Source organism: Arachis hypogaea, chromosome 13 (assembly GCF_003086295.3).
Source record: "Arachis hypogaea cultivar Tifrunner chromosome 13, arahy.Tifrunner.gnm2.J5K5, whole genome shotgun sequence".
NCBI classification, from domain to species: Eukaryota; Viridiplantae; Streptophyta; class Magnoliopsida; order Fabales; family Fabaceae; genus Arachis; species Arachis hypogaea.
Genome location: NC_092048.1, coordinates 100262084 through 100334172, shown reverse-complemented (window position 1 = coordinate 100334172; position 72089 = coordinate 100262084). Strand labels below are relative to the sequence as shown.

Here is a 72089-nt window from a genome sequence, read left to right as displayed (position 1 = left end):
CTAAGGCTGGACATCCAAGGCTTTAAACAAGGAGATAATGAATCTCTTTATGATGCCTGGGAGAGATACAGAGAGATGCTAAGAAAATGCCCCTCTGAAATGTTTTCAGAGTGGGTTCAGTTAGACATCTTCTACTATGGGCTTGCAGAAGGAGCTCAGATGTCTCTAGATTACTCAGCTGGTGGATCTATCCACATGAGAAAGACAATTGAAGAGGCTCAAGATCTCATTGATACAGTTGCCAGGAATCAGCATCTGTACCTAAGTAGTGACCCTTCCATGAAAGAAGAGGTTAAAACAGCAACTGCTGAACTCAGTCCTGTAAAACAAGCTGCTGAATTCAATCAGCAATTGGACTTTCTAACAAAGCACTTAGCCGAATTCAAAGATAGACTACAAGAGACAAGGATGGCTAATATACATATGGACGAACAGTTTAAGCAAACAAAGCAGCAGCTGTCAAGGCAAATAGCAGAAGAATGCCAAGCAGTTCAACTAAGAAGTGGGAAAATATTAAATACCCCACCTCAAGGCAGCAAAAAGCTAAGAAATGAGCAAACCACCCAAAATTCACCTAAGGACAGTAAGAGCCCAGGGAAAAGTAATTCTGGAACTAAAACACCAGAAAATTGGTGGAAGGCTGGCGCTGAATGCCCAGACCATGCTCAGGACTGGCGTTCAACGCCAGAAACAAGGCAGGACTGGCGTTCAACACCAGAAATAGGCAAGGATCTGGCGTTGAACGCCCAAAATGGGCAAGATCTGGCGCTGAACGCCCAAAATGGGCACAATTCTGGCGTTCAAACGCCAGGAGCAGACAAGGAGCTGGCGTCCAGTTTTACTCCAGTTTCTAACTCTGGCACTCAATTGCCAGTGAGGGATCAGACACACACAAATGCTGATAACAACCCCTCTAAAAAGGCTTCTTCAACCACTTCTGTAGGCAATAAACCTACAGCAACTAAGGTTGAAGAATATAAAACCAAGATACCTTATCCTCAAAAACTCCGGAAAGAGGAGCAGGATAAGCAGTTTGCTCGCTTTGCAGATTACCTCAGGACTCTTGAAATAAAGATTCCATTTGCAGAAGCACTTGAGCAAATACCCTCTTATGCCAAGTTCATGAAAGAGATCTTGAGTCATAAAAAGGATTGGAGAGAAACAGAAAGAGTACTCCTCACTGAAGAATGCAGTGCAGTCATTCTGAAAAGCTTTCTTGAGAAGCTCAAAGACCCTAGGAGTTTTCTGATACCATGCATATTAGAAGGTCAATGCACCAAGACAGCCTTATGCGATCTTGGGGCAAGCATCAACCTAATACCTGCATCCACTATCAGAAAGCTTGGCTTAACTGAAGAAGTTAAACCAACCAGGATATGTCTCCAACTTGCTGATGGCTCCACTAAATACCCATCAGGCGTGATTGAAGACATGATTGTCAGAGTTGGGCCATTCGCCTTTCCCACTGACTTTGTTGTGTTGGAAATAGAGGAGCACAAGAATGCTACTCTCATTCTAGGAAGACCCTTCCTAGCAACTGGACGATCCCTCATTGACGTCCAACAGGGGGAAATAACCCTGAGAGTCAATGATGATGAGTTTAAGTTGAACGCTGTCAAAGCCATGCAGCATCCAGACACATCAAAAGACTGCATGAAAGTTGATCTTATTGACTCTTTGGTAGAAGAGATCAACATGGCTGAGAGTCTTGAATCAGAGTTGGAGAACATCTTTAAAGATGTTCAGCCTGATTTAGAGGATTCAGAGGACATGAAAGAGCCTCTGAAATTTCTTCTGAAAGAGGAAAAACCTCCTAAATCCGAGCTAAAGCCATTACCACCATCCTTGAAATATGCGTTTCTGGGAGAAGGTGACACTTTTCCAGTGATCATAAGCTCTGCTTTAAATTCACAGGAAGAGGAGGCACTTATTCAAGTGCTAAGGACACGCAAGACAGCTCTTGGGTGGTCCATAGGTGACCTTAAGGGCATAAGCCCAGCTAGATGCATGCACAAAATCTTATTGGAGGATAATGCCAAACCAGTGGTTCAACCACAGAGGCGGCTAAATCCAGCCATGAAAGAAGTGGTGCAGAAAGAGGTCACCAAACTACTAGAGGCTGGGATTATTTATCCTATTTCTGATAGCCCCTGGGTGAGCCCTGTCCAAGTCGTCCCAAAAAAGGGAGGCATGACAGTGATTCATAATGAAAAAAATAAACTGGTTCCTACAAGAACAGTTACAGGGTGGCGCATGTGTATTGACTACAGAAGGCTCAATACAGCCACTAGAAAGGATCATTTTCCTTTACCATTCATAGACCAGATGCTAGAAAGACTAGCAGGTCATGATTATTACTGCTTTTTGGACGGCTACTCAGGCTATAACCAGATTGCAGTAGATCCTCCGGATCAAGAGAAAACAGCATTCACATGTCCATCTGGAGTGTTTGCTTATAGAAGGATGCCATTTGGGCTATGTAATGCGCCTGCAACCTTCCAGAGATGCATGCTCTCTATTTTCTCTGATATGGTGGAAAAATTTCTGGAAGTCTTCATGGATGACTTCTCAGTATATGGAGACTCATTCAGCTCCTGTCTTGATCACCTGAAACTTGTTCTGAAAAGATGCCAAGAAACCAACCTAGTTTTAAACTGGAAAAAATGTCACTTCATGGTGACTGAAGGGATTGTTCTTGGGCATAAAATTTCAAACAAGGGAATAGAGATAGATCAAGCAAAAATAGAGTTAATTGAAAAATTACCACCACCTGCCAATGTTAAGGCAATCAGAAGCTTTCTGGGGCATGCAGGATTCTATAGGAGGTTTATAAAGGATTTTTCAAAAATCGCAAAACCTCTAAGTAATCTGCTAGCTACGGACACGCCATTTGTGTTTGACACAGAGTGCCTACAGGCGTTTGAAACGCTGAAAGCTAAGCTGGTCACAGCACCAGTCATTTCTGCACCAGATTGGACATTACCATTTGAGCTAATGTGTGATGCCAGTGATCACGCCATTGGTGCAGTATTGGGACAGAGGCATGACAAGCTTCTGCATGTCATTTATTATGCTAGTCGCGTTTTAAATGATGCCCAAAAAATTACATAACCACAGAAAAAGAATTACTTGCAGTGGTTTACGCCATTGACAATTTCAGATCATACTTAGTAGGATCAAAAGTGATTGTGTATACTGATCATGCTGCTCTTAAATATCTACTCACAAAGCAGGATTCAAAACCCAGGCTCATCAGATGGGTGTTGCCTCTGCAAGAGTTTGATATAGAAATAAGAGACAGAAAAGGGACAGAGAACCAAGTGGCTGATCATCTGTCCCGGATAGAGCCAGTAGAAGGGACGCCCCTCCCCTCTCTTGATATCTCTGAGGCTTTTCCGGATGAGCATTTATTTGCCATTCAGGAAACACCATGGTTTGCCGATATTACAAACTATAAAGCTGCAAGGTTCATACCCAAGGAGTACAACAGGATACAAAAGAAGAAATTAATTACTGATGCAAAGTACTACTTGTGGGATGAACCCTATCTCTTTAAGAGATGTGCAGACGGAATAATTCGTAGGTGTGTGCCTAGAGAAGAAGCACAGAGGATCCTATGGCATTGCCATGGATCACAATATGGAGGCCATTTCGGAGGTGAGCGAACAGCCACCAAGGTCCTCCAATGTGGCTTCTATTGGCCCACACTCTATAAAGATTCCCGAGAGTTTGTACGTAACTGTGACAGTTGCCAAAGAGCTGGTAATCTGCCTCATGGTTACGCCATGCCTCAACAAGGAATCTTGGAAATTGAGTTGTTTGATGTATGGGGAATTGACTTCATGGGACCTTTCCCACCATCATACTCAAATACCTATATTCTGGTGGCAGTTGACTATGTATCAAAATGGGTTGAGGCCATTGCCACACCCACCAATGATACTAAAACAGTGCTGAAGTTCCTCCAGAAACATATCTTTAGCAGGTTTGGTGTCCCGAGAGTACTAATTAGTGATGGGGGCACTCACTTCTGCAATAAACAGCTTTACTCTGCCATGGTTCGGTATGGAATTCGCCATAAGGTGGCTACTCCATATCATCCACAAACTAATAGGCAAGCTGAAGTCTCTAACAGAGAATTAAAGAGAATCCTGGAACGGACAGTAAGTACCCGTAGAAAGGATTGGGCACGGAGCTTGGATGATGCTCTGTGGGCTTATAGAACAGCATTCAAGACCCCTATAGGGACCTCCCCATACCAACTCGTGTATGGTAAGGCATGTCACCTGCCCGTGGAACTGGAACATAAGGCCTACTGGGCAACCAGATTCCTAAACTTTGATGCCAAATTAGCAGGAGAAAAACGATTGCTCCAGCTAAATGAGCTAGAGGAATTCAGATTCACAGCTTTCGAAAATGCCAAGCTTTATAAAGAAAAATAAAAAAAGTGGCATGACAGAAAGCTGTAATCTAGAATCTTTGAACCAGGACAGAAGGTTCTGTTGTTTAACTCTAGACTCAGGCTATTCCCCGGGAAACTGAAATCCCGGTAGAGGGGACCATACGTGATTACAAGTGTATCACCATATGGTTATGTGGAGCTTCAAGATATTGATTCTGATAAGAAGTTCATTGTCAATGGACAGAGAATCAAGCATTATCTTGAAGGCAACATTGAGCAAGAATGCTCAAGGCTAAAGCTAGATTAAAAGCTCAGCAAGGTCCAGCTAAAGACAATAAAAAAGCGCTTGCTGGGAGGCAACCCAGCCATGGGGCAACAATCCTCTAAGCATTTTGCCCTATTTTTATTTTTATTTGTTTATATAAAGTTCACTGACACTAAGGTGAGGAATCATTTGTATAAGTCCACAGAGTCACAGAAGGATTCGGCACACAAAACAGAGAAAAAGAGCTCACTGGCAAGAAAACGCCGGTAAAAGTGTATTTTGGGCGTTCAACGCCCAAAATGGGCATCCACTGGGCGTTGAACGCCAGTAATGGCAGCAATCTGGGCGTTCAACGCCAGAAATGGGCACCCACTGGGCGTTGAACGCCCAAAACAGGCAGTGTTTGGGCGTTCAAACGCCAGGATGGCAGGGAGGAGACAAAACTCATTTTTATTCAAATTTTTTCATTCTAAATCTTGATTTTCATACTTCAATTCATGATTTCTTACATAAACATGTTAAGAACCTTGATTTCTAAATTCCATAATTTCTAAAAACCCTACCCTAAAAATATCAAATGTATTTTAATCCATAAGCACCAGGCCTCTTTGCAAATTCAATCCAACTCTTTTCAAAACTTTTTTTTTACAAATCTATCTTTTCAACTCATCAATATCTTTTTCAAAACCTCCACTTTATCTTTTTCAAAATCTAAATCTATCTTTTTCAAAAATCTTTCATATCCTCTCAATTTTAAACTATATCTTCTCTGATCATATCTTCTATCTTATCTTTTCCAAATAAATCTTTTTATCATATCTTTATCTCTTCTTTTTCGAAAAACCCACCCTCCCTTCCTATAAATTTGAGTTCGGCCTCCCTCCCCTCCCATCAACAATTGCACCTAGCTCTCCTTCTATCCCTCTCCTTTCTTTTCTTTTGCTTGCGGACAAGCAACCCTCTAAGTTTGGTGTGTTTATCCGCAATCACTAAGATCATGCCCCCAAAGGAAAACAACCCACTCCAAGAGGCAAGAAAGAGAGCGTTCCAAAACCACTTTAGAATCAAGGGAAGTTCTTATCTAAAGAACATTCAGACCATTATAACAAAATAATGGGTCTGAGATCAGTGATCCCGGAAGTTAGATTCGATCTGAAAGAAGATGAATATCCGGAGATCCAGGAGCAAATTCGAATCAGGAACTGGGAAGTCCTAGCTAATCCTGAAACGAAGGTGGGAAGGAATATGATCCAGGAGTTCTATGCTAATATGTGGCAGACTGACAAGCAAAAACTATCTGGAACTGCCTTCTATGAATATCGGACCATGGTCAGAGGAAAGATTGTTCATACCACCCCTGACAAGATCAGAGAGATCTTAAAGTTACCTCAGCTGAAAGATGATCCAGATTCCTTCAACAGGAGAATGATGAGAACAGACAAGGGTCTGGATAAGATTCTAGAGGACATATATATCCCTGGAGCCAGGTGGACCACTAACACAAAGGGTGTCCCAAATCAACTCAAGAGAGAAGATCTCAAACCAGTCGCCAGAGGATGGCTGGACTTCATTGGGCATTCTCTGTTGCCTACTAGCAACCGTTCTGATGTCACAGTTAAAAGAGCAGTGATGATCCATTGCATCATGATGGGAAAGGAAGTGGAAGTTCATCAGCTGATCTCAGCTGAACTCTACAAAATTGCTAACAAAAATTCTAAGGAGGCCAGGTTGGCTTATCCAAGCGTGATATCGCTGCTCTGCAAGGATGCTGGAGTAAGGATGGGAATAACTGAGTACATCTCAGTTGAGAAACCAATCACCAAGGCATCAATGGAAAAACAACAAGTGCAGGAGGATCCCACCAAGAAGAAAACGCAGGAATTCCTCCCAGAAATCCCTCAATCTGAATATTGGGAGTATCTTGAGACGTCTATCACCAAGATACGGGAAGCTATGGAGCAAATAATAAAAGAACAGAAGGAACACAGTCAAATTCTTACCTATATGTTTAAAGAACAAGAGGAGCAAGGGCGTGACTTAAGGGACTTGAAGCGCCAGAAGTTATCTCTTGCAGGACCGAGCACCCCAAGGATCAGAGGAACCCCTGTTCCCCCAGAATAAAGGTTGTTAAATTCCAATTTCTGCTTTAAATCTGTGATAGTGTCATTAGAAAAGTTCACCTTAGGAGTCATATAGTAGTAATTAGTATCTATTTTGATCTTATCTCCAATTAAGCTATAGTTTATTTTTCTCATCATCAGCAAACATGAATAAAATAGTAGATCTTTTGAATAAGAGGCAATAAAATTTCGAGTTTTAATAAGAGAAATTCTAATTAGTTACATGTGGTGGCAATACTTTCTGTCTTCTGAATGAATGCTTGAACAGTGCATATGTCTTTTGAATTTGTTGCTTAAGACTATTAAATATGTTGGCTCTTGAAAAAATGATGAACATAAGACATGTTATTGATAATCTGAAAAATCATAAAAATGATTCTTGAAGCAAGAAAAAGCAGCAAAAAAAAAAAGCAAGCAGAAAAAGCCAATAGCCCTTAAAACCAAAAGGCAAGGGTAATAAAAAGGATCCCAAGGCTTTGAGCATCAGTGGATAGGAGGGCCTAAGGGAATAAAATCCTGGCCTAAGCGGCTAAACCAAGCTGTCCCTAACCACGTGCTTGTGGCGTGAAGGTGTCAAGTGAAAACTTGAGACTGAGCGGTTAAAGTCAAGGTCCAAAGCAGAAAGAAGAGTGTGCTTAAGAACTCTGGACACCTCTAATTGGGGACTTTAGCAAAGCTGAGTCACAATCCAAAGGGTTCACCCAATTATGTGTCTGTGGCATTTATGTATCCAGGGGTAATACTGGAAAACAAAGTGCTTAGGGCCACGGCCAAGACTCATGAAATAGCTGTGTTCAAGAATCATCATACTGAAATAGGAGAATCAATGACACTATCTGACTTCTAAGTTCTTATAGATGCCAATCACTCTGAGCTTCAATGGATAAAGTGAGATGCCGAAACTGTTCGGAAGCAAAAAGCTGCTAGTCCCGCTCATCTAATTAGAATCTGAGCTTCACTCAAAAACTCTGAGATATTATTGCTTCTCAACCTATTAGTCTTCTATTTTATTTGTTTAGTTGCTTGAGGACAAGCAACAGTTTAAGTTTGGTGTTGTGATGAGCGGACATTTTATACGCTTTTTAGAGTTAATTTCATGTAGTTTTTAGTATGTTTTAGTTAGTTTTTAGTTTATTTTCATTAGTTTTTAGGAAAAATTCATATTTCTGGACTTTAATATGAGTTGTGTGTTTTTCTGTAATTTCAGGTATTTTTCTGGCTAAAATTGAAGGAGCTGAGCAAAAATCTGATTCAGGCTGAAAAAGGACTGCTGATGTTGTTGGATTCTGACCTCCCTGCACTCAAAGTGGATTTTCTGGAGCTACAGAACTCTAAATGGCGTGCTTCCAATTGCGTTGGAAAGTAGACATCCAGGGCTTTCCAGAAATATATAATAGTCTATACTTTGCTCAAGGATAGATGACATAAACTGGTGTTCAACGCTAGTTCTCTGCCCAATTCTGGCATCCAGCGCCAGAAAAGGATTAAAAGCTGGAGTTCAACGCCAGAAATGGATCCAAACATGGCGTTGAACGCCCAAAATGGCCTTACACACGTGAATTACTTAAATCTCAGCCCCAGCACACACCAAGTGGGCCCCAGAAGTGGATCTCTATACCATCTGCTATAGTTTACTCATTTGCTGTAAACCTAGGCTACTAGTTTAGTATTTAAACAACTTTTAGAGACTTATTTTGTATCTCATGACATTTTAGATCTAAACTTTGTACTCTTTGACGGCATGAGTCTCTAAACTCCATTGTTGGGGGTGAGGAGCTCTGCTGTGTCTCAATGAATTAATGCAAGTATTTCTGTTTTCCATTCAAACACGCTTGTTCCTACCTAAGATGTTCATTCGCGCTTAACTGTGATGAAGGTGATGATCCGTGACACTCATCACCTTCCTCAACCCATGAATGTGTGCATGACAACCACCTCCGTTCTATATTCGATTGAATGAGTATCTCTTAGATCTCTTAATTAGAATCTTCGTGGTATAAGCTAGAACTGAAGGCGGCATTCATGAGAATCCGAAAAGTCTAAACCTTGTCTGTGGTATTCCGAGTAGGATTCAATGATCGAATGACTGTGACGAGCTTCAAACTCGCGAGTGCTGGGCGTTAGTGACAGACGCAAAAGGATAAAGAATCCTATTCCAGTATGATCGAGAACCGACAGATGATTAGCCGTGTTGTGACAGAGCATGTGAGCATATTCTTCACTGAGAGGATGGGATGTAGCCATTGACGACGGTGACCCCCTACATACAGCTTGCCATGGGAGGACGTGCATGCGTGAATCAGAAGACAGAGGAAAGCAGAGATTCAGAAGACAAAGCATCTCCAAAACTCCAACATATTCTCCATTACTGCATAACAAGTAACCTTTAATTTATGCTCTCTTGGTTATTCGCAATTCAACTGATAAACATAACTGACTTCCTGACTAAGATTTACAAGATAACCATAGATTGCTTCAAACCAACAATCTCCGTGGGATTCGACCCTTACTCACGTAAAGTATTACTTGGACGACCCAGTGCACTTGCTGGTAAGTGGTACACGTTGTGAAAAGTGTGATTCACAATTCGTGCACCATCGTCCTGCACTTGTTGTCCTTCTATTGACTTTTGGTGATTGGTTGTTGAATTGAGATATACTTATCTACTCCCATCTTTACCCCCAACGTCTTTACATAGCAGAGAGATTAAGCTTGGATAAGCCAATCTGGCATCTTTGGAGTTCTTGTTTGCAATTGTGTAAAGCTCACAAGAAATCAGCTGATGAACTTCCACTTCTTTTCCCAACATAATGCAATGAATCATCACTGCTCTTTTGATGGTGACTTCAGAGCAGTTGCTGGGGGGCAGTATAGAACGCCCAATGAAGTCCAACCAGCCTCTAGCGACTGGTTTGAGATCTCCTCTCTTGAGTTGGTTTGGGACACCCTTTGTGTTGGTTGTCCATTTGGCTCCAGGGAGGCATATGTCCTCTAGAATTTTGTCCAAGCTCTTATTTGGTCTCATCATTCTCCTATTAAAGGAGTTCGGGTCATCTTGCAGTTGAGGCAGCTTAAAGATCTCTCTTATTTTGTCAGGGTGGAGTGAACAATCTTCCCTCTGACCAGAGTTTGATAGTCATAGAATGCGGTTCCAGCTATTCTCTGCCTGTCTGTCTGCCATAGATTAGAGTAGAATTCATGAACCATGTTTCTTCCCACCTTTGTCTCAGGATTAGCTAGGATTTTCCAGCTCCTATTTTGAATTTGCTCTTGGATCTCCAGATATTCGTCTTCCTTCAGATCGAATTTAACTTCTGGGATCACTGACCTTAGACCCATTATTTTGTAGTAATGGTCTGAATGTTCTTTGGTTAAGAACTTCTCTTGATTCCAAAGTGGTTTTGGAATATTCTCTTTCTTGCCTCTTGAGGTGGTTTGTTTTCCCTTAGGAGCCATGATCTTGGTGGGTGTTGGCTTAGTGATCACGCATAAACACACCAAACTTAGAGGTTTGCTTGTCCTCAAGCAAAAGAAAGGAAAGGAGAGGGATATAGGGATATGCAAGTTTGAATTGTGGAGGAGAGGAGGGAGGCCGAACGAGGATTTAAAGGGAAGGGAGGGTGGGTTTTCGAAAATTTTTGAAGAAGATATGATAGAAAATGTGATTTGTAAAAGATAAGTATGATAGGAAAAAAGATATAATTTAAGATTGAAAAGATATGAAAGATATTTGAAAAAGATAGATTTATTTAAAAAAAAGATATTGTGAAGATTTGAAAAAGATATTGATGAGTTGAAAAGATTTGAAACAGATAGATTTGTTTTGAAAAAGATTTGAAAAGAAGTTGAAGAAGAATTGAGGAAGATTTAATTTTAGGATTAAGATATTTTTAATATTTTTGGAAAAGAGTTTGAAAAATGAAAGTATGGGAACATGTTTATGCAAGAAAGTATGAATGGAAATATGAAAATTTGAAAAAAAATCAAGTTGGGAACAAAAACTTCCTCCCCTCTACAATCCTGGCATTAAACGCCCAACTGCTGCTTGTTTTGGGCGTTTAACGCCCATTTTTAGCCTCTTTTGGGCGTTTAACGCTCAGCTGTTGTTTCTGGCTGGCGTTAAACGCCAAAAATCTTTCGTCACTGGGCATTTTTCTGAACGCCCAAGATGCTGCAAGTTTGGCGTTAAACGCCCAGAATGGTACCCATTCTGGCGTTTAACACCCAGAAAGGTATCATTACTGGCGTTTTCTTGCCAGTGAGCTCCTTTTCCCTGTTTTGTACTCTGAATCCTTTTGTAACTCTGTGAACTTATGCAATTGATACTTTACCTTGAAGATTATTTATATTAAACTCGTATAATTATTATTTGAATAACAAATAAGCTTTACAAATGGCTAGGTTGCCTCCCAGCAAGTGCTTCTTTATTGTCTTTAGCTGGACCTTTGCTGAGCTTTTAATCTAGCCTCAACTTTGAGCATTCTTGCTCAACATTGCCTTCAAGATAAGGCTTGATTCTTGGTCCATTAACAATGAATTTCTTATTAGAATCAATGTCTTGAAGCTCCACATATCTATATGGTGACACACTTGTAATCATATATGGTCCCTTCCACCGGAATTTCAGTTTTCCGGGGAATAATCTGAGTCTAGAGTTGAATAGCAGAACCTTTTGTCCTGGTTCAAAGACTCTGGGTGACAGTTTCTTATCATGCCACCTTTTTGCTTTCCCTTTGTAAATCTTAGCATTTTCGAAAGTATTGAATCTAAATTCCTCTAGCTCATTCAGCTGGAGCAATCTTTTCTCTCCAGCTAACTTGGCATCAAGGTTTAGGAATCTGGTTGCCTAGTAGGCCTTATGTTCCAGTTCCACGGGCAAATGACAGGCCTTACCATACACAAGCTGGTATGGCGAAGTCCCTACAGGAGTCTTGAATGCTGTGCTGTATGCCCACAGGACCTCATCCAAGCTTCTTGCCCAATCCTTTCTACGGGTAATTACAGTCCGTTCCAGGATTCTTTTTAGTTCTCTATTAGAGACTTCAGCCTGCTCATTTGTCTGTGGGTGATATGGAGTTGCTACTTTGTGGCTAATTCCATATCGGACCATAGCAGAGTAGAGCTGTTTATTGCAGAAGTGAGTGCTCTCATCACTGATTAGTGCTCTAGGGACACCAAACCTGCTGAAGATATGTTTCTGGAGGAACTTCAGCACTGTCTTAGTATCATTAGTGGGTGTTGCAATTGCCTTTATCCATTTAGATACATAGTCTACTGCCACCAGAATATATGTGTTTGAGTATGATGGTGGGAAAGGCCCCATGAAGTCAATACCCCATACATCAAATAACTCAATCTCCAAGATTCCTTGATGAGGCATGGCGTAACCATGATACAGATTACCAGCCCTCTGGCAACTGTCACAGTTACGTACAAACTCTCGGGAATCTCTACTGAGGGTAGGCCAGTAGAAGCCACATTGGAGGACCTTGGTGGCTGTTCGCTCACCTCCGAAATGGCCTCCATATTGTGACCCATGGAAATGCCATAAGATCTTCTGTGCTTCTTCTCTAGGCACACACCTACGGATTATTCCGTCTGCACATCTCTTAAAGAGATAGGGTTCATCCCACAAGTAGTACTTTGCATCAGTAATTAATTTTTTCTTTTGTTGCCTGCTGTACTCCTTGGGTATGAATCTTGCAGCTTTATAGTTTGCAATGTCTGTAAACCATGGTATTTCTTGAATGACAAACAGTTGCTCATCCAGAAAGGTTTCAGAGATCTCAATAGAGGGAAAGGACATCCCTTCTACTGGCTCTATTCGGGACAGATGATCAGCCACTTGGTTCTCTGTCCCTTTTCTGTCTCTTATTTCTATATCAAACTCTTGCAGAAGTAACACCCATCTTATGAGCCTGGATTTTGAATCTTGCTTTGTCAGTAGATATTTAAGAGCAGCATGGTCAGTGTACACAATCACTTTTGATCCTACTAAGTATGATCTAAACTTGTCAATGGCATAAACCACTGCAAGCAATTCTTTTTCTGTGATTGTGTAATTTTTCTGGGCATCATTTAAAACACGGCTAGCATAATAAATGACATGCAGAAGCTTGTTATGCCTTTGTCCCAGTACTGCACCAATGGCATGGTCACTGGCATCACACATTAGTTCAAATGGTAATGTCCATTCTGGTGTAGAAATAACTGGTGCTGTGACTAGCTTAGCTTTCAGAGTTTCAAATGCCTGCAGACACTCTGTGTCAAACACAAATGGCATGTCAGCAGCTAGCAGATTGCTCAGAGGTTTTGCAATTTTTGAAAAATCCTTTATAAACCTCCTATAGAATCCTGCATGCCCCAGAAAGCTTCTGATTGCCTTAACATTGGTAGGTGGTGGTAATTTTTCAATTACTTCCACTTTAGCTTGATCCACTTCTATTCCCTTGTTTGAAATTTTATGCCCAAGGACAATTCCTTCAGTTACCATAAAGTGACATTTTTTCCAGTTTAAAACTAGGTTAGTCTCTTGGCATCTTTTCAGAACAAGTGCTAAATGGTCAAGGCAGGAGCTGAATGAATCTCCAAATACTGAAAAGTCATCCATGAAGACTTTCAGAAATTTCTCTACCATATCAGAGAAGATAGAGAGCATGCATCTCTAAAAGGTTGCAGGTGCATTGCACAGTCCAAAAGGCATCCTTCTGTAGGTAAACACTCCAGAAGGACATGTGAATGTTGTTTTCTCTTGGTCCTGAGGATCTACTGCAATTTGGTTATAACCTGAATAGCCATCCAAAAAGCAGTAGTATTCATGACTTGCTAGTCTTTCTAGCATCTGGTCTATGAATGGTAAAGAAAAGTGATCCTTCCTGGTGGTTGTATTGAGCCTTCTGTAATCAATAGACATACGCCACCCTGTAACTGTTCTTGTAGGAACCAGTTTATTTTTTTCATTATGAACCACTGTCATGCCTCCCTTCTTGGGGACAACTTGGACAGGGCTCACACAAGGGCTATCAGAAATGGGATAAATAATCCCAGCCTCCAGTAACTTGGTGACCTCTTTCTGCACCACCTCCTTCATGGCTGGATTTTTAGCCGCCTCTGTGGTTGAACCACTGGCTTAGCATCGTCTTCCAATAGGATCTTGTGCATGCATCTTGCTGGGCTGATGCCCTTAAGATCACTTATGGACCACCCAAGAGCTGCCTTGTGTGTCCTTAGCACTTGAAGTAGTGCTTTCTCTTCCTGTGGATTTAAAGCAGAGCTTATGATCATCGGAAAAGTGTCACCTTCTCCCAGAAATGCATATTTCAGGGATGGTGGTAATGGTTTGAGCTCAGGTTTAGGAGATTTTTCCTCTTCCTGAGGAATTTTCAGAGGCTCTTTTATTTCCTCTGAATCCTCTAGATCAGGCTGGACATCTTTAAAGATGTTTTCTAGCTCTGATTCGAGACTTTCAGCCATGTTGATCTCCTCCACCAAAGAGTTAATAAGATCAACTTTCATGCAGTCTTTTGGTATGTCTGGATGCTGCATGGCTTTGACAGCATTTAACTTAAACTCATCCTCATTGACTCTCAGGGTTACTTCCCCCTTTTGGACATCAATGAGAGTTCGTCCAGTTGCTAGGGAAGGTCTTCCTAGAATGAGAGTAGCACTCTTGTGCTCCTCCATTTCCAGCACTACAAAGTCAGTGGGAAAGGTGAATGGCCCAACCCTGACAATCATGTCTTCAATCACGCCTGATGGATATTTAATGGAGCCATCAGCAAGTTGGAGACATATCCAGGTTGGTTTGACTTCTTCAGTTAAACCAAGCTTTCTGATAGTGGATACAGGTATTAGGTTGATGCTTGCCCCAAGATCACATAAAGCTGTCTTGGTGCAATTACCCTCTAAGATGCATGGTATCATAAAGCTCCCGGGATCTTTAAGCTTTTCTGGGAAGCTTTTCAGAATGACTGCACTGCATTCTTCAGTGAGGAGAACTCTTTCAGTTTCTCTCCAATCCTTCTTATGACTCAAGATCTCTTTCATGAACTTGGCATAAGAGGGTATTTGCTCAAGTGCCTCTGCAAACAAAATCTTTATTTCAAGAGTCCTGAGATAGTCTGCAAAGCGGGCAAATTGCTTATCCTGCTCCTCTTGGTGGAGTTTTTGAGGATAAGGCATCTTGGCTTTGTATTCCTCAACCTTAGTTGCTGCAGGTTTATTTCCTACAGAGGTGGCTGGAGGAGCCTTTTTAGAGGGGTTGCTATCAGCACTTATGTGTGTCTGATCCCTCACTGGCGTTTGAATGCCAAGGTTAGAAGCTGGATTGGCGTTGGACGCCAACTTCTTACCTGTTTCTGGCGTTTAAATGCCAGAACTGAGCTTCCATTGGGTGTTTGACGCCAGCTCCTTGCCTGTTTCTGGCGTTTGAATGCCAGAACTGCGCGTGGGTTGGGCGTTTGACGCCAGCTTTGCATCCTTTTTTGGCATTTGAATGCCAGAGTTATTCCTCTCTGGGCTCTTACTGTCCTCAGAGGGATTTTGGATAATATTTTGCTCATCCTCTGTCAGTTGTTCTTTTCTTGGCTTTCTGCTGCTCTGAAGTGAGGTATTTAATGTTTTCCCACTTCTTAATTGAACTGCCTGGCAGTCTTCTATTATCTGCTTTGATAATTGTTGTTTTGTCTGATTCAATTGTGCTTCCATATTTTTATTAGCATTTTTAGTGTCTTATAGCATCTCCTTGAATTCTGCTAGCTGTTTTGTTAGAAAACAGAATTGTTGATTGAGTTCAGCAACTTGTTCTGGAGGACCAAGTTTAGTAGATACTGCTTCGGCTTCTTCTTTTATGGAGGACCCACTACTTATGTACAGATGCAGATTTCTAGCAACTATATCAATAAGCTCTTGAGCCTCTTCAATAGTTTTTCTCATGTGTATAGATACACCAGCTGAGTGGTCTAGAGATACTTGAGCTTTCTCTGCAAGCCCATAGTAGAAGATGTCTAATTGCACCCACTTTGAAAACATTTCAGAGGGGCATTTCCTTAGCATCCCTCTGTACCTCTCCCAGGCGTTATAAAGGGATTCATCATCCTCTTGTTTAAAGCCTTGGATGTCCAGCCTTAGCTGTGCCATCCTTTTTGGAGAGAAATATTGATTCAGGAATTTGTCTGATAACTGTGTCCATGTTCTTATGCTTGCTATGGGTTGGTTATTTAACCACCTCTTAGCTTGATCTTTTACAGCAAATGGAAACAGTAACAGCCTGTATACATCCTGATCTACCTCCTTGTCACACACTGTGTCAGTAATTTGCAAGAATTGTGCCAGAAACTCATTAGGTTCTTCTTGTAGAAGACTCGAATACTGGCAATTTTGCTGCACCATGACAATGAGCTGAGGATTTAGCTCAAAATTGCTTGCTTTGATGGGAGGTATACAGATGCTACTCCCATATGCAGCAGTAATGGGGTTAGCATATGACCCCAGAGTCCTTCTGGACTGTTCATTTCCACTTAGATCCATGATGGAGAAAGGGAGATGATGTGAATTGCAAGTAAAATATATTTTTATTTTTATTTTATTTAATTAAAAATAACCGAAAAAAATGAAATAAAATAAAGTAAAATAATTAGAAGATAAAATATAGATTTCGAAAATTTAAAGAAAAGGGAAATAAAAAGAAATTTGAATGTTGAATTGACTAATTAATTGAAAAAGTTCGAAAATTTTTTAATATGATTTTCGAAAAAGATTTGAATTTTGAATTTTTAAAACTAAGATAAGATAAAATAGAAAGTTTTAAAATAGAAATCTGAACTTTTAAAGGAAAATTTCGAAAATCAATTAGAATAAAAAGGGAAAGTATTTTTAAATTTAATGAAGAAAGAGAAAAACAGTAAAAACGATACCAAACTTAAAATTTTTAGATCAAAACAAGGAAAACAAACAAGGAAGCATTGAATATCGAAATGAACACTAAGAGCAACTAAAAAATTTTAAAAAATAGAAACACAAAGGACACCAAACTTAAAATATGAAACTAAACTCAAACAGAAGACTAAATTATGAAGTTATTGGTTTTGAAAATTTTCGAAAATAATTTAGAAAAATCAAATAAGGATTTTAAAATTTTAACCAAAAACTATAATAGAAGACTCTAAACCAAAAAGAAAAAGAAAATTTTCCTAATCTAAGCAACAAAATAAATTGTCAGTTGTCCAAACTCGAACAATCCCGGGCAACGGCGCCAAAAACTTGGTGCATGAAATTGTAAATCACACTTTTTACAACTCGTACCACTAACCAGCAAGTGTACTGGGTTGTCCAAGTAATACCTTATGTGAGTAAGGGTCGAATCCCACGGAGATTGTCGGCTTGAAGCAAGATATGGTTATCTTGTAACTTTTAGTCAGGATATCAATTATGATTATCAGTTTGAATTGCGAAAAATAAAAGAGCATGAAATAAATACTTGTGATGCAGTAATGGAGAATATGTTGGAGTTTTGGAGATGCTTTGTCTTCTGAATCTCTGCTTTCCTACTGTCATCTTCTTCACGCACGCAAGGCTCCTTCCATGGCAAGCTGTATGTTGGTGGATCACCGTTGTCAATGGCTACCATTCTATCAAACACCTGGTATGCAAGAAAAGTAAACATCATAAAATGCAAGAATCAATAAAATCTATCAACTACCAATTACAAGGAAAGTAAGATCACAACTCAAATCAACCATAAAAGAACATCAAACCTTAAATTGCATTAAAGAAAAGATCCAAATCCAACAAGAATTCATGAATATAAAAGAGGTATAAAAGAAAAATTAACACTACAAATCATGAGAATAAAAGAGTAGAAGCAAGAACTCATAAAGGAAAGAAGATGAAAACATGAAATTGGACCTAGATCTAAAAGAAATTAACATGAGAACCCTAATTCTAGAGAGAAGAGGGAGCTTCTCTCTCTAGAAACTAACCTACATGATGCTAAGTTACAAACAATTGCTCCCCCCTTGCCCAAGCTTGAATTCTACATGAAATAGCATCAGAAATGAGTTGGATTGGGCCCAAAATGAGCTGCAAAATTGCTGACCACGATTTCACTTTAGTGAACCACGTGCTCCATCGGCGCACACGCGTACATGGCGTGTGCGCGCCCCTATACGGCAGACAACTATGGCAAATTTTATATCATTTTGAAGCTCCAGATGTTAGCTTTCCAACGCAACTAGAACCGCCTTATGTGGACCTCTGTAGCTCAAGTTATGATCGATTGAGTGCGAAGAGGTCAGGCTTGACAGCTTTACGGTTCCTTCATTTCTTTATGAGTTTTCCCACTTTGCATGCTTTTCTCCTCACTTCTTCCATCTAATACTTGCCTTATGAACCTGAAATCACTCAACAAACACATCAAGGCATCGAATGGAATTAAAGTGAATTGAATTTGGCTATTTTAAGGCCTAAAAAGCATGTTTTCACATTTAAGCACAAATCAAGGGAGAATTGCAAAACCATGCTATTTCATTGAATAAATGTAAAAAAAGGTGATAAAATCCCCCAAATTAAGCACAAGATAAACCACAAAATTGGGGTTTATCATCTTACTATACATCCAAGTCTTTTTGACAACTCAATTCAACTAAGTTGGTCCAAACTCAACAAAAACCAGTTTCATTAGTGAGCGTGAATGTATGCTCCAACTCCCCAGCCACTAACGTGAACGTGAACGTTCATATCTACGTTTATATCCTTCTTCTTCTTTGCGTTCTTCCTTCTTCTTCTTCTTCTTCTTCTTCTTCTTCTTCTTTGCGTTCCTCCTTCTTCTTCTTCGCGTTTATGCTTCTTCGTGTATTTTCTCCCCATTGTCGTTCTTTTATTGATGCTGTTGTTGCTGTGGTTTTTTTTACCTCCTTTTCTTCCTAGTAATTTTGTAGCATTGAGCATTGATTTGTTCTTTCTTTTTTTGCTTTATTCCTCTCAAGAGAGTGAAATAAGAAGAATTGTGAAAAAATAAAATAAGAAGAAGATGATGAAGAAGAAAAAGACGAAAAAGAAGAAGAAGTAATAGCAGAAGATAAGGAGGAGGAAGAGGAAGAGTTGTGAATTATATAGAATTTATCAGAATAAATAATGCTAAAATTTCTTAACAACAACACAGATTTTTTAGTTTTTATACTGAAATTTTGCTACAAAAGCACAAAAATATCTTCTTTAATGCTGCATTTTTCCTTCTTTTTTTTATTATTCTTTCTTTCTTTCTTTTTTCTGTTACTCTTATTTCTTCATTTAGGAGCATTGCTTCTCATATTAGACTTGAATGAATGTTTGTAATGTATTGTAATATTATTTAGTTGAATGAATGTAGGTTTATTCTTCCCATTGATTTTTTAGCATTATATATTTCTTCTTCTTCTTTGTTTGATTTTTTTGTTTTTATTCTTGTTAAGAGAGTAAAACAAGTAGAATCATGAGAAAATAAAACAAGAAGGAAAATATGAATATGAAAAGAAGAAGAAGAAGATGATGATAATAATGAAGAAGAAGAATGAAAAAGAGGAGTTTTGAGTTATCATTAAGTAATTTTGGTGCATTTTGGATTTAAATAAGGTACAATTGGTCTGTGCTTGTTTTGAACCGAGTTTGTTCGTGTATCGTCATTGTTAAATAATTTTGGTGCATTCTGAATTTAATTTTGGTACATTCTGGATTTAAATAAGGTGCATTTTTGTCTGAACTTGTTTTGAATTGAGTTTATTTGTGTGTCTCCATCATTAAGGAATTTTCGTGCATTCTAGATTTGAACTGTTATACATATAAGAAAAAGACGACGATGATTGATGGGTCGGGATTTGCACCGATTTGGATTTTTTCACTTAAAATAACTTTCGTTGGAAGTATAGACCAAACCGGCAATCAACTCCCACCATCAATGTTTAATTTTCCAATACAAATATAACCGAGAGTAATTCAACCTCGGGTCGTTCTCCCTATGAATGCAATTAAGATGTCACAATCTTGGTTGTGAGGATACGGAATTTTGAAATCAAAGAACGAAAGATTAAAAGAACTAAGAAATAAAAGAACTAAGAAATGATCAAAAAAGATATTAATGCAAGTAAAAAAAAGAGATAAGATCAAAACTTAGTGAAAATGCTATAAATGCATAAAAGAGCCTTGACTTGGGAAAGAGAATTAAGGAATCCTATCATGGTCATAACCACAACTATGACAACTATGATGAGTCAATCTCGCTTCGTCGACCCCTAACATCGAGGAGTAAGTCAAGTAAGCATAATTGACCTTAATCCATAAGTCCTAGCTAACTTACTAATTGCTTAGTAAAAAGCTAGCGTCAATGGAAACAAGAATCAACTAACTACCCAAGAATTACCATAAATGTCGGATATTATGACTCTAGTATCCTAGGAACTCATTTTCCAAGTCAAGGTGTGAAAATCTACTCAAAACTCATAATTGGCATTTTCACAAATACCTTGTGGGCATAAAAACAAAACATGTAAAATTGCAAAGGAAAATGAAAACTATATCCAAAATATTCACAAAATCAACAGTAAACATTCAATCAAGCATATATAAATCATAAAGCATCAAAGTCATAAGCAAAAGATTCAATAAATTAAAATTGCATATATTAACAAAATACTTGAATCATAAGACAAAGTAGCAAGAGTAGTGAAATTAAAGAGGGAATTAAAGATTACTTACAATAAGGATGAGTAAAATCCAAGATCGAAAGCAAAACTATAAAATGCTACAATGAGATTTTAGTAAATCCTAAGAGAGAATTTTCTATCTATACTACTCCTACTCCTAATGCATTTTCTACCTAAAAGGAAAGTGTCCTAAGCTAATTCTTTGATATGGAATGAAGTCCCCTTCATATAGCACTTTGATTCAGTTTTAGCACACTCAAAATTGGGCCAAGAAAGCCCCAAAATCGCGAGTCATGTGCTTCATTAATGAAGTCACGCGCAGGGACTTGTGCGTACGCACACTTGACTGTGTGCTTCTCCTTATTTTTCTTCATGTGTTCTTCCTTCTTACATGCCTCCTTCCACTTTTGCCTAGCCATTCTTGTCTATTGGACCTGAAATCACTTACAAAACATATCACGGCATCGAATGGAATAAAAGTGGGATTATATTACTCAATTTAAGCATAAAAATGCAGGTTTTCACATTTAGGTTCAATTTAGGGATAAAAACACAAAAGATGCTATTTTGGTGATTAAGTGTGAGTTTATGTGATGAAATCCATCTAATTTATGCCAAAATTTATCGTCAAATATGGACTCATCAATGATGATAATAATGATAATGGAGGAGGAGAAAAAAAGGAAGGAGAAAATTGAAGAAATTCAAATGAGAAAAGAAACAGGAGGAGGAGGAGGAGGAGGAGGAGATAGAGGTGGTGGCGTGGTGGTGGTGATGATGACGATAATGAAAGAGAAAGACGAGAAAAAGGAGGAGAAGAAAAAGACATCAATGATGAAGATAACGATAACGATAATGACCATGATAATGACGATGATGATGAAGATAGAGGAAAAGGAGGTAGAAAAGAAAGGAGAAGAAGAAATTTTAATGAAAAAGGAGGAGGAGGAGGAGGAGGAGAGAGGTGGTGGTGGTAGTTGTGGTGACAATGATGATGATAACGAAAGATAAAGATGAGAAAAAAAAGAGGAGAAAAAGAAGAAAAAGCATCAACATATGAGGAAGAGGAGGAGGAGGAGAAAAAGAAGAAGATATACACGTGAATTTAAAACTCTTAATAATAGTTTGATTAGACTTGATTAAATATTTTTACTTAATTGTAAAGTTTTTTTCTTAATTTAATAGCTATATATATAGATAAAAAAAATAATCAGAAACAACACGGCTATTATAACATTAGCATATAATAATATATAAAAAAAAGTAATCATAGCTGCTTAATTAGAATAATGCAAGAACATATGTGAATTAAATATATTCTAATATATAAGAAAATAATTATTGGGACTAAAATGTACTAATTTAATAATATGGTTTCCTATTTCAAAGCAAATCAATCATACACTACATAAAGTTATTTGACGAATAATAATGTGAAAAGAAAACTATCATTTAAAAGAAAACTGTCGTAAATTTTTTAATTTTATAAACAATCACGCATAATTATCAAAGTTTTAAAAATTAGATCAGTGATCGAACCACTATAATTATTAATTTATTGGTCTAATCGATTCAACCGTAGTTCAATCAGAATAGTCGTTTTATAATAGAATAATAAATAAAATATAAATAAATATATTAAAATATAATTATAATCTAATATAAATTTTAAAATATTATCTAAATTTAAGTGATCACTCAAATCAATACTAAAAATCCAATCATGAGAACAAACAAACAAACATAAAAATTACCTCCAAAACCAAAATGAAGTTAAACAAATCACAAACAGAAGATCAACCTTGTAGATGTAGAGCCCATATTGAAACATGTAGTAAAACTCTAGGATTCCTGGAAAAGTAAATAAGACAGGAAGCAATACAACATTTAATATACATTCTTTTATTAAAAGAACTCAATTTATGTTAGCACGAGAATTAAAAGCTTTAACAAAAATTAACAAGATTTAACTAAAATTAACAAAGTTTTCAATACAATTTTAACAATGTTTGCACAAAACTTAACTTGCTTTAATAAAGATTAACAAAGTGTTCAATCCAATTTTAATAAGATCAGCACAATATTTTTACTTTTCAGCACAAAATTTAACAATAGAAAAAGAAGCAAGAAGGAGTCAATAACAGTTATCAATTTATCATCAAGCAATAACAGAGTTATCATTTATCATCAAGCAATGAGCAAAGCTAACCAACCAAGAACAAGCAATGACCACTGAGCATTCAATAAAAATGAAAAACATTTAATAATCATCTAATGATTTGATTTTAGAATAGAGCATTAAAAAAATCGAACAAGTGAGCAATGACCTTCGATCTAAGATGGCGAGCAGACGAAGATGACGGCTAGCACCACAGCGAGCACATGAAGATGAGGACGCTCGAGGAAGAAGTTGCGCGCCTGCGATTGGTGAGTCTGAGAGAATAGGGGTTGCGGCAGACAGGATGAAGACAAAAGCCCATGAGTGCGACGGACGACAGCAGTGGCTCACTCCTTACGGTGGTCACTACTAGAAAACTAGTTATTACAGACGGATATTTCGGACAGATTTTATCGCACGGAAATACAGACGGAATTTTAGAGGGATTTTTGTCGGAAAATAAAAAAAATTGAATTAGCATAAATTACAGACAGAAAAGAGAATCCGTCGATAATTCTGTCGGAAAAATTAATTTTTTTCGTGAGAAATGGTTACAGACGAAAAATATATCTGTAATTAAATGGACAAAAATGCTGCATTTTATTAAATTATTATAGACAGAAAATCCGTCTGTAATTTAAAATTTTCCGTTGAAAATATTAACTTAAACCTAAACTCTACTTCTATCCCCTCGAGCTCCACAGTCCACACTCCACACTCCATAGTCATCTTCCTCTCCATTCACACTCCAAATCTTTCTCCTCAACGCCGCATTCTTTTATCACCGTTGTTTCATCACCACAGTCATCCACCGCATTCTTCCATCATCAACACCTTTGGGACTTCCATCACTCTCGTCATCGTCAATCATCACTCTCGTTAAGCCTAACTCTACTTTTATGAGTATAAACTTTAATCCTCCTTTAGTGACTTTTTCTTCTCTTCAAACCCAACATTGATGGTGAGTATTTGAATTTTCTACTATATTTTCTTCCAGCTAGTTTAATTGCTGCTTGATTTCATTTCCGATTTAGGATTAAGCTAGCATTTGCTTTTGATTTTGTGATTTATTTGGTTGTTGTGATGAATTTTTCATTTAATCAAAGCGTTTCGAATGATGCATGTGAGTTGTTTGATGAAAAGCCTCAGAAATGGGATTCTTCTCCTTCATTTCCTTCTGAGCTTTTTGATTCCAAAGAGTCTCAACCATCACCTTCTTCTGGGATTTTTGGCTCTATATTTTCTCCTCAGTTACCTAAGGTCAATGAATTTTCCTTCATTTTTCCTTTTTCATTCTTATTTATTTAATTCATTTTGTTTCTATCTTTCTGCATTTCATGCTTAGGTTGATGATGATTTCTCCTATGTAACAGATTTTCTTTTACTTTTGCATTTGCTCTTTGATTTTGTTTTTGTTGTTCCTACAACATAGTTCCAAAAAACAAAGATAAGCATTTAATTTGTACATGAAGATGAATTGAATTCAATTAGCTTTTCCAAGTTCTTTGAATCATAACAAAGTTTTCATTGCATATATTTAGACTCATATTAATAAGCATCTCTTAGTGTTTTTTTTTAAATTTTATTTATTTATTTATTTGTGTTGAGTCAGGTATTAGGTAGAGAATCTCTGAGTCATATTAATAAGTTTTATTTATTTATTTTATTTAGTTACTATGATACATTTTTGAAGAAATATAAAGACCTTGCAAATACACGGAATTGGATTCAATCATTACTTGGTAAGTATTTATTCCTCTTATGATGACATATTTTTCTTTGAACCAAATCAAGTCTGCCTTAATATCTCTCTTTATCAAACAATTTGGATTTTGGATCTGCAGTTGCTCTGTCATATTCGGAACAAATACTAGATGGGAGTTTATGGGGTTCGGAACAAATTTTTTTACTAATTTAATGTTATGTAATTGAATATACTTATAAAACTATTTTACATTACATATTGAATTCATCTTATTTTGCCTAATAGATTAATTAGCATTATATATATTATGAAGAATGATTTTATTAATATAGTGTTTCTTTTCCTTATTTATTTATTAGAACGGAGAGAGAGCAAGAGATTAGGAGGGTGTAAATTAATCTTTATTTAAGAGCTTCAGCAGTGAATGGTACAACAGTTTTTTGACATAGTTTCTCACATACTTTTACCTCTTCTCTATCTGTCTATTTACGGCGGCCATCAACAGGTATCCATCAACCAACCCCACTTATTTATCTTAAACTCCTTCTAGCCGTTGCGAAGGCCTTAAGGCAAGTAGCTGAAGGAAAAGCTTCTGCTCAAGCTGAGGCCGCTGAATGGAAATGAAAATTTGAGTTGGAGAGGGTGTGGAATCTGCAGTTTGATTCTACAGGTCCTTATAATTTTATAATGCAAGTTTCACTTTCTGTGTACACATTTCCTGTTTTATAACAGTTGATATTGCGGAAGAAACAATAAACTTTTTTCATCTGCCTGAACAGCAAAATCAATTTTATTTGTTTACTTGAGATTATTTGTTTACTTGAGTTATTTTAATGTAAAACAGAATATTATATTGATATAAGGTTTTGGGTTTAATTTAATGTGTTGTTTTTCAGGCCTGGTGTGTGGGGAAATGAAGGTGGTCAAGTGTAGCAAAATTATTTCCTCATCAAACTATTCATTTCATATGGTTAATGGAATTATTCAAGATTGGATAAAGAGAAAGCTTATATAAATATCATATGAAACAACTAGCTCAAGTTCTTGGAAGGTCCTTCTTTCTCAATCTCAATGCCTAATTTGCTTCTTTTTTTTCCTCCTGTTTTGATTTTTGAGTTTTCTGCTAACTATGTAGTGAGGAAGAGGTTAAGAAGAAGATATACTCTGTTTCCACTACTTGGCACCCTGATTTCCGAAGAGCTTTCTTACAAAGTTAAAGGTAGGTTTAACCGCTACATTTTTTCTGATTCATCTTCCCATCAGTTCTTGCTTTTCATTAATGTCGATGCTTATTAGATTTGTTTTCATTGCTTGCATGTGTTAAATTCTGATTTGCAAAGCATTTTTGATATCACAATTGCTTTGTATTTAAAAGATTCCTCAACACTCTTATTTCTTGATGAACCAACAAGTGAACTTGACACTGCTGCCTCTTACTATGTCATGAAAAGAATTAAATCCCTTGATCATAAAGATACCATTTAAAGGACAGTTATTGCATCAATCCATCAGCTTAGTGCTGAAGTTTTTCAATTCTTTGATAATCTCTATTTGCTCTCTGCTGGCAAAACAGTTTACTTTGGACCTTCTTCTGCTGCAATTCAGGTTAATATACAACTAAGAACCAACTAACTAACTAGTTCATATTTTCAATGCCTATCATTTCTATAATACTATCATAAGAACATCATCTTGTATGTAGTTTTTCACTTCCAATGGTTTTTCTTGTCCTGCTCTTCAAAACCCCTCAGATCATATGCTAAAAACTATAAACAAGGACTTCGATCAGGTAATAAGATTTCCAATGCCACTTTTCTTTTCATTAACAATTCAATTGTTCTAAATGAGAAACTTGTTGTGCAAGGAAAATGAGATGCCTCCTGATGATGGTGGGAATGGAATCATACCAACGGAAGAAGTAATCCAGATTCTTGTAAACTCATATAACTCATCTGAGATGAACCAACAAGTTCAAGCTGAAGTAGCAATGCTTTCTGAAACGGTATATGGCACTTAAGGAGGTTTTTGAAAGTTTGGATTTAACTGGGTATGAATTATTTTTCTACTGAATTTTCATCTAATGACTTGTATAAAGATGCTTGCATAAGTCGTTTCGGAGGAACAATTGAGTGCTGCTGAAATGGGACAAAGAATTAAGCTATTACAAGAAGATAGGTATTTATTTTACAAAAATGCACTTTTCTATTTATACTTATCTGAATAGGTTCCTCTTGAGCTTCCATTTTCAAAGGGAGAAGCCATGGATGATCCAACTTGCCTCTGTTACTTGCATCTCTTTGGCTGCTAAAGTTGAAGAAACTCAAGTGCCTCTTCTCTTGGACCTTCAAGTACATATTTTTTTTCTCCTTTATATCAGAAAACTCATCATGATGTATCTAATAATGTGATTATTTGATCATGAATCATCATTAAATTGAACACTTTTGAGGATTTAATTTAGCTTGTGTCGTACACTTGTTTAATAGACTTAAGTTTTGGAAGAGCAGGAAATTGTTTCTGTTAGGAAATTAACCAACTGGATAAACCCTTGGGGGGAAAAAATTAAATTGTTGCTGCTGGTGCTGGATTATCCTTAGTTGACTCAGTGGTGATCTCTCAACCTGGCTTATCTCTGTAAGTTGATTGCATTTGTTGTTTAGAATCGCGGTGATCAAAGAGCAAAAAGAGAGAATATGCAGAAAGCGAAGAATATGAAAATTTACTAGAATAAGAAAAATGGTTATTACAATTTGGTCTACAATTTGATCATGTAGTAATAACTAATCTTGATTTACAACTCATATCAAAGTGATAAACTTCTATATATGCTAATAGCATTTTCTAAATTCATGGCTTACTTATTTTTTTTAGTTATTTATTATTATTTTTTTAATGAAAATGTGCATCTTTGTCTGTTATTAACTTAGTTGTAGGCCGATTTTTTGCCTTTGAGAAAGCTCACAAGTTGGACCCTAGTTCAAGTGGTTGAGGTGTTCGCCAATTCAAAACTGCACTTCTCCAACGCCTGAAAAGAGTAAGTGCTAGTGTGTTTGTCTTCACCATAATCTGTTTGTTCTAGATATGCATGTTCTGCATTAGTTTGCTTTTTGGGGAAATGGACTTTGTATATTGTCATGGGTGCTGATTGAGATAATTCTTGGTATACTGTGTTGTACCTTTTTCTCTTCTCATAGATAAAGTATGGAACTATTATTAACCCACTAAAAGATATGCTGTTGAAAGCTGAACTTGGGTCAGTTCTTGCTAATTTATGAATTCTGCATTGTTTACAAACAGCAGTTTCTTTCTGTGTTGAAGTCTTGAAGAGGTCTAATATCTAATTTATAATTATTTTTGTCATGGTTTAAGGATGACATATCATTATGAATATTTCTAGTATAGTGGTATGTCAATATAGAATGCATTGTTGTATCTACATTTATTTAGCAGGTGGAGTGGAACTGTTTCTGCTGTTGTTTCTATGGAGGTTAGCTTCAGATACATCATATGGTCACATACAACTTCCTTTCTTTTTTTTCTATGCACATAGTCACATACACTTACCAGTTACGACCCTGTTTATTAATGGGCCTTGTTGCCTTAGTGCCTTGCATATTCGTTTTCATTAGTTTATGAAGAAAAAGTAAAATTGGTGAAAATAATAAAAATTTATATTTTGTTATTAATTTATCTTTCACAAAATCCTAGAATTAGAAAACATTGAAATATGAAAACAAACTCTTGACTTTATTTTCATTAACCTGAACGAGGAATTGCATGAATATAAACATGACCGGCACTCATTTAATTGATTTTTTTTTTGTAATATAGTTTCTACATTATTGAAGCTATGTTAACTTCTTTTACATTTATTTTTTTTCTATATTAGTTTTGCTATCAGACATTTATTTTTTTTTTAAAATAAGTCCCCAATGCCCATTGCATCTTAAATTAATGTTGAACGTGAACAAGTTGCATCGGACAGTGTTGGCAGCAACATTTAGCAGAATTGGAATCAAATCACTATCCTCTTCTCTGATTTATTATCATTACTTGAGACTAGAGACATCAAAGACATGTGATACTATTACTAATTCACTAAGTCAAAGATAAACTTATCTATGACTTGATCAACTTAGTATTTGTAATAAATTTACAGTTTGTTTTATGGGTCCCTAAACCTTAGCAAAGATTTATGTAAGCATGTATTTCATTTCATTAGTTACTATAACACTGTATTCTAACTTCTATGAGCATTAGTTGCCACTTCTATGTGGATCAATAAGCCATTTCATTAGTTACTATAACACTGTATAATTGATAAAAGAAATGGAGAAATGTAATATGTTGCACTCCTCTCTTGTATATTTTTTGTTTTTTGTGTTAAGAGATATTGACAAGAAATGAGAATATAAAAAAGATTTATTTTACGCTATAAAAGAAGAGTGTAAAAAATTATCATTTATCAAAAGTTACCTGAATTCTCTTTTGACTAAAACAAAGAACAAGTTGACTGGAACATTTCGGGCGCTGAAGAGCTTGGAGAGTATGACTTATTTGTAAGTGATAGCTAGAACCTATTTACAATTCTATTATGTAAGATTCAACTAAAGTTTATTAACAACTTGTCAAGTATTACATTTGAACTTTGCTTAATTAGTCTTTGTTTCATGAAATTGTGATCACTATCCATTAGAAACCTTTCTTCCAACAATCTTCAAGGAATAAATAAATTCCAATCAATAACTTAGCACTTTATTGCAACTTCCCGGCAACGGCGCCAAAAAGTGGCAGAAATTGGCGAGTTAAGAAATTATTATAAGAGATACGTTGAGAGTATAGTTCTTACCAACCAAAAATCTGCTTACCAATTTAGAAGGGTTGTCACAAAATTAGAATCAAAATACTGGGAGTATGAATCCCAGGTCATCTCCCAACGAGTTGTAGAAAGATGTGCTATTTTATTAATCAGATATTTTTCAAAAGGGGTTGAGTTTGATAGACAGAAAATTAAATCAGAGAATTTGTATAATTTAAATAAAAACCTTGACCGGGAGCAGATTAGTCGGAAGTCCTATCCTTGTTGGAGTTTTTCCAAGATCAAATTGATAATTGAAGGTTGTCTACTCAGTTATCATTTACCAGATAAAGGAAAGTTAAGCAAGTTGGAAGTCAGTTTCTATTCACAAGTTCTAATCCTCTCCCTTGGGAAGGACTAGTGTCAGTGACTAGAGGGCGACCCAACGCTAAACCCAATTATAATTTTACTCTTGAGCATTCCAACTCAAAGTTCTCCTTTCAACCAACTCCCAATCAAGTTATGAAACTACTCGCTCATTATAAATGTAAAATTCACGAAATAAGAAAGGGGAATAAAGCAAGACATGATAAATAATAATCAAAAGGATCAATTAAAAATAAAAATAGTTCTTGTATTAATAAATTCTAAAAATAATCCAATAGTAACTCTGAATAAATTAAGGATATGAAAGAGTAAGTGACAAGTAAGGAAACAAACTAGAATGATGAAGTCTTGACGGAGGTAATAACTCTTCTCAATATCCCAATCCAAAAAGCAATAAAATCAAAATCATAAGAACTATGAATGTGTAGAGAGAGAACCTAGAGGAGGAGTAAACTCAGATCTAAAAACTAAAATTACGCGGAATGAATGTTGTTGTTGGTCTTTGCATGTTTCCTGGCTCTAATATGCTTTTCTGGGCCAAAAACTGGGTCAAAACAGGGCCCAAAATCGCCCCCAGCAAATTCTGCAGATTCTGCAGATCGCGCACGTCACGCGAGCGCGTCATCCACGCATTCGCGTCATCCAGCGTTTTGCCTTGCCACGCGTGCGCGTCGTCCACGCATTCGCGTCACTTATGCAGTTTCCAATCCATGCGTTTGCGTCAGGCACGCGAGCGCGTCACTGCAATTTCCTCTATTTCGCACGATCGCGTGAGCCATGCGTCTGCGTCACTTCTCGCTAGTTATCTCCTCAATTTCTTGTGTTCCTTTCATTTTTGCAAGCCTCCTTTCCAATCTCCAAGTCATTCATGCCTTATAAAGCCTGAAACACTTAACACATAGATCACGGCATCGAATGGAATAAAGGAGAATTAAAATACATAATTAAAAGTCTTTAGGACACAGTTTCCAACCATGGAGTAATTTTGGGAAGGAATTGTAAATACATGCTAAATTAATGAATAAGTGGGTAAAGATTCGATAAAACCACACAATTAAACACAATATAAACCATAAAATAATGGTTTATCAACCTCCCCACACTTAGACATTAGCATGTCCTCATGCTTAGTTGAAGAAGATAAAATCAATGAGCAGGAACATGTAAAACTCATGCAATGCAATGCAACCTATACATATGAATGCAACTATATGATTCTTGTCCACTTGGTCAAAAGTAAATAAGCCCTTCAAGACAATCACGAATCAAAGATTGGGTAGCTAGGTATGAAATTTAAGTTATATAGAATATATATATGTGTATTAGGTGAAAGCTTGGGTTAATTAAAGATTCAATTTATAAGCTTACTTAGCCATATATGTACCCTTACCCCTACCTTGGCCCCATTACAATCTTGAAAAGACCTCATGATGTTTGCATTGGTACATTAAATGTTGTTGATTGGTTGGGAGAAGAACAAAAATTAGAAAGCATGATTAGAGAAGGATAAAGTGATTACTCTATACACTAGAGAGATTAGAGCGTACATACATCATCAGTGAGGGTTCAATGCCTAAATTCTATGTTCCCTGCTTTCATGAGCTACCTTCTTGCATTTTTATCTGTCCTTACTGTATAAGAATTGAATTAGTGGAATTTGATTCGTGATTGTCTTGAAGGGCTTATTTACTTTTGACCAAGTGGACAAGAATCATATAGTTGCATTCATATGTATAGGTTGCATTGCACTGCATGAGTTTTACATGTTCCTGCTCATTGATTTTATCTCCTTCAACTAAGCATGAGGACATGCTAATGTCTAAGTGTGGGGAGGTTGATAAACCATTATTTTATGGTTTATATTGTGTTTAATTGTGTGGTTTTATCGAATCTTTACCCACTTATTCATTAATTTAGCATGTATTTACAATTCCTTCCTAAAATTACTCCATGGTTGGAAACTGCGTCCTAGAGACTTTTAATTATGTATTTTAATTTCCTTTATTCCATTCGATGCCGTGATCTATGTGTTAAGTGTTTCAGGCTTTATAGGGCATGAATGACTTGGAGATTGGAAATGAGGCTTGCAAAAATGGAAGAAACACAAGAAATTGAGGAGATGACCAGCGAGAAGCGACGCAGACGCATGGCTCATGCGATCGCGCGAAATAGAGGAAATTGCAGTGACGCGCTCGCGTGCCTGACGCGAATGCATGGATTGGAAATTGCACAAGTGACGCGAATGCGTGGACGACGCGCATGCATGGCAAGGCAAAATGTTGGATGACGCGAATGCGTGAATGACGCGCTCGCGTGACGTGCGCGATCTGCAGAATCTGCAGAATTCGCTGGGGGCGATTTTGGGCCCTGTTTTGACCCAGTTTTTGGCCCAAAAAAGCATATTAGAGCCAGGAAACATGCAGAGACCAAGAACAACATTCATTCCGTGTAATTTTAGTTTTTAGATCTGAGTTTACTCCTCCTCTAGGTTCTATCTCTATACATTCATAGTTCTTAGGATTTTGATTTTATTGCTTTTTGGATTGGGATATTGAGAAGAGTTATTACCTCCGTCAAGACTTCATCATTCTAGTTTGTTTCCTTACTTGTCACTTACTCTTTCATATCCTTAATTTATTCAGAGTTACTATTGGATTATTTTTAGAATTTATTAATACAAGAACTATTTTTATTTTTGTTGATCCTTTTGATTATTATTTATCATGTCTTGCTTTATTCCCCTGTCTTATTTCGTGAATTTTATATTTATAATGAGCGAGTAGTTCCATAACTTGATTGGGAGTTGGTTGAAAGGAGAACCTTGAGTCAGAATGCTCAAGAGTAAAATTATAATTGGGTTTAGCGTTGGGTCATCCTCTAGTCACTAACACTAGTCCTTCCCAAGGAAGAGGATTAGAACTTGTGAATAGAAACTGACTTCCAACTTGCTTAACTTTCCTTTATCTGGTAAAGGATAACTGAGCAGACAACCTTCAATTATCAATTTGATCTTGGGAAAACTCTAACAAGGATAGGACTTCCGACTAATCTGCTCCCGGTCAAGGTTTTTATTTAAATTACACAAATTCTCTGATTTAATTTTCTGTCTATCAAACTCAACCCCTTTTGGAAAACATCTGATTAATAAAATAGCACATCTTTCTGCAACTCGTTGGGAGACGACCTGGGATTCATACTCCCAGTATTTTGATTATAATTTTGTGACAACCCTTCTAAATTGATAAGCGAATTTTTAGTTGGTAAGAACTATACTCGCAACGTATCTCTTATAATAATTTTTTAACTCGCCAATTTCCGCCACGTCAGGCCTATTCCAATCAGCTATCACGGATTGGTAATTTGGATACATTGTAAGTATGAATCATTTAATGTATCTACTTATGTAAAATGTAAATCTCTCTGGTTCACACTGATGATTTATTCTAATAGAATTTGCTAATCTTAGAAGTGTTATGGACATGCAAGTCATTTATCTTTTTTTCTCATATGAATCTGTTTTCTCCTTTGATTACTTCCTTTTTTCTCAATAATGATTCTGTTTACAATGAACTAGATTCTAATCCAACAGGAAGTGGATGTGATTCAGAAGAAGCTACTGTTGAGGAATCTAATGAGAATAAAGATGCTATGGACCTTGAGATTCGTTCAACAGAGAATGTGGTGGGAAAACTAGTAAGAACAAAGCACCATAAGGAAATTACTTTTCCTTTGGTAATCAACTCTTCTGAATCAAAACCTATCAGGTTCAAGAAGAATTCATGCACATATGGCTGATGGATGCTGATTCATGTCCATTTTTTGAGAAATAATTCAGTTAATCTTTCTGTAATATATGTAAAATTGTGTAAAATTTAGTATGGTTGAACAATATACTGAGGATTATATTGATAATACACTTTGTTTATGTTTTGAATTATATTGACTTGCTTATTTATAATAATTTTCTTTTAGTTTTATAATACGATGAATTTGTTTATTTTTTGTAATATTATAAATATTCGAATACAAATTAGATAAAATTTGTATTAAATTTATATTTATTTTGTATGAAAACAAGTTTATTTTGTAATTAGAAAAATAAAAAATTCTATTTTATTGTATTTTATTTTGTTTTGGTTACTTTTATTTAGATTAGGGTTATAATTATTGTATTTTATTTTGTTTTGGTTACTTTTATTTAGAAACATAATCTTTTGGGCTTTAGTAGTTATTATTTTATTTTATTTTCAAATCAAATTATGTTAGATATAAAAAGGAAAAAGATTTAGCCCTTTGGGCAGCTCTTCTCTTCTATAGCATTCTAGTTTCACATACTTTTGAACTCTAGTTTTTTCTTTGAGTCATGAGCAACTAAACCTCCCTTGTTAAGGTTAGGAGCTCTGTTTATTCTATGGATTAATGCTATTGTCACTCTATTTTAATTAATGTATTGATTTAAATTCAACGATTACTTTCGCTATTCATCTTATGAATTTGAGTGTATTGGAAAATAACTCTTGTTCTACATGAATTCTTATTGATTCTTAGAAAAGTTATCTCACCTGAATACTAGCTTGAAAGTAAATTCTTCCTAAATCACTAAGTGCCTGGACTTAACGGGATACGTGACATATAATCCTCTTATATTTGGGTAATTACGATTTTTGTGGCTAATAAACTAGAATTAAACCTAACCCTTTAATCTATATTAAGTGACCAAGGAATTGGCAGTTGATTAGGTTAGAGGAGACTAAATCGCTAAGGAATTAGGGTTTAGTCAATTACAATTTCCCATTAATTGAATTTTGTATGATTAAAGTAGTTGGTAAGAAATATTATCCGAAAAATAAATATCTCTAAAACCTTAACTGTTCTCTCATATAATTCTCACAACTCGTCCATTGCTTGATTTATTAATTACTGCTTGATGCTTTTGAATCCTAAAATACTATTTTCTACTTGTCTGACTAAGTGAATCATTCGATTATTGTTGCTCGGTCTATCAATCCTCGTGGGATCGACCCTCACTCACCTAAGGTATTACTTGGTACGACTCGATGCACTTGCTGGTTCAGTTGTGGTATTCTAATTCCATACTAGCGATTGGAGAGAAGGGGGCTGAAGTGCTGAACGCGTGCAATTCCTTACAAAATGACGTCGTTTCCTATGAACTGGCCCGATCTAGGTCCAGTTTGACCGACCGGTTCACAGACGATTCAACGATTCGTTTTTGGTTTGTGGTTGGACTGGTCATACTAGCTGGTCCAGTCTAATTTTTAGAACCATGATAATTATATTAATTTGTTCCGAAAATAGAAGACATAAGAAGTTGTATTGCTTTGAAGACATAAGGACAATGAATGATGTAACTTATGATACTTTTAAAGATGTCTACTTTGCTATTGGGTTGTTTGTAAGATGATAAGAATTTCATAGATGTCTTAAATGAGGCTGGTACTTGGACATCTACATCATATGTGAGGAGGCTATTTGTAATTTTACTGGTATCAAACAGTCTTTCAAGACCTAACTTTGTCTGGAAAAATTGTTGGCCGCAACTTTTAGATGATATTCTACATAGAAATTGAAGGCATTTGAACATGAATGCTATAACTTTAATATCCTATTTCTATCTTTTATAACTTCAAAGAATGTTTTATGGCTAGAGATAGTTTGTTGAACTAACTTTTTTTAAACTATCATAGATTTAATTTTGTCTTATGAGGATATCAAGAATTTTGTATTATCAGACATAAAAGATATCATGCATTCTTATGGAAGGAGCTTGTAAGAATATCCTCTAATGTCAATCCTTTCTGGTAGTAACTGATTGCAGAATAAAAGACTAATAATAGAGGAACTCAGATATGACAAACATTAATTAGAGACCTTATCATCATCGATGTTGTGCAGGTGACTATGGAGCAGAAAAAATGACAGAGTTATGAGGACTATAAACATATTCGAAAGAGGATTTTTTTTTTCCTTTATGGTCACGGTGGTTGTGGTAAAATGTTCCTTTACAACTTGAAGTCATCAAAAGTTAGATCAAAAAGTAAAATAGTGCTTAATATGGCTTCTAATAGAATAGTCTTGCTTCTCTTACCAAATAGTAAGGTTGTACACTCTAGATTCAAGATCCGACAACTCTCATCCCTCCCAAATTGTTAATAAGGACATATTTAATAATCTGAGATAAGACATCTATGCTTAGCCGGTATTGTTATGAGGCACCGGATAGATGTTTAAGAAATATTATAAGGCACATATTAATTGCTAATGGCAAGCGTCCATTCGGGAAAAGGCGGTTGTACTTAGTAGAGACTTTAAACAAATATCGCTTGTAATTTCTAGAGGATCTTGACAAGATATAGTGATGCAACCATAAATTCTTCGTACCTTTGGAAGTTTGTTAAAGTTCTACAACTGTCAAGGAACATGAGGCTAACTATGGTATGTGAAAATTAAAACCAACAGAAAATCAAGGAATTTAGATATTGGTTATTAAAAGTTGGTGATGACCTACTAGAAGATAGACTAGATGGAGAGTCAGAAATTAAAATTCCTATGGATATGATAGTTTTAGATTCCAAACAAGCATTTGATGAGTTAATTGACCTTGTCTTTCCAAGCTTAGTGCATAGTTATTTAATGTCAAGCAATTACTTTAATAATTGATTAATACTAGGACTGACTTTAGATGTTGTTGACAAGATAAATAGTCACCTACTATCAATTGTTCCTAGTGATGAAAAGGTGTATCTTAGTTCAGACAATCTTTGTATTAAAGAAGGTGATATGAAAAGCCACTTGAAATTCTTTGGTCTAGAAGTATTAAATGCTCTTAATTATTCTGATCATAAGCTTACACTCATGATTGGTGTTCTGATAATGCTAATTAGGAACATAGACCAGTCATTTGACTTATGCAATGGTACGCGATTAAATGTTAAGAGACTTGAAAATTACTTGGTTGAATGTGAAATACTAATAGGGACCAAAATAGGAGGAATTATATTAATTCCCAGAATAAATATGGTTCCAAATGATGACAGCATTCCAATCAAGTTCCAAAGAAGACAATTTTCATTGATGGTGTCTTTTGTTTGACAATCAACAATGCTCAAGGACAAACGTTAAAAATCGTGGGTTTATACTACCGATACCTGTTTTTACGTATGGACAGTTATATGTGGCACTTTTAAGAGTTAAGAGCAAGCAAGGGATAAAAAGTTTTAATTCAAAATCATGAAGGAGTCTCTGAGAATTGCACGATTAATGTTGTGTATAGAGAAATCTTTGATAAATTGAAATAATTAGATATTGGTTTAATCAATTGATATCTCTTTGTTGTTAATTATGTTTTTTTCATATTTTTTTTGGTAGTTGGATGAAAATTTTAATATAAATAATGTTTAAATTTTATATGATATATGATTAAAGATATAGTCTATGAATGTACAATGATCAATGTTGGAGATATAAACTAAAGTTTTGGTTATTTACAAAAAAAAATATGTACGCACATTTTTTTCATAGAAATTAAGACATTGATTTATTGTATACTATGCTTTTTTTTAATTAATCCAATTATTTTGTAAATTTCTTTGTTATGTACTTTTATTTAGTATGGGCGCAAGTCAGTCTCTTCAAGTGGAAGCAATCATAGGGGGTTCTAGTCCGAGGTAAGTCTTCCTCTATCATTGCCACCAATGAATTCATTATCATACTATAATAATAACTAATAGATCGTTGTATCGAGTAGTTGGATCATAGTCTCTTACCATAAAGATGGATGGTTTTACCGAGAAAAAAATGAGATGAATCTGGAAAAAGCCTTGACTTTAGGATTAGAGGGTGGGCAACTTCTTGGGTTGCGGACGGAGAAGAGCGGCCTACAGCAGGATCCGTCATCTTGACAGAAATTCCTTGAAAATTGAATTTGCTGCAGTTTGAGCGGAGAAGCCGTTTCCAGTCTAAAATCGTCAAAAAGCTTCTAGTCCCATTTCCTCCGGCACGAAAATTCGCATAAACGATAAAAAATATATGAGCTTTATTTAAAGTTTAATATGCCGAACAATAATTTTTTTATTAAATATACTTCAGATATAAATTAAAAAATAATATTTTCTATACATCGCGCCAATACATACACTTGTTCTATCTACAATACATTCTCTACATTTTTCAAAGGATCCCAACTCAATTTTTGCTTCATGTGATAGTAACTTGATATATAATTTAGGAATTACGATGCTTCCAGTAATAGTTAAACCTTTTTCTTTTATGTTTCACCATTTCATGCTTTATTCTTTGTTGTAGATGGATGATTATCTAGTTGATAACCCGTAGCTATTGCTAAGGCTTCATTGTACTTTTTTTTTTTTTTAATTTCCTGTGAGATTGCAAACTAAAGTTGAAATCTTGTCCAACTTCAAAAGTGATAGCATAATATCCTGGTTAATGAAACTATTGTTAACCCTTTTTCTGCTTGTCTTTCAATTCAAATGATATAAGCTCTTTTAGTCGCTATATATTAAGGGGAAAAAAATGAAAAGTAATATTACACAGATACAAAAACACTACTCTTAATCTTTATAGCCTGCCTATATTATAGGCCCTATATACACTACATAAACACGAGGATTAGAATAAGCATGGACTATTTATGGCGTAGAGGACATTGATGAAGTGTGATGAGACAAAGAAGAGAAAGAAGGGTTAACTCTAGATAATGCCCCCGGTGTGTTCCTGCACAAGGGGCAGGTTCCATTCATTCTGAGCCACTCGTCTATGCACTCAGCATGGAAATAATGGTTGCACTCAGGTATGGTCCTCAAAGTATCTTTAGGCTCATATTCACAGAGGCATATTGAGCAGGTATTATCAGTGGGCTTCAACAAGCGCCCGCTCTCACCGATAAGAGTCTTTGGGTACTTTTCAATTGTGGTCCTATCAAGGCCCATTGCAAGAGTAATAGGCTGTAGGGAAATTGTTGGGAACTCTCTGATGGGCTGTCGGCGATGAATATGAACCTTGACCTTACCGCAAATGAAGCATGAAAGCCCAATTAAACATAAGAGCCCGGGAACTCCCACTCCTAAGGTTAAGCCATATTTGGCACTGCTGCTAAGACCTGCACGCAATCATGAATATCCAACGCTGAAATTATTACCAAGAAAAGGATAATTAGTTAATTACCAAAAACAAAAGGCCATGAAACATTTTCTTGTCAAATAAAAATATATACCAAAAGAATCTGCTACATAAACAGGAAAAAGTAAAATCCTCACCCAAACTAGGACTTTCCTAAACATGTTCAAACTTTGAGAATTGGGATTCCATGTCCCACTTCTATGTTTCCTAGTAGTTTGTCTAATTGCGCAAAAATTAAAATCATGGTTCTATTATTGAATAACACCACACGAGTAGGAACCAAGTGTCCTAAAATTGACGTATTATTATAAATATTCTTCCTTCTTCTTTCTTTCTTTTATTTTTTAATCCTTTTACCACGTATCAGTCCTTTTGTTTTGGGGGGATAAAGATAAGAAATAGCATAAAGCAAGTTGGTGCAATTTTAAAGGGCTTATTAGGCACATGCCTTGGAAGTTTTAAAAATAATTTTTTTTTAGTTTTTGACTTATGAAAAGTAATAGTATTAATATTTGATATAACTTTTAAAATCAAATTACGATTTTTTAAGAAGTTATTTAGGAGTTTATACAGAAATTAAAAAAAAATAACTTCTCTCGTAATATTTCTATTTTTTATCATATTTCTATAAAATAAGTACTTTTAAAGCTAAAAACCCAAACACAAAATAACTTATTTATAAGCTACTTTTAGGGTTCGTTTGGGTGAGCTTCTAAGAAAAGATTTTTTTTGAGTTATCTTTTTTAAAAGATCTTATGAAAAAGTAAAAGTAATTTTATATTTGGGTATCTCATGTAAAAAGATCTTTTTATCTATTAATTATGTTTGGATATAACAATATAAAAGTACTTTTTTGTTTATTTATTACATGAAAAACATCTTTTTTTTTAAAGAAAAAAGATCTTTTAAAAAAAATGTAAATTACAGCTTCTCAAAAAAGATATTTTTTTTTATTTTTTTAGTATTTTTACTTTTACTATTCGAAATTTGCCACACACTAAAAAATAAAAAAAAAATCTTTTTTCACTAAAAATAATATTCTTTTATCAAAATAATAACGTCCAAACAAACATTTAATATAATAATTTATTATTTAAGTTATTTTTTTAAAAAGAACTTAATTAAGGTCTTTCTCCAAAATGGGCCTTGGTCTTGGTGGCACCAATCTTTTCCCCTTTCCTTTAATCATGATCCTAGTCTTTTGTTAACAATTGGATGATCACTTATAAAAGTGCAAACCACTTGTGAAACTCCCCACCCGAAAAAACACTTCAATAATATTAATAATTAATAATAAAAATAATAAAACTGACATTGATGAATCATGATGCCGCACTTTTTGATGAAAGTATGAAACTGACATGTTTGAACGACATTTCATTTTTCTAATGACACGTTACTCAGAAAAGATGAACGCATTCATAATACATCTTTCTAGTATTCGTAATCGGTGGCAAGTTTCATATCCTTAAGGAGCACGGAATTAGACTATTTGAGTCCAAAGAGAGTTGCTACACAGTCTAATATTCAATTGCCAATTACGACCCGATACCTAAGTACCTAACCGCTATATGCAAAACATGTAGCACGAACCATAACTGGTTTTCATGATAATTCAACGTGTCCTGTTAATCTCAGATGAGTGAGAGATTCTAAGAGAATGAATCGATAAAGACAAGGCGAATTGCGTATAATCAAGAATAAAGATCGAAAAAGCAATTCAAGTGGGGGTGGAGGCATCCCCCAGCACAGAAATCAAATTAAGAATAACACAATTTTGCCCATATAAATAAACCTGATTTACTTTGATTTTTTCTAAAATGATAAAGACTTAATTGAATCAGTTTACCTTGGTTTTTGGTGGGAGTAGAAAAGCATCCAACTCGAGAAGTTTTATCGTTGACGAAGCCACAACGTTGGCCACTAACCGCACATTGGGAGCACCTAGGTTGGGTCCAAGCCAAGCCAATATCGTGGTTGAGATCAGGCCAGAATGGCCACTGAGGCATATCCACCATCGGAAGCGGCACAAGAGCCGTGGATATCACGTCACACGTTGATGACGTGTCAATAGGACGCAGCCCTAAGACTATGACCGAGTTTCCAGTGTTGTCACTGAGGCATGCGATTCTAGGTGACCCCGTGGATTTGGTCCAGTTTGAGGGGCAACTGAGGAAGGTCAGATTGAAATATTTGTAGCGTGCGATGTCGAGCGTGAATGGTGAATCCGAAAGGTCCCAGTTATTGTGCAAGAACCGTTTTGGGAGACAACCTTTGGGATCGTTGACTTGGATGGTTTGTTCCTCGTAATCGATGCTCTTGATTACCAAGTCCTCTGTTTTGGGGAGAGTGAGGATTGTTTGAGTGAGGTTGTTGCGCTTGCACGAGAGATGGAAACTGGGGTCAGGGTAATAGCTGCACTGAGGCTCTTGATTGGCTTCTTTCAACCCGAAAGGGAACTGAATATCTTCGATTTCGCCGCATGACTTCACATCGCAAACCTGTTTGCTTCTTGTGATTTGAAGATTATGGAATACAAAGGCAACCAGTAAACATAATTGGGCCACTAATACTGATGAAGCCATCAGCCAAGTGCAGAAGAAGCTGAGTTTAATAGTGATGAAAAATCAGGATGGGATGGGACGGGAAGGGTGATTGTTTGTTTGTTCCAATAATCTAATCTATGGGATAAGTTGAAGTCGAACGAACCCCTAAGTCAACCTTTTTAATTAAGTGTCAACAGTGGTCAGTCAACTGCGAGAATAAGCATCAGTCTAACGAATGCAAGGGACAAACAGAGGTGTTGACAAAATATCATATACTGCAAGGCTAAACCTAGTGCTACAGTCACTTTGACTTTAACGCTTCTCTGGCTCTTACATTTCCAATTCATCCCTAGCTTTAGCAAACCCCTGTCTTCTACCTTCTTTACCCACAACTAAACTCTCAGAGTTGTAGTTTGTTTTCAGTTAATAGACTGTCTTGGGAGATATCGCATGGAAAACCAAACAAAATAAATAGAAAGTTGGTCATAAAATTTACTACACACACATCTAACTAGTTTAGATAGGTTCTCTTCATACCCTGACTTAACACCATGGTCCAAGTCCAAGTAAGCTAAAAAGGTTCAATTTGAAGATTGGCCTTCACCACCCACCCGACCTGTTTTAAAGAGGTCGGGCTCGACATAGGCTCCTCACCAAAGAGGTCGTGCTCGAGGTGAGCTGGCAGGCAACACTTATTCAAATAAGTAATTGCCCCTAAAATCTCTCAACCTACTTCTAGAAGTCATATCTCAACAACACTAAGATAAAGGGGGCGGTTATCCACCTTCAGAAGTGGAACTACTCCAACGGTGGTTGTTGGATCACCACTATAAATACATTGACACTCCACATGTATCTCTAAGTTCCAATACTCTCTAAAACCTGCTAAACCCCTTGCTAACTTAGGCATCGGAGTGTCTTTGCAGGTACCACCTCCCATTCTCCAAAACACACAATTTGGACGGCGGCTCCCTAACGTGAGCAAGTCGGAGCCCACCTTCTTTTGACGTTTGGACCAATCCTTCAAGCCCAATCCACCTATCTTAGGTTACCTACGTAACATTGGCGCCGTTGCCGGGGACCTGGGAGATCAACCCATGATGGTGGACGATCTAAACGAAGACGGAAACACTGCGTCCGAATCTGAGCAAGAAAACCAAGACACTGGTAACAAAGCAGATTCTTTTGGCCCACCCTTTTCAAGGATGCAAAAGAACTGGTAAGGAGCTGCAATGAATGCCAAAGATCTGGAAACTTGCCCAAGAGAAATAAGATGCCACAGAATTTCATCTTGGAACTAGAACTGTTTGATGTGTGGGGAATTGATTTCATGGGACCATTCCCAACCTCATATGCAAACAATTACATCTTGGTAGCAGTAGATTACGTCTCCAAGTGGGTAGAGGCTATTGCAACCCCAACAAACGATAACAAGGTGGTCATGAACTTCCTCAGGAAGAATATCTTTAGCCAGTTTGGAGTCCCACGAGCACTCATCAGTGATGGAGGAAGCCATTTTTGTAACAAACCACTAGAAGCTCTTCTCCTATGATATGGGGTAAAACATAAGGTAGCCACTGATGACAAGTCATCCTAGCCTATTTTAGCTAGTCTTTTTCTTTAGTTTTCATTAGAATTATGCACTTTCTTGAGCTACAAGCAAGCTAATTGAGTAGATTTTCATGTTTCCCTTGATTGAACCAACCATATGTGAATTCATGCCATTTCATGAGGTTTTGTGCTATATTTGTTGCATATTATGAAAGAATGAATACCTCATGATTTTGAGCAAAGCTTTGATAAGTTTGGTTGATCAATGATAGGTGAAGAAAGCTTGGAGAAAGGTTGAAGCAAAGAGGAATGGCTACGAGTGAAGAGAGGACAATGGAATAAGTGAAATTGAACCGGGAGGCATGAAGTTAGCCCCAACGTTAGCCCCCTAACTTGGAGGCTAACGTTGGGCATGAAAATCACTCCCTGGGCTCCCCACGTTTGAGCCAACGTTAGCCCCCTAACTTGGAGGCTAACGTTGGCACATGACATTGCAAGGAAGTGGCCAACGTTAGCTCCAACGTTAGCCCCCTAACTTGGAGGCTAATGTTGGAACTTGAGAGTTTCTCCCCTGGGCACCAACGTTTGCGCCAACGTTAGCCCCCTAACTTGGAGGCTAACGTTGGCACTTAAATTACAAAGGGGGAAGGCCAACGTTTGCGCCAACGTTAGCCCCCTAACTTGGAGGCTAACGTTGGCACTTGAATTACAAAGGAGGAAGGCCAACGTTTGCGCCAACGTTAGCCCCCTAACTTGGAGGCTAACGTTGGCGCCACTAGCACTAAGCATTGCCAACGTTAGGGTCAAAGTTAGACCCCTAACGTTGGCACCAACGTCCAAACCAGAAGGATGTGGGTTGCTGCTATGAAAAGTTGGGGTCAAAGTTAGACCCCTAACTTTGGCCCTAACGTTGAAACCAACTTTGGCTAACTTCAAAACCGGTTCAATTGGTTCACTTCGGTTCTTCTTCAATCTTCAAGAGCAATCAACCAAGGCCTCTTTCAACCCAATTCCACCAAGAACAAAGGCCCAACTCAAGGCTTGAAGATCATTTTAGAAAGTGTATAAATAGGATAGAATTCAAGTTATTAAGGGAGCTTTCCTTTTAGAATTTTCAGAATAGTTTTCGGAGAGCTTTTGAACTTGAGTGAACTTTAATTTCTTGCTTTCATTGCTTTCAATTTCATTTTACATTTGTCTTGGATCTTGGATTGGAGAATTGAAGAAATTCTGTTTCAATCTCAATCTTGGATCTCTTTGTTTATTTACTGCTTAATTGAATTTCATTTCCGGTTCATTGTTCTTCATCTCTTTTCTTTGCAATTTACAATTTCCTTGCTATTGTTCTTGTTGGATCTAGGAAGGCATTGAGATCTAGACTTGGTTTTCTAGTCTCTAGGTCCTGAGATCTGAATTTCTCATTTCAATTCCCTGTTTATTGCTTTTTCTGTTCATTTACTTTACTACTTCAAGATCCGGTTCAATCCCAATTCCCTTTCCCTCTTCTGTCTGATGCAATTTAGTTTTTCCTTGTTTAATTTCTGCAAATCCACATCCCAATCCCCTTTACATTTCAAGCAATTTATATTCCTTGCACTTTAAGATCCCGCAATTTACATTTCTTGCACTTTAAGTTTCTGCCATTTAGTTTCTTGTTCTTTAAGTTTCAGCCATTTATTTCTTGTTCTCTTTACTTCAATGCAATTTACATTCTGCAAGTCACAAATCACTCAACCAACACTTGATTCGCTTGACTAAATCAACCACTAAACTAAAATTTCTCAATCCTTCAATCCCTGTGGGATCGACCTCACTCCCGTGAGTTTTTATTACTTGATATGACCCGGTACACTTGCCGGTTAGATTTGTGGTGTTTTGGAAGAGATTCGTTTCTCACCAAAATATCTCATCAAGTTTTTGGCGCCGTTGCCGGGGATTGATTAGATTGACAATGATTAAGTGAGGTGGTAATCTAGATCAAGCACTTTTTCTTTAATTTTGACTAACCCACTAACTGTTTGAAGTTTTGCCTGAGCTAATAGAAACCTCATTCTAGCAATAGAGTGAAATTTCCTTGGCTCATCCTGCTGAATATGATTTTCATAATTTGAAAAACAAACGAGAGGAGTGGTTTTCATTCATTTCTCTCTCAAGTTTGCCAACTGTTTGATACTTTGTGTCAGCTGATCCTTCAATCATATCCTGGCCTGAATATGCTCTATCTTCACTTGAATTGGTTGTGACTGTGCAGATCATGGAAGGGAACTCAACAAATTCGAGCAATCATGAGAATAATATCCCCACCATGGACGATAATGTAACCCATGGTTCGAAGCAACTATCCACAGCCATGAATGATGTTGCCCAATGGTTTGAAGCCTTTCCACAAGGAAGCATTATCGGATGGGAAGAACTGATGAATGGACTCCTAGTCAAATTTAACCCATCACAAAGAATTGTTAAGCAAGAGGCAGAAGTGCATCCATTAGAGAAAGAAATTGAAGGTGCTCGTGCAGTAATAAACCAAAACAAGCAGATGCATCAGCAGACTCTACAACAATTAGATATGATGGCTAAAAAAATCATTGAGTTGAGACATGCTGTAGTACATACATACAACCTGACTCAAAGCTCATATGGGTGTAATCAAGCTGAACAAAGCTTTGGGGCCATTAACCATGAGCAACAAAGCTATGAGCAACAGCAAGCTCCAAGCAATCACTCTAGCATGCTCCAGAACAGACCTCAGAATGATGTGTACAATCCACCTTGGAGGACTCATTCTAATGGGAGGGGGGTTGAGAACCAAAATCAAAGACCAAGGGACTTCAACTGCAATAACCCCAACTTCAAAAATCAACTTAAAACACACCCCCACAACAACAATCATACACACCTCCAATCCCGTCCTACCTCACCATTCGCTCAAAATGACATTCATCAACCACCACAACTGCCACAACCACTTCCAACCTTTCAAAGGATCTATATTCTAGAAATGCTGATGGAGAGGTCCATAAGAATTCAAGAAATGATGGCAATAGAGCGGGAAGAAATAAAGAAGTATCAAGAGATGATAAGCAAGAACCAGGAGGCTTCACTCAGAAGACTTGAAAGGCAGGTGGAACAATTAGTGCAAAACCTTGCTGAATTGGGTGAAAAAAAGGGGACTCTGAACCCAAAGAGCCATGAAAAGGATGCTGTGTTAAAAGAGAAGGGAGTCATGGAGGAAAATAAGAAGGCTATGGAAAGAGAAACAGAGGGAAGGAAGCCCATAGCAAGAGGAGGAAACCTGAGGCAACAGAAGCCTCAACTTCCATAAGCACAGAGTGAAGGATGTCAAGCTAGTGACAATAAAAGAGCGCTTGTTGGGAGGCAACCCAACCGGAGGTAACTATCTTTTCATATCCATTTCAATAAAAGGGTTAATTAGTTTTATCTATATTGCAAGAAGCTAAGTTTGGTGTACACACCAAAACAATATAAAGGAGAATGAAGGATTCTAAGTTTGGTGTTTCACCAAAATCCCATTATAAAACACATTCTCACTCTCTGCATAATGATGGCTTCAAGCATGATGGATGAACTAGTTAACTATTCTGCTGTTTCCTAGTTTTCAGTTTTGTCATTTTTGAAAAAGAAAAAGAGTTTTACACATGGTTAATCTGATGCACAAGAACCATTGGCAAGGTACTAAGTTTGGTGTTCTCACACCAAAGTAAGTACAAAGGCCCACAAATAAATCCTGCATGCTAACCATTGTTTCTAAGTGCTTGGGGAACAAGCAACTTTCAATATCATTGCAGAATATCATACAAGCCTTTGGAGAGATTGAGCATCATCAACCAAAGAAGCAAAAGATGAACATAAAGGGCAGCAATTATGATGATGAGAAGGAGGAAAGCAAGTGAACTCCAACAGGTTGTATTGTCAAGTGATTGTTTTACATCAAATATTGCTGTGATTGAAAGTTGGATTGTATCCTGATCTACCCTGCATGTATGCATAGCATAGTTTTTTTTAATTACCCCTGCTTGCCTGCATAGCATAGTCTTTCTTTATAATTCAATAAGCAAGGTGTCTGATCATTCACAACATTCTTATCTTCAAAACTTGTTTGCACTCAATTTTCAAGAAATGCATCACATGAAAGTTCTTTGAAAAGAAGGATTGAGGAATCAATCAGTTTTGAGGCAAGCAAAAGATTGGGAGAAGTGGTGGTTCTGGTTGTGTGATAATGTATTGAGGTTGCATGCTTGTGAAAACTTGCATGGGAGCTCATAGGCGGGACAAGAAGTTCAAAAAGGTTTTGTGGAGATTCTCAAAAATCTATTGATCCAAGAAGCAGCAAACAAAACAAAAGAAAGAAAAGAAAGTACAAAAACAAAAAGAACATGGTCCAAGGCTCTGAGCATCAATTACTAGGCAGAAAAGAAAGAAGAAACAATTACTCAAAGAGTTGTTAGCCTAGTAAAATGCTTGTGGTTGAAGTGTGTCAAGGAAAGAGGCTTGAGCAAGTAAATCCTCAGGGGTGCTTCAACACCTAATACCTTAAAACCAACTGGTTTAGGAGTATTGATTGAAAGCTTATCTAAAGAGCCGCCTTAAGACATGATACTTAGAGTCGAGGCCAAAGCACAGAAACTATAAGCTGCTTCAAGGTGATTACATATAAAGAGATCTCCATGGTACCATTTGGATGAAAATCCTAAGACCTACGACTCCCAATATGTAAGGACTAGTGAGCACTGAAGCCCTTGCATGAGCATATGATTTAGAGTTCACCCCACTGATACTTGATCACTTCACTCACTGCACTTTACAAGTGTTCCTCAATCCATCTTAATTGAAAGAACCTTGGAGCATAAATCTATTTCTTGCTCGGGGACAAGCAAGCTTTAAGTTTGGTGTTGTGATGACAAGTCATCCTAGCCTATTTTAGCTAGTCTTTTTCTTTAGTTTTCATTAGAATTATGCACTTTCTTGAGCTACAAGCAAGCTAATTGAGTAGATTTTCATGTTTCCCTTGATTGAACCAACCATATGTGAATTCATGCCATTTCATGAGGTTTTGTGCTATATTTGTTGCATATTATGAAAGAATGAATACCTCATGATTTTGAGCAAAGCTTTGATAAGTTTGGTTGATCAATGAAAGGTGAAGAAAGCTTGGAGAAAGGTTGAAGCAAAGAGGAATGGCTACGAGTGAAGAGAGGACAATGGAATAAGTGAAATTGAACCGGGAGGCATGAAGTTAGCCCCAACGTTAGCCCCCTAACTTGGAGGCTAACGTTGGGCATGAAAATCACTCCCTGGGCTCCCCACGTTTGAGCCAACGTTAGCCCCCTAACTTGGAGGCTAACGTTGGCACATGACATTGCAAGGAAGTGGCCAACGTTAGCTCCAACGTTAGCCCCCTAACTTGGAGGCTAATGTTGGAACTTGAGAGTTTCTCCCCTGGGCACCAACGTTTGCGCCAACGTTAGCCCCCTAACTTGGAGGCTAACGTTGGCACTTAAATTACAAAGGGGGAAGGCCAACGTTTGCGCCAACGTTAGCCCCCTAACTTGGAGGCTAACGTTGGCACTTGAATTACAAAGGAGGAAGGCCAACGTTTGCGCCAACGTTAGCCCCCTAACTTGGAGGCTAACGTTGGCGCCACTAGCACTAAGCATTGCCAACGTTAGGGTCAAAGTTAGACCCCTAACGTTGGCACCAACGTCCAAACCAGAAGGATGTGGGTTGCTGCTATGAAAAGTTGGGGTCAAAGTTAGACCCCTAACTTTGGCCCTAACGTTGAAACCAACTTTGGCTAACTTCAAAACCGGTTCAATTGGTTCACTTCGGTTCTTCTTCAATCTTCAAGAGCAATCAACCAAGGCCTCTTTCAACCCAATTCCACCAAGAACAAAGGCCCAACTCAAGGCTTGAAGATCATTTTGGAAAGTGTATAAATAGGATAGAATTCAAGTTATTAAGGGAGCTTTCCTTTTAGAATTTTCAGAATAGTTTTCGGAGAGCTTTTGAACTTGAGTGAACTTTAATTTCTTGCTTTCATTGCTTTCAATTTCATTTTACATTTGTCTTGGATCTTGGATTGGAGAATTGAAGAAATTCTGTTTCAATCTCAATCTTGGATCTCTCTGTTTATTTACTGCTTAATTGAATTTCATTTCCGGTTCATTGTTCTTCATCTCTTTTCTTTGCAATTTACAATTTCCTTGCTATTGTTCTTGTTGGATCTAGGAAGGCATTGAGATCTAGACTTGGTTTTCTAGTCTCTAGGTCCTGAGATCTGAATTTCTCATTTCAATTCCCTGTTTATTGCTTTTTCTGTTCATTTACTTTACTACTTCAAGATCCGGTTCAATCCCAATTCCCTTTCCCTCTTCTGTTTGATGCAATTTAGTTTTTCCTTGTTTAATTTCTGCAAATCCACATCCCAATCCCCTTTACATTTCAAGCAATTTATATTCCTTGCACTTTAAGATCCCGCAATTTACATTTCTTGCACTTTAAGTTTCTGCCATTTAGTTTCTTGTTCTTTAAGTTTCAGCCATTTATTTCTTGTTCTCTTTACTTCAATGCAATTTACATTCTGCAAGTCACAAATCACTCAACCAACACTTGATTCGCTTGACTAAATCAACCACTAAACTAAAATTGCTCAATCCTTCAATCCCTGTGGGATCGACCTCACTCCCGTGAGTTTTTATTACTTGATACGACCCGGTACACTTGCCGGTTAGATTTGTGGTGTTTTGGAAGAGATTCGTTTCTCACCAAAATATCTCATCAGCCACACCATACCATCCCCAAACAAGTGGACAAACTGAGATATCCAACAGAGAGCTAAAAAGGATTCTGGAAAAGACTGTGGGTGCATCAAGAAAGGATTGGTCGAAGAAGCTAGATGATGCTCTTTGGGCATACAGAATAGCATTCAAAACACCACTTGGAATGTCCCCATATCAACTGGTGTATGGTAAGGCTTGTCATTTACCACAAGAGCTGGAACACAAAGCTCTCTGGGCTATCAAGATACTAAACTTCGACAGCATTGCCGCTGGTGTAAAGAGGATCTTACAACTGCAAGAGATGGAGGAATTCAGGTCACAAGCCTATGAAAATACCAGGATGTACAAAGAGAAGGCAAAGAGAAGACATGACCTGCTTCTTGCACCCAGAAGTTTCGAAAAGGGGCAGCGAGTACTTCTCTACAATTCCAAATTGAGACTGTTCCCAGGAAAACTCAAATCAAGGTGGTCCGGACCTTTTCTTGTCACAAAAGTATCGCCATATGGACACATCGAAGTCATGGATGAAGGTTCAGAGAGGACTTTTACAGTTAATGGATAAAGACTCAAGCATTACCTGGGCAACATGGGAGAAAACCCCAGAGTAAACTATCATCTCAAGTGAAGGAGGAGTCGTCAAGCTAGTGACGATAAAGAAGCGCTTTGTTGGGAGGCAACCCAACCTCAGGTATTTTCCTTTTCACCTTTATTTCAATAAAGATCACAAGTTATTTCCTCTGTATTGTAAGGAGCTAAGTTTGGTGTTCCACACCAGAACAATCCAAGAGTGATAGTGTAATTCTAAGTTTGGTGTTCCACCAAAGGACAGTAGTTAGAATTACACTCCACTCCCAAAACACATTGCTAGCTCCAACCAATCAAGGGAAACCACTTAGATGTAGTTAGACTTCAGTTAATAAGTGTTTTGTTAACAATAAGATATGAGGTTCTCAGCATATATGCAAGGTTTGGTACTAGGCACGGAACTAAGTTTGGTGTTCACACACCAAATTAAGTTCGGAAATCACAAGCATACATGCAAGCTAACTATTTCTCAAGTGCTTTGGGAACAAGCAACTTCAAATAACTTTGCAGGAATCTTATGAGGAAATGGTGCACTTTCACCCAAGGAAGTGAGGTAGCAAGGATTAGGATGGTGACAAAGAAAGAAGGCAACTAGAAATCGTCACCAGAAGGTTGTATTGTTACTTAATACCATTGTACCCAGAATTGTTGAAAATTGGAATTCCGGATGCACTTTTGATTAATAGTTGCTCGTAGTTTGAACTTTATTTTAATTCTGTCTTTTAAAGTTTTGATGCATAGGTCTTTTGTCGCTGGTCTTTATGCTACTGCATCATTTCTTTACTTACTTGTATGCTTGTCCCTTTTGAATCAAATGAAAAGAGAATGATTGTTTTCAAAAGACCAGAGTGGAGTTCATACTAGGGAGTAAGTCCATGAGTTTGTGGTTTGGTCATAAGTTAGCTAAGTTGGTTCAACCATAAGGTGGGAAGACAACTATCTGTCATGAATACTATGCTTGAGACACACCCCATGAGACTAGATAAATAAGAAGATCCTAATAAGAAAAAGGGAAAGAACAATCAAAGTTGAGGAATAAAAGAAAAATAGTAAGCAATAAGGCTAGGCACTAATGGTTTTAATCTTGAAGCATGTGTCTGTGGTGCTCCTGTGTGAGGGATCTACTTGGATGAATAAGCTCTTAGGGGTGCCTTATCACTTGGTAACTTGGGTTAACTAACCCGGGATTATCAGCTGAAAGTCCACTATCAAGAGTAACCCTCACCACAGAGCATTTAGTAACCCAAAGAGGTGCTGGACACCAAGGTCTCAAGAAAAGAAAATAAATAAACTATGTGCCTGTGGTGTGTATGTATGGGGGAGAGACTTGAGCAAGTAAGTCCTTAGGGGTGCTTCAACACCTAGCACCTTGAACCAACTGGTTTGGGAGTGTTGGCTGAAAGCTTATTTTAAAGAGTTGCCCCCTTACAGAGCACTTAGCTTAAGAACAAAAATAAGCCCTCAAATAACAATAAAAGGATCAATGAATAAAAGTCTCATGGGATGCAATAACAGGTGAGTATTCTAGGACATGATAAAGGTCTAAAAGCCAGGAATGAGCCTAAGTTGCTATGCATGAAACCACCATAAAACCAGGACATGACTTCCACAAGAATGACTCATGTCTCTTGGCATTTCTTTCATCATTCTCTTGTTCCAGTACTTGCTTGGGACAAGCAAGCTTTAAGTTTGGTGTTGTGATGCCAGGGCATTTTAGCCAGTTTCACTGACCTTTTCTTTACTGTTTTTAGGGTAGTTTCATGCATTTCCTTAGGAAATAAGCTAGTTTTGGGTAGATATTCACTTGCATCTTGATTCAAGCATACATTGTGCATTTTACATGATTTCATGAGGATTTTGCATGAATTTAAGGACAAATTGGATGTTGCATTTCCCATGACTTGGACTAGAACTTTGATGCACTTTATTGCTTAATTTCAGGACAAAGGAAGCAAAGAAGAACCACATTAGTGGCTACGTTAGTTGCACTAACGTTAACACTAACGTGGAATGGGAGTAACTTGCAAAGTTAATGAGAAAAGTGATTGCCAATAACGCTCTCGAAGCCATCATTGCCCACATTAAGAAATAGAGCCAACGTTAGTGACACTTAACATTATCACTAACGTTGAACCAAGATCATGAGTGGCCACGTTAGAGTCCACGTTAACCTAGTTAACGTGGCCTCTAACGTCAAGAAGGAAGGGGGGGAGCCAACGTTAGTGACACTCAACATTGTCACTAACGTTGGCCAAAGCACATTAAGCCACGTTAACTCCCACGTTAACCTAGTTAACGTGGAAGCTAACGTGAAGGAACAAAGTGGTCGACAACGTTAGTGACACCCAACATTATCACTAACGTTGGAAGAACACAAGCCCCCAATGAACCACGTTGACTCCCACGTTAACCTAGTTAACGTGGAAGCTAACGTGAAGAAAGAAGGTGATCGCCAACGTTAGTGACACCCAACATTGTCACTAACGTTGGAAGGAGCCACACATGCCACCATGAGCCACGTTAACTCCCACGTTAACTTAGTTAACGTGGAAGCTAACGTGGATAAGGGAAGGATGAGCTAACGTTAGTGACACTCAACTTTGTCACTAACGTTGGAGATGGCTAGCAATGCCACGTTAGAAGCCACGTTAACCTAGTTAACGTGGACTCTAACGTGGAAAATAGGGGCAATTTGGAACGTTAGTGACAATGGTAAGTGTCACTAACGTTCTCGAAGGATGGCAAGCCTACGTTAAAAGAGCCACGTTAACTAAGTTAACGTGGGCTCTTAACGTAGGGAAGGGGGAGGCTTCTCAACGTTATTGGGAAAGTTGAGTCCCAATAACGTGTGCGAAGGACATAGTGGAAACGTTAGTGGCAACGTTTGTGCCACTAACGTTGAGGTTAACGTGGCCTTTAACTTTGGTGAGGAATGTTAGTAAAAAAGGTGATTGTCACTAACGTTCTCGAACCCATATTTTCACTGAACGTTAACACCACTAACTTCCTGAGCCAAAGCCCCTGCCCACTTCATACTTTCTCTCTGCAAGTAAAAGCTAAGCCCAATGAAGAAGAGAACTGCTTCCAACTCAAGATCCAAAGGCCCAAGACTTGAAGAATCAACTAGAAGAACAGAAGAGTAGTATATATAGGAGTATCTTTGAAATATTTTGGAGAGTTGGAAATTATAGGGAGACTCTTAGCATAGAACTACTCTCTGTATTTACTTTCTCTACACTTCTAAGTTTTCATCATGTATTCTCCATCTTTGTTTTCATTTTCCAGAGCTATGAACAACTAAACCCTTGTCATTGGGTTAGGGAGCTCTGTTGTAATTTGATGGATCAATACTAGTTTTCATTATTCTTCTTCTATCTTTTCTCTTGATTTTACTTGAAAGCTTTCGATCTTCATCCAATTGAGTAGTTATCTTGAAAAAGAAGCTATTCATACTTGGATCTCTTCTGAACCTTGAAAGAGGAATGAAAAGGTCAAGCTAGAAATGCTTTCTCATGTTGGACCAAATTGGGTTTGGATGGATATGTGACTATAATCCTCTCAACACTTGGTTTGGGAAATGCATGTGGTATAATCAGTGACCATACTTCATCTCTTCTCATGAGCAATTGACCAAGGAATTGGCTATTGATCAAGATTTGAGAGATTGAATTACAAGAAATTGTAATTCAATCACTTAAGATTGCCAAGGAGATCAATGAGTGCATTGATTGAGGAAGAGATGAAAATGAAATTGATCTGGAGAATGCAACATCTCCTAAGCCCAATGAACTCCCCATTTCTGATTTTACCCATTCTCTTTAATTTCTGTTATTTACTTTAATGAGCAATTCCCCCATTCCCATTTACAATTTTGCAATTTACCTTCCATCATTTACTTTCAGATCTATAATTCTAGCATTTACTTTCCTGTCAATTACCTTCCCGCCATTTTATTTTCTGGAATTCTCAACTCAAATTCTGGATTCGCTCAACTAGAACAGTCCTCTAATTAAAGTTGCTTGATCAATCAATCCTTATGGGATTCGACCTCACTCTATTGTGAGTTTTTACTTGACGACATATTCGGTACACTTGCCGAAGGGAATTTGTTGTGAGACAAGTTTTCCGTGCATCAGAGACACCTGAAGGAAGTCTACCAGGTCAGAGGAGAGTTACCCGACCTTCCAACAATCTATTTCACCAAAGAAGATGGACAAGGCATTGCTCCTGGGCATGACGATCCGGTGGTAATTACCATGATTCTCGCCAATGCCCATCTACACAGAACCCTGGTCGATCAGGGGAGCTCGGCTGACATCTTGTTCAAACCAGCATTTGACAAGCTGGGATTGGATGAAAAGGAGTTAAGAGCATACCCTGATATATATGGGCTGGGGGATACACCCATAAAACCATTGGGATTCATACCCCTACATACAACTTGTGAAAAGGGGATAAAATCCAAGACTCTAAGCATCGACTTCATAGTCGTTGATGTGGGCTCAGCCTATATTGCTTTAATAGGCAGAACAACCCTAAATCGGCTTGGAGAAGTGGTATCTACCCCCCATATTTGCATGAAGTTTCCAACACCAGAGGGAATTGCAACCATCAGGGGAGATAAAAAGCTGGCGAGAAAGTGCTACAATGAAAGCGTAAACCTGAAAGGAAAAAGCAAGGAGTTTCACACTATTGAGCTCGGAGGAATTCGAGCTAAAGAAGAGTTACGACCACAACCCGGAAGAAAGACTGAAGACGTACAGGTCGGGAAGGAGGAAGGAAAGAATACCAACAGGAGCCAACTTGAAAGAAGACTTGAAGCAGAAGCTTATAAGGCTCCTACAAGAGAATTCCGACCTTTTCGCTTGGAAAGCCTCCGACATGCCCGGGATAGATCCCGAGCTCATGTCACACAAACTGTCGGTATACCCTGGATCATGACTTGTTCAGCAGAGAAGACGGAAGCTCGGACCTGAACGGGCTCAAGTAGTGGAAGAGCAAATACAAGCCCTCCTAGAAGTCGACTTCATCAGAGAGGTCAAATATCTGGCTTGGCTAGCAAATGTGGTGCTAGTCAAGAATCAAACGGAATGTGAAGGATGTGCATCGACTACACCAACCTGAACAAGGCATGTCCAAAAGACCCATATCCACTCCCAAATATTGATACCCTAGTTGATTCCAGCTCGGGATATATCAATACTTGTCGTTCATGGATGCATACTCGGGATATAACCAAATCCTGATGTACAAGCCGGGTTAAGAAAAAACATCTTTCATCACGCTTAGAACGAATTATTGCTATGTGGTTATGCCTTTTGGGTTAAAAAATGCAGGCGCCACATACCAAAGGCTGATGAATAAAGTGTTTACACCTCACCTTGGAAATTTAATGAAAGTATATGTAGACGACATGTTAGTAAAAACCAAGGATGAGGTCGACCTCTTGACCAAGCTCTCGCAAGTCTCCAAGACATATTTTGAGCAATGAAGACGGATTGGAAGAAGTTATTGAACAAAAATTGGAAATTGAAGAAGATTGTCAAAAGGTGGAGGTTATCCAAGAGGAGCAAAAGGGAGTGGATATCACATCGCTAAAGCATTGGAAGCCTCTCTTCCTAAGTCACCACCATCCATCACATCATTTGCGTGGGTAAAACTCTTGTCCTTTAGCTTTATTGGCCTACTTGAATACGGGTTTCTAGAAACGAATGGTCAACTTAGAGCTCTTTGTGGATTGAAGAGCAAGAAAGAGATGGTTAGTGGTTGGCAACATAAATCAAGGCTCATTAGGGTTGAAATCTCAAGGTTTGGATTTCGAAGATGCTGCAATGCTCAATTCAATGGATCTAGGAGGAAGCTTTGGCATTCAAGTGAGAATTTGGAAGTCTTATTGTAATACCCTCACTATCAGAATGTCCCACTTCCGACTGTGCCACTCTGATAGTGAGAATTACGATGACTCACATATATTTAATAATAATATATGAGCCTTTAACTCAAAACAGTATCGTTGTTTTCTTTGAAAATCGAAAATACTTTTTATTTCAGTCAAACATGCATATATAATCCATTTCAGATGACAATTTCATAAGATATATACATATACATACAAAACTTCTTATACAAGAAAGTTACAAATATATATCATTACAACTCTTATCCCTCTTACAAATATAATAAACAAAGGCGAGGGAAAGCTATAACAGTACATACAAAAACATAGAATACAATCAGATGCTCGAAAGAAACTCCTTAAACTCTCCATCCGTCCTGAAAAGGAAAATCTATAGGGGGTGAGAATATCATCCTCGTTGGTTCTCAGTAGAGGGTTTTTAAGAATTGTCATAAGATGATATTTAAAAAAAAAAAAAAACTGTTTTTCGATTGCAGTAATCATCGCTCGTCGTATGAGTCTTTTTGAAAACGAACTATTAATCATCCAAAAACTAAACCTTTTCGAAAAACCATAAGTTAATTACCCTAAAATCCAGATTCATATTTTGAACTTTTAAAAACTCCAATTAATCACAATATCACTTGACGGCCTGATGAATCCACATTTTATGGTGTTTATTTGCTCTATTTGGGTGGATTTCATCAACTTTTCTTGCATTTATCCATTGAAATAGCATAGTTTCATGATGTCTTCCTAATTTGTGCTTGAAAGTGAAAACATGCTCTTTAGGCTTTTTTATTGCTAAATTTTATTCACTTTGATCCCATTTGGGGCCTTGATGTATTTGTCAAGTGATTTCAGGTTTTCAAGGCAAGTTTGGGTTGAAGAAGTGAAGAAAGAGCATCCAAAAGGGGAAAAATCATGAAGAAAATGGAATTTGGAAGCTGCTGCAAAGATGCGTACGCACAGTGATGCGTGCATATGCACAATGGTGACTTTGTGCAAGGATGCGTATGCACCAAATGTCGTGCGTACGCACGATGGAAATTTTGCGCAACTGTGTGTACGCAACGTAGGTCGTGCGTACGCACGACTGCATGCACGTGAGGTCATTAATTACAAATCGCTGGGGACAATTTTTGGGCGTCCAAAGCCCAATCTAACTCATTTCTGAAGCTATTTCAAGCCAAATTGAAGAAGGATGAAGGGGGAGCACTTAGGTTTAGGTTTTTACATGTTTTAGTTAGTTTTTTAGAGAGAGAAGCTCCCACTTCTCTCTAGAATTAGGGTTTTTATCTTGATTCTCTCTTTAATTTCTCTCTTTAATTCTTGTTTTATTGTAGTTTCATTTACATTTTCATGTTCTATTGCCTTTAATCTCTTAGTTTCCTTTGTTAATTTTACTTTCATGCTACTTTTGTTTTATGAATACTCTTGTTACTTTTAATATCATTTAATGAAATTTTGATGTTTTATATTTCTTTAATGCTTGTTTGAGTTGTTATTTTTATTTTATTGCAATTGATAGTTATAGAATTTATTTTTATTGTAATTTATGATATTTTTCCTTTTATGCATGTTAGATGTTTGATAAAATGTCTCTTATAGTTTTTTACACTCTTGGTTAGGAATTGGGTAATTAGGTGAACTTGAGTCATAGATGTCCATTCGATATTGTGATTAGTATTGTTAGTTGGTTTGGTTTCCACTAACGCTAGTCTTTCACTAAGTTAATTAGTGAGTTGATTAGGACTTGTGGATTGAGATCAATTATGCCCTTTTGACTTATTCTCAATGTTAGAATAGACTAATTGGGATTAATTCTTAGCAATTATCATGTTTGTAGTCTCTGATTATGATAGGAATCCTTAACTCCCAATCCTTGCTAAGAGTTCCTACTTTTTGCCACTTGAATTCCCATTTTTGATTTACTTGCTTTGAGCTTTAATTCCCTTGCATTTCTATTTACTTTCTTGCCTTTTAATTTTCTTGTCACTTGCAATCTCCAATCCCCATTCTCTCATAGCCAATAATATGACACTTAATTGCAATTCCTAGGGAGAATGACCTGGGAGTTTAATGTTCTTAGTTATTTTGTGTTGAATTGTGACATCTTTGATTTAAACTTTGATTGAGTGTTAATTGTTGGTCTAGACTATGCTTGCAATGCCAATTCTATTTTTGTGAAATTCTAGATCAACATAAATTTCTCTCATCACGGCCTCCGGCCTAAAAAACCCTTCACGGCCTTCGACCCAATCAATAAGATCACATCACACTCCAACCACCATAAAATGAACCAACAATTACAATCACAAGTAATACAGTTCAAACACAATCAAGAGCAATTAAATCACGTATAGCAATTAGCAGTTAAATAGAATTATTCATATAGGCAAACCAAGTACAATTTGCACCCCCAAACCATGTCCCAAATATGCATATGATGCATGCCTGTCCTACTGGCAGTGATATCACATTGTCGGTTATAAGTTGCCAACCCGACACATCTTTTCGGATGTAGCCTTTCTGCCACGCTAGGGATATAGTGCCCTGCACACTATTGTGCACCCAGGGATATAGTGCCCTACACACTCTTGCGGCATAGAAGGTTATGCGAGTGGGACACTACCTCAGCCTTCACATCTTAATTCATCCTAAGGATATAATGCTCTGCACACTATCATTCCAAGGATATAGTGCATGGCACACTTTCGATATCAAACAAGTTCATCATTCCTTTCCAAGTTCCAAACCCATTTTTTAGTTTAAATCTCTTTCGAAAGACTCAAGAAAATCATTTACTTTAAATTAATTAAATACTTTTCAAAACAAAACCTTTTCATGTTGAATCGGACTCAAAACATAATTTCTTTCTTAGATAATTCGAACTCGAAATATAAATCTTTCCTTGGTAAATAAAATTCAAAATAGTAATAATTCTTTTCTAAACTAAATAAAACTCAAATAATATAAATTCTTGAATCCAAACTTTTCTAAATAACATTTCAAACCAAATCTCAAATTTTTATAGAAATTTCGGCAGCATCTCCTCTAAAATTATTTCCCAACCAAACCATTTCCAATCCTCAAAATTATTTCCAATAAATCAAACAAAACCAATATTAATATCTCAAATCAATTCCAATATCTCAAATTATTTTCGATAAATCAAACAAAACCAATTCCAATATCTCAAATCAATTACAACTCAACTCAAGGAAATCGGCAAAAATCCAGAATTCGAACCAATCAATCCAGAAAGTCATAATAATTCAATCATTCATCCAAATAAACTCAATACAATCTATAAGACTCACATAATCACCAAAATATATTATTTGAATCAATATCGATTTATAATAATTCTTAAGAATAAAATAAGTTTAAGGAAAGCACCCCTACCTTGATCGTGACTCGACTACGCGACAAAACTCCATTTACTCTCAGACCACAACGGCAGCCGCAACCTCAGCAACAAACCACTTTCGTAGCAACCGCAGCAACTCTAATCGTAACATATAATAACCAAAACTCAATCTTATAGCAATTAACGCCGCAAAACCTAAGTGTAAGATAACAGAACAATGACTAAAGGGCTTTTCGAAACGAAAACACTTACCAAAACTAAGAAGGAACGAATGAGCTAAGTAATGGCACCCCCCGCGGTGGTTCCGGCAACACCCATGCTATACCCAGTGACCAGAACGGTAGCAATGCTTCCTCTTCTCTCTCTCTCTCTCTCTCTCTCTCTCTCTCTCTCTCTCTGTTCAAACTTCTCTTCCCGACAACCCCAATGGCGGCAGCGGTGGTGCAGTAGCTCAGAACGGGCCAGCAGCGGTGGCGGAGGAAGCTCCGGCAGTGACGGTGCCATGGGTGGTGGAGGTTCTCACTCTCTTCCCACGTGTCTCCTCTCTCTTCGCATATCTCTCTCCCAGCGAACCTCCATTGACGGCGACGATGCTGGTAACCCCAGGCAACGGCGACGCGGCAACAAGCTCGACGGCGGCACTAGATGACGGCGCTGAGACGATTGCGGCAAGCTGAACGCAGGCTGGGCGGCAGCGTATCTTCGAGCTCCCTTCTTTCGCTCTTCAACGTCGTGCACCTCCCTCTCTCTGCGGACTCCCTCTCCCTGGCAGCACAGCAACAGCGAACGGTGGCAGTGACGCCCACGGCGCCATCTTCCCTTCTCCCTCCTTCTTCCTTCTCACGGTCCGCCCCCTCTTCTCTCTTTTCCTTTTTCTTCTTTCTTCCCTTTCCATCTCAGATCGAAGAGTGTGTGTGCGTGAGGAAAGAGTGGCAGCGGGAACAAGGGGTGAGGTGAGGGTGTATTAGGGATTGGGGTAATTTAAGTATTTTTTAATAATAATAGGGCTAATAAAGTAATTAAAAACTAATTTTAATCCAACAATAATTATATATAAAAATACTATTTCTTCTTCAATTTACTAATTATTTTCAAATAAATACTCTAATCCAAGAATTAGAGATAATCAAATTAATTTTTTTATCACAAAAATTAAAGTATTAAATCCCCAAAATCTCAATTATTTAAATCAAATGATATAAAATTCTTATTATTTTACAATTACTAAACTTTATAATTTAAATATGAAAATTATCTAATAATTATAAATTAGATAAAGATACTCATTTAATCATCAAACTTGATTTAATTATTTTTAATAAAATAATTTTTGAAATTAAGGTCTTTAATAAATAAATAAATTGAAATTGATTCATAATAAGATTTTAAAAAAATTCTGGGTCTTACACTTGTCACCCGGATAGAATCATGAGAATCAACTAGAAGGCGGGTGCAAAAACAAGATTTGGGTTCTTAGAATACAAGGTGATCATTAATTTTGGGAGCTCTTAGCTTGTTTCAAACTTCATCAAAGTTTGGTGTACATCAATTGGAATCATACAGAGCATTGGAAGTCCAAGCATTCGTGGAAGTACAAGGATGAATTCAAGCATAAACCTCCATGACAAGAGCTCACCAAAAGGTCCAACTTAAGAACAATAAATAAATGTACTAGTTGGGTGATTTACGGTTTATTTTATATTAAATTGAGTGGATTTTATCCATTATTCTCACACTTATTCATATAATTCGCATGTTTTACATTTTCCTTCCTAATTTTGTGCTATGATTGAAAATATGCTTTTTAGGCCTTAAAATGGTTCATTTTTAATTATCCTTTATTACCATTCGATCCCGTGATGCGTTTGTTAAGTGCTTTCAGGTTTACAGGGCATGAATGACTTAAAGGATGAAGATGAAGCATGTTAAAGTGGAAGGAACACAATAAATAACAGACTTTAGGAGCGAGGAGCGACACGCACGCATGGCTGACGCGTGCGCATGACCAGGAGCGTCGTTCAGCGACGTACGCATGACTGACGCGTACGCGTGGACATGTGCAAGGTTCAGCGATGCGTACGCGTGACTGACGCGTACGCGTGACAGAGCGTCACGTGCTGCAATTAACAGAAAATGATGGGGGCGATTTTTAGGTTGCTTTTGACCCAGTTTCAGGCCCGAAATTACAGATTAGAGGCTGCAGAGTGAATATGGAAGGGGGAATCATTCACTTCTCATTCACACACTTTAGGTTTTACATGTAGGTTTCTAGAGAGAGGCTCTCTCCTCTCTCTAGGTTTTAGGATTTTTAGTCTTGTTCCTTCTCAAATTCAGATTTCTACCTTACTTTAATTTAGTTTTCTTCTACTTTTATATTCTATCATTGATTCATTTATGTTGCCAATTTAGTTTATGAATTCTTCTTGTTCCCTTTAATACATATTAATGCAATTTATGTTTGCATGTTTATGATTGCTTTCTTTAATTTGTTGTTATTGTTTCCTCTTGCAATTGTTAGTCTTAAATTTTGCTATGTCTTGTTAGTTTTCTATGTTTTAATTTTATGCCTTCCAAGCGTTTGATAAAATGCTTGGTTGAATTTTAATTTAGATTTTTATGTTCTTGATTTGGATTGATTAATTAGAGACTCTTGAGTTTGGAGATTGCCGGTTAGCTTGAACTTCACCAAAGCTAGTCTCTCACTATGAGTTGACTAGGACTTGTGAACTCAAGTTAATTGTATGCACTTGACCTTCCTCCATTGGTTAGAGGTTAACTAAGTGAAGGCAATTCACTTTTACCATCACAATTGATGATGATATTAAGGATAGGACTTCTAATTCTCAATCCTTGCTAAGAGCTTTCTTAGTTATTAGTTTATTTTTCTCGCAACCTATATTTTCTTGCTCCTCATTTCAGAAACCCAAAAATATACTTTCCCGTAACTAATAATAAACTACACTTTCTTGCAATTCCTTGAGAGCGACCCGAGGTTTAAATACTTCGGTTAATTTTATTGGGTTTGTATTTGTGACAAACAATTTAAACATTGATTGAGGTTTAATTGTCGGTTTAGAACTATACTTGCAACGCGATATTTTTGTGAAAATCTTTACTGACAATTTTCCTCCAACAGTGGGAGGCACCCCACCATGATAAAATCTTCCAACCCTCACTTATTTTTACTATTCTTGTACATATTTCTCTTAGTTATTAGTTTGTTTGGGTAGATTTTTATTGTTAATTGCATGTTTGAATGTATTGTTGATGTCACTTTTGAAATAGTTTGTAGCTTTCTTAGCTTGATTTTCTATCCTTAATGCTTTACTAAGTTTTCAAGTAATTTATGAGTTGATTTTGACTTTCGGATGTTAGAGAGTGGATTGAAAACTTCTTTCTAGGCTTAGTTGTGTATGTTTCAAAAAAAAATATTATCATGCGTATGCATGATTCTCCTCCAGAACCAAAATCGTGTGTATGCATGGAGCATGCGTATGCATCACACCATTTACAGAATTGAATTGTTTTTGTGCGAAGATCACGCATATGCACCACCTTCAAGCTTTGCTCAAGTTGTGCATACGCATAAATTCAAAAACTTAACCCCCTTGTGCAAACCCTAATTTGCACAACACAACACACAGCCCCACCTTCTTTCTTCTTTGTTCTTCTTCCTCACGCAGCCACAACCTCCATTTCAGTTCCACCCTCAACCACTACCACCAGCGAGCCATCGTCATCGCCGGCCACAACCCACAACCACCCTCCACCTTTATCTCCTTCTATTTCTTCTTTTCTTCTTCTTTTCCTTCTTCACCCCCTGTCCGCAATGCCTTTTCCCCTCCATTCGTCACTGTCGCACCGCTACCGCTACTGCTGCTGTAAGCCCAGCTTCTTCTTCCTCTTATTTTCATTCTCACTCACTCACAGCCCCACATTTCTATCTCATTTCACCATTCATTCACAATACGGGGCACCCCTGTTTTCCTTTTCCATTTTCAGCAGAGAACTCACTACCACCGGCACCAATTGCTTCAGTAGCTGGCAAACACCGCTGCAACAGCCCACCACCCATTCTTCCATGCTCTGTTTAGCTTGCTCTGTTTCAAGGTTTTGTTTAATTTTTCTTTTAATTTTGGTTCAGCTCGTATTCTTACAAGTTAGTTTAATTTTTGGTTAATTTGTTTAGTTAGATTACTGCTGTTAGTGATTTTAGGTTAGGTTAGGATATGATAGTTAGTTAGTTTCATAGGTTCTATTTTTGCTCAAGTGTTTGGGGATTGTTCTGGTTTGATATATTACAGTGGAATCTCTAATTCATTGTACTATTATTGAATTTGTTGAATTATGATTGTTGATTTATGGTGGATGATTGATGATTTTACTAAGGAATTGTTACTGCCATAGTTTGAATATTGTTGGGTTGTGTGGAGGTTTACTGTTTTCTTGTTGTTCTATTGAAGTTTGTTGCTATAATTGTTTACAATTGCATATTTAAAATTATCATGCTTGGGTACTTTTTAAGCTTTGATTGCATTCTGATTGATTGGACTACTGTTCTGATAATTTTTTTATAAACGCTGCTCAATTTGGCGTCATTGTTGTTGACTTTGGAAATTGGTGTTACAAGGTCTTTATTGACGATATTCTGTGTCAATGTGACCTTGCACACCAAACATTTACAATCTTGCCTCGAAGAATCTTGTATTGAACATTTTTTTGGTCAATTTCTTGCTTCAATATTTTTTTTCTGTCATTGAAGTGATTGTTTTCAATCTCTAAGTGACCAAACCTTGCGCATTTTACATGTTTGAGGATTCTTTTGCCTAATTTTGTAAGATTGACAACTTTTACCCTATGTAATCCTTTTGTTAGCTTTTGTTGTGTCCAATTGATTTTGGATTACATTAGGCTTGAACCTCACTCTTTTGTATCAATCTTGTGATATTGGTGCTTGAAAGCATATCGATGTTGCATTTTCTATGCTCACCTTGTTGAACATTATTCTTGTTATTTCTTACATCAATTGCTTTTGAATATGCTTTTGCCTATATACTTAATTTGTGTTTTGAATTATATGTTGTAGCTACCATGTAATTTGATTCATTATTCCTTGCTTAGGCATTTATATGAGAATGTTATTTCTATGTCACTGAATGATGCTTGCTTGCATAATCTCTATTTTTGGCCTTGTGATTCCATTTCTCATACACATTTTCCTCTGATCTTTTTCAGAATGACTAGTGAAAGAAAAAAGGGAAAGGTCATTGCAACAGAGCCGAGTAAGAAGGGAAGAATCCAACAAACTGCTGAAACAACAGATGAGCCACAATCCGAGAGACAGATCAGTAGGAGAGATCAAATCAATAAGAGCACACCTCTTACTAATCTGTCTAAATTCTCCATCTTTTACTCAGAATTGAAGTCCCCTGACTTTCAGAAATGCAACTTGCATGTTGAGAGAAAACTCTAAATCTCCGCTGAGCTGAGAAAGTTCACTGATGAAAGGATCGAGCAGCGGCAATAGGTGTTTCTCGATAGGGAACTGGTGGAGGTGAATGCATCTTGGACTGTGAGTTATATTCCAATTATTACACGGGGGCCCTCGATGCAGTTTACCTCCGAGGCAAGCAGATTTTGGTGACTGAGGAAGTCCTAGAGGAGATCTTTCACTTTCCACCTAAGACTAGTGGAAAGGATGATTATGAAAAGGTAGAGGGTTAGCAAAGGTGATGGAAATGATTTCCAAAGCTGGGAGTAGCTGGATATTTGGAGCAAACAAGACAACTCCAAAGCTATCTCAGTAAATACTCTAACTTTAAAAGCTCAGATATGGCATCAGATCCTCTCTAATTACGTCATACCGATGACCCATAAGACCGAAATCACAGCTGATACGGCAGTACTGATCTAGTGTGTTTTAGAGGGTAAACAGTTGTACCTTCCAAGACTCATTAGGAAGTACATAGGGTGAGCTCACTATATTAGCAACATTGCCTTCCTGTGCTTGATCACTCAATTAGCTTTGAGGACCGAGGTTGTTTGGGAGGACACTAATGAAAGACCAACAGTTGCCAAAAGTAAGAAGATCATACCCCATGGTAACTGGTACAAGTCTCTGCTGTCCAACAAATGCAGAAGCTGCAGCCAGGCAGCATCCACATCTGAAGCAGGTACCTCAGCAGCAACAGTAGAACCACCAGCAGCACCATAACCCGCAGTACCACAGCTCGTAGCACCACCACTACCATCATCATAGCCGATTCATCATCTGGTCCAGAGACTCTTTGAGGAGATAGCTCACTTGGAGCGTCACTCCAAGCAACGCTATGAGAATATCAAGCATAAGAATCAGGGCTGGGACCCGATGATCGAAGAGCTAGAAACTCCCTCGGAGCAGAGTGGAGATGAGGATCCATCAGCTGATGGTGGAGATGATGAGGATGACTGATAAACCCCCTTTTTAGGGTTTATCTTGTGTTGAATTTAGAGAATTTTGATAACCTTTCCTCACATTTATTCAATGAAATAGCATGATTTTGTGATTGTCTCCTTATTTGTGCTTAGATGTAAAAACATGCTTTTTAGACCTTTAATTTGATGATTTTTATCTTCCTTTGATTCCACTAGATGCCTTGATGTGTTTGCTAGTGATTTCAGATTGAAAAGGGCTAGGAAAGGATCAAAGGAGTGGAAGGAAAGCATACAAAGTGGAGAAATCATGAAAAGCCAAAGATTTGAAAAAAGCCCATGGGCATGCGCGCGCACTATGCGCCTACGCGCGGATTGCGAAATGCTCGAGGGACGCGCACGAGCGCTGTGCGCGTACGCGCCGAAGGCCGCACATGATTTTTAAAGAAGAACTCGTGCCTGGCAATTTTGGAGGGTTTTTGGCCCCATTTGGAGCTGAGTTTTTGGCGGAAAAAAGCTAAATAGACCAAGGAATGAAGGGGAAGACATCAATAGACAATACACACTTAGACACTAGTTTAGTTTTAGTTTAAGTTTTTGGAGGGAAAGTTAGTTTTAGAGAGAGAAGCTCTCTCTTCTCTCTAGGATTAGGATTAGGTTAGATCTAGATTAGGAATTCTTAGATCTAGGTTAATTTCATGCTTAGATTTACTTTTCCTTTATCAATTCTTCTTCTTCTACATCTCTTCTCTCTAGTTTAGTATTTAATTCTTGTAATTTTCTACTTTTATGTTGATGCACTTTTGTTCTTCCATTTTCTTTTTAATGCAATTCATGTTTTGATTTCCTTTATTGTTCATTTGATTTGTTGTTGTTTAATTCCTTGCAATTGAGTAGTGTAGATTTACTTTCCTTGCAATTTTACTATGCTTTCCTTTTGTGCCTTCCAAGTGTTTGATAAAATGCTTGATTGGATTTTAGAGTAGAATTTTATGCTCTTGGCTTGGGATGATAACTTAGGAACTCTTAAATTACTAATGTCTAAGTGATTGATGATTGGGAGCCATTGACTCTAGTTCTCACTAATTGAATTGGTGGAGAGCTAGGACTTATGGACTTGGATTGACATAGCTCATTTGACTTTCCTTTACTAGTTAGAGGATGATTTAATGGGGTTGATCCTTGCCAATTCTCATGTTGTGGTTAGTGATAGGGATAGAGATCCTTGACCACCAAACCTTGCCAAGGCCTTTTTGTTAGTTGTTAGATTATTTTAATTGCCATTTACATTTCATGTCTCTTACCCCAAAAAAACCCCAAAAATATACAATTCATAACCAATAACAAGAACACTACCCTGCAATTCCTTTGAGAGACGACCCGAGGTTTAAATACTTCGGTTATTAGGATTATTAGGGGTTTGTACTTGTGACAAACAAAATTTTTGTATGAAAGGATTATTGTTGGTTTAGAAACTATACTTTACAACGAGACTTCATTAGTGAATTCTAAACCGTCAAAAATCCCATTCATCAAAATGGTGCCGTTGCCGGAGATTTGCAATGGTGTTATGTTATTGGTTATTGTATATATGTGAATAGTGTGAATAGGTTTGTCTTTCGCTTGTTTTCTAGTTCTTGTTAGTTTTATTTTGTTCTTCCACTATGAATTCTCACTTTGGCTATGAGTTTGGTTCTCACTATGTTGTAGGAAATGTGGACCTTAATGACAACATGTACCAAGGATAGAACACTTCAAGATGGGAGGAACCTCAAGGAATTGATCACTCCTATTGGCAACAACCTCCGGATACTTATAGGTATAATTCACATCCTAGTGCATGCTAATTCAATAGCTATGGTGACTCTTTTAGTGATAATCAAGTACCACCACCATATGCTTGTGAACCTTATCCTCAACATGACTATCAACCATGCTCACAAGCCCATTTTTACCAAGCACCTTCTTGTGACCCACATCCATTGTATGACCAATCACCCATACCATATTCTTATGACCACTATGAGTAAGAACCTTTGGAACCACCACAACCTTATCATGACTATTATGAAGAACCACCTCAATACATACCATCTCTATACCCTTACCAAGAAGAACCGCCTTCCCACTATGAACCCTTTCTCCAAAATAATGAACCTTCCTATCCACCCCAAGCCCCAATAGATGACTCTCTTACCATGCTACTTCAAGGCCAAGCGGATATACTAAGGAACACCCTACAGTTTGTGACTAATTTGACTAAGGTAGTGCATACTCTAGCCTACCAATGTTTGAGTACTCAAGGTGCTTCCGTGGCCACATGTGAGAAATCAAAAGATGAGCAAAGCATGAAAGAGAGATTGGAAAATCCGGTGGAGAAGAAGGAAGAGTGGAGCTTTGTATTGGAGCAATTGGAGACGCCTAGGGTCATTGAAGAAAAGAAAGAGGTGGTTGAAGATCTAGGAGATGCGGAACCACCATGGAAGTCTCAACAACCTCCGGAGCATATAACGATTGAAGAATATGAGAAGGTTGATCAAGAGATGGACTCAATCATCAATGATTTCTTATCAATAATTGAATCCTCTCCCATGGGGCGTGAAATTGAAGCTATTGAAGACAACTCAACACCAAATGATGTTGGTGATCTCATTGAAGACTCTTCCATCGAATGTGAAGTTGATATAGAAGTAGATTTCACACAACCTCCCAAGTTTGACTTGATTGATGAGGAGGAGGAATTGGAAGAAGTTAACAAGCAAGAAGAAGATGAAAGAAGTTTTCAAGAGGTGGGAATACCCAAAGAAGAGCATAAGGAAGTGGGTAAAATCTTCAAACCTATGCTTTACTTTCTCACTTGAATATGGCTTGATTGAAACGGATGGACAACTTAGAGCTCTTTGTGGGATTAAGAGTAAAAAGGAGTTGTGTAGTGGTTGGAAGTTTGGAATTAGACTCATTGAGGTCAAAGCTTCAAAGCATAGGGACTATGATTGGATGAATGCTACTTTACATGGGTCTAGGAAAAAGACTTGGTGTGCTAGAGAGAATTCTATTTGTCAGCCACCCGAACGAAAAATTCATGAAGATCAACAAGAAGACGGGTGCGAAAATAAGATATGGGATCCCGGTTCGAAGTATGAGGACCAACTATGGGAGCTCATATCTTGGATGGAACTCCGTCCAAACTTGGTGAAGATGGTTGGGATTTCTGTCAACCAATTAAGGAGCAAAGATCCTTGGAGATTCAAGGATGAGTACAAGCATAAGCCACCATGATAAAGAGCCTCCCAAATATCCAACTTAAGGACTTAAACTAAAAGTGCTAGGTGGGAGACACCTCACCATGGTAAACTCTTTCCACTCTCTTGCATTTTGATTAATAAGTGATTTGAGTTACCATTGTAGATAGTATTCTTTCCATATAGTGTTTCAATAATTGGTTGTAGGTTGCTTATAGAGCGAATCTCCCTTGCTTGTATTTGAAAATTTCCAAAAAAAAAAAAAAAAATAGGGTCAAGGATGCGTATGCACACTGTGTGTGCACGTGTCCATATGCGGATACAAGCCCATACTTTTTCCAGAGAGTTGGGCCACTCTCATGCCAATACTAGGCTAATCGCATAACCGCATACACGCGTACACGCACTGTGCGCAAACGCGTCGCTATACATACTTGGCAATTGATGAGCGGATAATTTATACCCTTTTGGCATTGTTTTTATATAGTTTTTAGTATGTTTTAGTTACTTTTTATTATATTTTTATTAGTTTTTATGCAAAAATCACATTTCTGGACTTTACTATGAGTTTGTGTGTTTTTCTGTGATTTCAGGTATTTTCTGGCTGAAATTGAGGGACCTGAGCAAAAATCTGATTCAAAGGCTGATGCTATTGGATTCTGACCCTCCTGCACTCGAAGTGGATTTTTCGGAGCTACAGAAGCCCAATTGGCCCGCTCTTAATTGCGTTGGAAAGCATACATCCTGAGCTTTCCATCAATATATAATAGTCCATACTTTGCCTGAGATTTGATGGCCAAACTGGTGTCCAAAGCCATCCTAAAACATCTTGGTGTAAAACGCCCAAACTGGCACCAAAGCTGGCGTTTAACTCCAGGAATAGCCTATGCACGTGTAAAGCTCAATGCTCAGCCCAGGCATACACCAAGTGGGCCTCGGAAGTGGATTTCTGTACTATCTGCACTTAGTTACTCATTTTCTATAAACCTAGGTTACTAATTTAGTATAAAAACTACTTTTAGAGATTTATTTTATATCGAAGGCTATCATAGACCATTGTTCACGTTTTGGAGGCTGGTCATACGGCCATACCTAGACCTTTTTCACTTATGTATTTTCAACGGTAGAGTTTCTACACAGCATAGATTAAGGTGTGGAGCTCTGCTGTTCTTCATGAATTAATGCAATTATTATTGTTTCTCTTTCAATTCACGCCTATTTCTTCTCCAAGATATACTCTTGTACTTAATTCAATTAAGTCAGAATGAAGGGGTGACCCGTGACAATCACCCAATCTTCGTTACTCGCTTAGCCAAGATCCACGTGCCTGACAACCACAAAGCAGTCTACATGATGTTCAACGTAGTCATTGGACGACAACTGGAGTATATTCTCTTGGATATCTAATACACAGACCGAGTCCGTGAGATTAGTATCTTCGTGGTATAGGCTAGAATCATTGGCAGCATTCCTGGGATCCGGAAAGTCTAAACCTTGTCTGTGGTATTCCGAGTAGGATCTGGGAAGGAATGACTGTGACGAGCTTCAAACCTGCGAATGTTGGGCGCAGTGACAGTGTGCAAAAGGATCAATGGATTCTATTCCGATGCTAGCGGGAACCGAAAGATGATTAGCCATGTGGTAGCTGTACCTGGTATTTTTCATCCGAGACGAGAAATTTGACAGTTGATTAGCCGTGCAAAAACCGTAGAGGACCATTTTCACTGAGAGGATCTTACAGCTTGCCATGGAAGGAAGCACGCATGGTTGGAAGAAGGCAATAGGAAAGCAGAGGTTCAGAAGCAACAAAGCATCTCCAAATGCTTATCTGAAATTCCCACCAATGAATTACATAAGTAAATTTATCTTATTTTATGTTTTATTTATCTTTTGATTATCAAAACCTCATAACCATTTGAATCCGCCTGATTGAGATTTACAAGATGACCATAGCTTGCTTCAAGCCGACAATCTCCGTGGGATCGACCCTTACTCACGTAAGGTTTATTATTTGGACGACCCAGTACACTTGCTGGTTAGTTGTGCGGAGTTATGAAAAGTGTGAATCACGATTTCCCACACCAAGTTTTTGGTGCCGTTGCCGGGGATTGTTCGAGTTTGGACAAATGACGGTTCATCTCGTTGCTTAGATTAGGTAATTTTATTTTATGTTTAAGCTTCTTATTTTTTTATTTTCGAATAAAAATTCAAAAAAAATGTGTTCTTCAGAATTTTTAAGAATGAATTCTAGTGTTTCATAAGATATGTTGAAGCTTGGCTGGCTGTTAAGCCATGTCTAATCTTTTGGCCTGAGGCTTCCACTTATCATTGCAGGAGCTTTTTGATTCCCATCAATTTGGCTGTTGTATGTAATGCTCTGCTAAAGCTTGGCTGGCCATTTGGCCATGTCTAATCTTTTGGACCGAAGCTTTCACATAAAGCTTGGCTAGCTATTTAGCCATGTCTAAATTTTTGGACCGAAGCTTTAGACTAACATTGCATGATTCTTGGAATTCTTATTAAAAATTTCGAGTTTACTATTTTTCTTTTTTCCAAATTAATTTTCGAAAAAAATACAAAAAAATTAATAAAATCATAAAAACCAAAAATTTTGTGTTTCTTGTTTGAGTCTAATGTCAAATTTTAAGTTTGGTGTCAATTGCATCTTTTTAATTATCTTAAATTTTCGAAATTATATGCATTGTGTTCTTCACTGATCTTCAAGTTGTTCTTGATGATTTTCTTTGTTTGATCTTTTCATTTTCTTGTTTTGTGTATTTTCTTATTTTTCATATGCATTTTTGAATTATTAGTGTCTAAACATTAAAAAAGTTTTAAGTTTGGTGTCTTGTATGTCTTTCTTTTCTTAAAAAAAATTTTCAAAAATATGTTCTTGATGTTCATCATGATCTTCAAAGTGTTCTTGGTGTTCATCTTAACATTCAAAGTGTTCTTGCATGCAATTTTGTTTTGATCTTAAAATTTTTATGTTTTGTGTCATTTTGTTGTTTTTCTCTCTCT

The 72089-nt window shown here is 37.4% G+C and overlaps 1 protein-coding gene and 1 long non-coding RNA gene across 5 annotated transcripts; one reads left to right on the top strand and one right to left on the bottom strand.

The window, feature by feature from the left end:
* The first annotated feature begins 24784 nt into the window (after positions 1 to 24784).
* LOC112732431 (uncharacterized) lies at positions 24785 to 28682 on the top strand. Of its 3 annotated transcripts, none has more exons than XR_011870424.1 (4): positions 24785 to 24996; positions 25223 to 25377; positions 25462 to 26115; positions 26191 to 28682. It is a non-coding gene; the product is annotated as an uncharacterized lncRNA (long non-coding RNA). The 3 variants fall into 3 exon arrangements; XR_011870423.1 differs by having other exon boundaries at positions 25462 to 26501; positions 26551 to 28682; XR_011870422.1 differs by having other exon boundaries at positions 25462 to 28682.
* Positions 28683 to 38019: 9337 nt separating this feature from the next.
* On the bottom strand, positions 38020 to 41529 carry LOC112732430 (RING-H2 finger protein ATL22). Of its 2 annotated transcripts, none has more exons than XM_025781154.3 (2): positions 40517 to 41529; positions 38020 to 38673 (listed from the first exon to the last, which is right to left on the bottom strand). In XM_025781154.3, exons 1-2 carry the CDS (start codon positions 41250 to 41252, stop codon positions 38618 to 38620), a joined length of 792 nt encoding a protein of 263 aa, XP_025636939.1. In that variant the 5' UTR covers positions 41253 to 41529; the 3' UTR covers positions 38020 to 38617. The 2 variants fall into 2 exon arrangements, with proteins under 2 accessions (XP_025636939.1, XP_025636938.1); XM_025781153.3 differs by having other exon boundaries at positions 38020 to 38647; positions 40517 to 41452.
* Between the last annotated feature and the right edge of the window lie 30560 nt (positions 41530 to 72089).

What these genes read in the sequence shown, in the direction of transcription:
- LOC112732430 (XM_025781153.3), bottom strand. Translation starts at nt 41,252, where the DNA reads ATGGCTTCATCAGTATTAGTGGCCCAATTATGTTTACTGGTTGCCTTT. An exon ending in TACTCCCACCAAAAACCAAG is followed by an intron (nt 38,648 to 40,516) that starts GTAAACTGATTC and finishes GATTGCGTGCAG; the next exon opens with GTCTTAGCAGCAGTGCCAAA.